Source organism: Carassius carassius, chromosome 18 (genome assembly GCF_963082965.1).
Source record: "Carassius carassius chromosome 18, fCarCar2.1, whole genome shotgun sequence".
NCBI classification, from domain to species: Eukaryota; Metazoa; Chordata; class Actinopteri; order Cypriniformes; family Cyprinidae; genus Carassius; species Carassius carassius.
Genome location: NC_081772.1, coordinates 22,816,578 through 22,884,227, shown reverse-complemented (window position 1 = coordinate 22,884,227; position 67,650 = coordinate 22,816,578). Strand labels below are relative to the sequence as shown.

Here is a 67,650-nt window from a genome sequence, read left to right as displayed (position 1 = left end):
TGTTAAACCTCTCTCTCTCTCTCTCTCTCTCTCTCTCTCTCTCTCTCTCTCTATTTAGTAACAACAACAACTTACAATCACCAATCCCAGAAAATGTACAATTTCCAGGCTGTCCTTTTTACTCTCTACATTGTTCACGTGTCCAGAATTATTATTATTGTCTAGTATGTTTAGTGGTACATTATTGGTATGTTCCCTGTTTTGAATTGTAGATAATAAATAATAATAATTTAAATGTGCAGTAATATTTAGACAAAAAATAAAAGAAATATTTTAGGTTACAAAAAAAAAAAATCAGCTTTATTTACTACAGAAACTACATTTCCCATATTTTACATGTTTTGTTTCTGGCGCAATTCCCAACCCCCTTTTTTTTTCATGGAAAAACGTAATCCGAAAAGTTGTCTGTATCACGTGTACAATCGTTACGGAGGGTGTAATTCATTATAATTGTACTGCGATCCATGAACTATCTCTTCTAGCGCTTATTTCGTGTCAAGTGACGAGTAAGAAGTGACGGTGGACGGGCGTCTCATTTGATCTCTGCGAGAGCCATCAAGAGGAAACCCGCCAGCTGAGAGACCGCTGACCGCTACCATTATAACAGACGACTCCTGCAGTGTGTGTGCTCTTTTACCTGTAGGATGTCCTGTGGGGCGTGATGGACACTATTTGTTTTGATTTTACGTATATGGCCACGTACACACTGCAAAGTTTTGGCAGTGACTGAGAACAACCACAGCTTTTTGTCTTGTTTTAGTTTTTTCCCCCATGTTTCAACATCATGAACTATAACAGCTGCTCATTTTTAGAAACTAGTAAAAGTGAAAGTGACGTGAATACGTTATGTAAATACGTAAAAAAATAAGTGAAATTGTTAATATGATTAAATTTCATAATTATAGAATAACTGAATGTTCTTCAGTTTTTAAACTTACATTTTATTATAAACGAATCTAGATGACTTTTATAGTCGATTGTAATTTAATAAATACCCATTGTTATCTGATGAAATTATTTGAGAGCTAGACTTAACTATTAAATTGTATATTATTCAATAAAGAAATGACTTTTTAAATAATCGAATAACCTCCGTGACTTTTCCAGGTCAAGACAATTAAACTTGTAACATTCCCCTCATATATGCAGGTTTCCCAAAGACTGTGTGAATCCTGGGGCCTCGTTTATAACCATGGCATATGAAGATGCAAACATTTGTGCCTACGCAAAATCTAGCATTTGAGTTTTATAAAAGAGACTCCTGGTTCTTAAATAACAGTTGTTGAGGGAACAAATTAAAATTAGAAAATGTAATTCTTGATTATTTATCTGCTTTTTGTTTGGTATTATTTTAAATCATTTTAAAAATGGTCTTTTTTATACATCTGCATATAACTTTGCAAAGGTTTTAAGGTTTGATTTTGTTTTGCATTGCCTGCCCATCTCTGCCGATTTCAGAGTCTCCAAATTAATCCATTCTGAAACTTTTAAATGCATAATTAAATTTTTAAAAAATTTAGAACTTTGGTTCTAACTATGGTTACACACACACACAAACACACGTTGGCGGTGCGCTCAAAGTCTGTCAGTTGTGCAGTTACCCAAAATCTCCTGAATGAAGTTAAAACCCATCATGTCACTGGATGAAATAAAATCGACTAGCAAAGATACAGGAGGCCGCCTTATAAACGAGTGTGTGGAGGATATTGTCATTTCGCCGTAAGGTTTTGATGGCGTCATTTATTTATAAGGAGGGCATCACTCCAGTCCAAAAGGTGGCGCTAATGCATATAAAACGGTTTATTTTATGTATGCTTCAGCAGCCGGTGTTTATTTCTTGTATGTAAATGTAACCAACCGTAACATAGTAAGAAAGAAAAACGTGGAAGTAAAAATACTGAAATAAATACTGATCAGTGATAACATATTTTTGGTGGTTTTGTGTGCATTTTGGCGGTTTTTGAACAGTTTTGGGGCTGGAATACATCAGCTGGATCTGCCAAACAGATTTGGACGGTTGATTTTAACGTTACAACTAGCGTTAAACAACAATATTATTCACAGACGCACTTTGTATTTGAGGTAGGAGTAGGCTAATTCCGCCGATGAAATGGCAGATTGCTGGTTTTCAGTTTGATCATTAGTTTTATTGTATTTTTAAAAACTGTCAAATTTAGCCTACGTAGAAGCAATATTTAAAAATGTATGTTGTGTAAAACAGGCAAATGATAGCTAATTAGCTAATGTGAATTAAATGTGCCATTGATACGTGTCCATAAACTATGTAGAAGCAAAGAGTATAGAAGTAACTTATATATTAACTATACTCTTTGGTAGAAGTAACATTAGTCAAAATGTTCACACAGAGATAAGCATCCTACAATACTTTAAGAGAAAGAGGACAGAGGAGAACGAGCTTGTAAGTTGTAAGGATAGCTACATACAGTATATTCTAAAATTCACATAGTAAAAGTACTTTAGATCAGTAAAATTAGGAATTATAGTCAGGTACCACGTGCGACTTATTTATCAAAATTAATTTGACAAGGCAAGGCAAGTTTATTTGTATAGCACATTTCGTACACAATGGTTATTCAAAGTGAATTACATAAAAGAGAGTAAAATAGTAATGAAGAAAAATAATAACAAGAATAAAACAAGCAATTTTAAAACTTTTAAAATTATTAAAACTGTACTTATTTAAAATGAATTTAAAACAGTTAGAAAATGATTTTACATAAAATAAAATTAAAAAAACAGTGAAAATATATATTGCAATCAGTTCGGACATTGCACAGTGCTCATTCAATAAATGCACAGCTAAACAGATGAGTTTTAAGTCTAGATTTAAATGTGACTAATGTTTTAGCACATCTGATCTCTTCTGGAAGCTGATTCCAACTGCGGGCGGCATAGTAACTAAAGGAGGACTCCCCTTGTTTTGTGTGAACCCTTGGTATTTCTAACTGACTCGATCCTAGTGATCTGAGTGCTCTGTTAGGTTTATATTCAGTGAGCATTTCTGCAATATATTTCGGTCCTAGGTCATTTAGTTACTTATATACGAGTAAAAGTACTTTAAAATCAATCCTAAATGTAACTGGAAGCCAGTGTAAGGACCTGAGGACTGGTGTGATGTGCTCATATTTTCTGGTTCTAGTCAGAATCCTGGCAGCAGCGTTCTGGATGAGCTGCAGCTGTCTAATGGTCTTTTTGGGAAGGCCGGTGAGGAGCCCATTACAATAGTCCACCCTGCTGGTGATGAAGGCATGAGCAAGTTTCTCCAAGTCTTGGCTGGAAACAAAAGATCTAATTCTTGCAATGTTTTTTAAATGATAGTATGCTGATTTAGTTACTGCTTTGACATGACTATTGAAACTAAGGTCTGTCTCCAGAATCACACCAAGATTCCTGACTAGATTTTTAGTTGTTTGACCCTTGAGTCAAGGTATGCATTCACCTTGAGAACTTCATCTTTGTTTCCAAATGCAATGACTTCAGTGTTTTCCTTGTTTAACTGAAGAAAGTTCTGGCACATCCAACTATTAATTTCATCAATGCATTGGCAGAGGGAGTCAATTGGGCTGTAGTCATTTGGAGATAAGGCTAGGTAAATCTGGGTATCATCAGCATAGCTGTGATAGGCAATTTTGTTCTTTCTCATTATTTGACTTAGGGGAACATGAACCAAGAGAAATTAATCAAGTTAAAACATTACCGTCTACAGCCGCAAGAGGGCGCTCTATGCTGCTCAGTGCTCCTGTAGTCTACACTGAAGACATAGAGCACCCTCTCGTAGACGGTAATGTTTTCTCTTGGTTCTAAATAAATGCGACTTATAGTCCAGTGCGACTTATATATGTTTTTTCCCTTGTCATGACATATTTTTGGGCTGATGCGACTTATACTTAGGTGCGACTTATAGTCCGAAAAATACGGATATATATAATTAAATGTAAAAATAGTTTATGGCTGAAGCTTTATAATGATAAGCTACATAGGGCCCTTTGAAATCCTTTTTTTTAATTCCAATTTTGGCAGATTCTGTGATATTCTACATTTAACAGCTGATTCCATTCTTAATATTTCCACCTTTACTGCATTGCGTTTACTGTAGTGGTCGATCGATATTGGCTTAAATATGAAAATAAAGTATATATATATATATATATATATATATATATATATATATATATATACTTTATTTTCATCAATATTTAATAAATTAGAAAACAAATGTTCATTAGAAATGAGCATTTAAGTGCTTTATATATACAGTACAGACCAAAAGTTTGGACACACCTTCTCATTCAAAGAGTTTTCTTTATTTTCATGACTGAAAATTGTAGATTCACACTGAAGGCATCAAAACTATGAATTAACACGTGGAATTATCTACGTAACAAAAAAGTGTGAAACAACTGAAAATATGTCATATTCTAGGTTCTTCAAAGTAGCCACCTTTTGCTTTGATTACTGCTTTGCACACTCTTGGCATTCTCTTGATGAGCTTCAAGAGGTAGTCACCTGAAATGGTCTTCCAACAGTCTTGAAGGAGTTCCCCGAGAGATGCTCAGCACTTGTTGGCCCTTTTGCCTTCTGTCTGCGATCCAGCTCACCCCTAAACCATCTCGATTGGGTTCAGGTCCGGTGACTGTGGAGGCCAGGTCATCTGGTGCAGCACCCCATCACTCTCCTTCTTGGTCAAATAGCCCTTGATGCCTTCAGTGTGACTACAATTTTCATAGTCATGAAAATAAAGAAAACTCTTTGAATGAGAAGGTGTGTCCAAACTTTTGGTCTGTACTGTATATATATATATATAAATCCGGGGAATTTCCCCCGAACCCCCCCTGGCATTTACCCCCCCCCCAGGTTCAGAATCGCTCCTACGCCCCTGCATATTTAATTACATTAACTTAAGTCGACTGTACTTTTAAAGTAATAGTTCACCCTTAAAATGAAACCTGTCATTTATTTATTTTTTATTTATGAGATTATGCAGAGCTTTAAGGGGATCAGCACATTTTGTGGAAGCTGTGATTAGTTTTTTCAGAGTTCTTTGATGAATAGAATATTCAAAAGAACAGAATTTCATTGAAATATATATATATATATATATATATATATATATTACTGTCACTTTTAAACAATTTAACGATTTATTTTTATTCCTTGTTGAATTCCTTAAAAGATCTGTTACTGGTAGTGTATACCTTGAATTTAACTAAAGTCGCTTTAAAAATAATAATAATAATAATTCTGCTAAAATAGCTATATTTACACTTTTGGATTAAATGGCTGCTAAATATTTCACTGTAATGAAAATGCAATAAATACGAATATTGAATTTAAAACGGGTTTGACTATAGCATTATTGCATGAATGAAGATAAATGAGATCATGATAGTGCCAGGCTGTATTTAAGCTTGTGATCACACATTAGTGGGGCGTTTTATTGATGTTGCACAGGCTGGAGCATCTGGAGGAGGACATAATTGTGTAACGAGCGGGGCTCCTGATTTTGGATCCGGTTGCCTCTGTGGTGTTTGACTCGTCTGGCCAGGAAGCTGCTGTACTGAAGGACATCTCCCTGGAGTTCTGCATCCCAGTAAGACTCTTTACAGGATTGTGTGCATTTGTACTTGTAGTACATGTAATCAACCACAAAGTGACACTACACAGTGTACAGTTATGTGCTTCAGTGCTATTTGAGTTTACCTCTGTGGGTAACACCAGAGGGCATGCGAGAGCCCAGAAAGCCCGGATGAATTAGAAACACTCTAGGCCCATTCACATAAAGCCTTCTCCCTTTCCATGTTATCTGATCTCGGGAATTTCCGCACTCGTTTAAGATCTTCAAAGATGCATACGTGACGTCTTTACTCACCTCCTGCATCAGCAGCACATTTATCTTGATGAGGAAAGGTAGGATTGAACCGGAATATAGTTTTCCGCTTCCTGCTTATATATAAATAAATACATACAGTGGGTCCAATTATTGTTATTATTATTATTATTATTTAATTTTTTCAAATTTAATACATATTTTGAGCAAATTATATTTTATATAATTTAAGTTTTTATGATTATTATATTGAGAAACATATAAAATAACTAAGAAATTAAGGTTAAGATTCAGGTCAGGTTTTTTTTTTTTAATACACTTTTTCCAACAAATAATTAATCAGTTAAATTATTATTATTATCACTACTGCTGCTGTTACAGAGAAACATAAAATACTAAGAAATTCATCTTTATTTCTTAATTGCTTTTGTAATTCTATTTATTTTTGTTTTCAGCAAATCACATTTTTTAAGTATTATTATAGAGATCAATTAATTCTGTTTTTTATTCTGCTTCATATTCCCAGCAAAAAATATTTGAAAATAAAAAAGTAAATTATTACTATTATTATTGAGAAACACAAAATACTGAAAAATCTATGTACATTTGTTAATTGCTTATATTTTGCAGGTTTTTTTTTTCATTTAAAACAAAATGTATGATCAGTACTTTTTTTAAAGAATGAATAAATGATGATTATTATGATATAATCTGCCAAATAGGCAAAAATAGAAGCAGTCAGCAGACAGCTTTTTTATTGTTTTGCAAGCCTTTTGCTTTAATGACAGCAGTTGAACTTATTTACAGTATTTCTTCAATTTGATCATAAATTCCTGATTTCCAGACTTTGGTGTGGACTCTGTTGTACTGACAAACTATAATTGAATATGGGTTGCATTACAAATGCGGTTACAGATCACGTTTAAGTTACTTATGTGCATATTTCTGGAAAAGCCCTATCAGAAAAGCTTCTAAAAATCACACATTTAAAAAAAAAAAAAAAAAATACAATTTTTATTTATTACATTGTGATTGCGTGTGGAGATATTTGGATTTATAGAATTGGAATTATAGAAACAATATATTGTAAGTTCTTTGCAAAATATACAAATATTGAATATTTTGAGAGAATAAGGAGACAGACTCGATTACATAATTTGTGTGAGTGGGCGGAGCTAAATATCTCTTTTAGCACACCTTGCTTGCTGTGCCTCTCTGATTGGTGGATTTTTCTGCACAGCATCATGGGTAATCTAGATTCTCATCCTGAATTCTGCTATTAGACATGATTAAGATGTGTTCGACAAAAGCATATACAATTGATTAACAACCTCAGAGCTCACAACAGGTCTGTTTTCAAAGGTTTATCAGTTATTAAAAATCGATTTCCCTATGGAGAGTAAAGTTTTTGAAGTATTTGAAGTAGTGTCCGCTGAACTCTCACAGTGACAGCAGGCTGTTTACTCTGATCTTTGTGCGATCCCTTCAAACTGGACAGAGCTCGAGTACAGATGTTTCCCTTCTGTCTCCCTCAGCTGGTTTTAACGAGCCAGATCAGCACACGTGTGGGCGAGAAGGATGACTGTCCTCAGTGGAATCAGGCAGATGGTAAGAACAGCCTTCCATCGACTGCTGCCTAAAGGGATTTTTGTGTAAAAGGGATTCGATGGTGATAATTTAGACCTGAAATTCCCATCAAGAGGCTCTTTTTTTCATCCCTGCCTGATGAGCAGTTCTCTGTTCTGGCTAATGGAAGCCATCGTTCCGAGCCATTCCTAGATGCTATGTGGGACAAATGAGCGTCTGATATGACCTTCCAAACAAGCAGCTGTTGTTGGTTCTTTGGAACTACATGCTTGACCTTGGATGGTATTACGGTAACCAGGGGGCTGAAACCGCAATCCTCTCACTCTACAAACCTGTCTGGGCCTTCTGCGGATTCCACGACTTCTCTGATTCCATGGCTGTTCAGTGACCCGTGTCTTCTGTCACTGTACGTATGGACCAGTGCATGGATCCTCTGGCAAACGTCCAGGTATACAGTGGGAAAGAGTCTTGTTTTGGGGCAAAGCTTTGATGAAAGAGATACAGGCTCTGTTCTTGTGTTATCTAACAGACACATGTTCCTGGTCTGTAACTTTACTCCCAGACACCTCTTTCTTTACATCCCACTGTTCCACTCGGCAAGGTGGGGTAACCGATAACTCTTTCTCCCACCCACTTACTTTCTGTATCTTTCTCTTACCCATGCATTGTTTGAATTTGCACAAGTGAGAATCTTGAAATCAAGTGAAAGCTTTTTGTGAATTTTTTCACAAATATCTGATCAAATTTTGCGTCTGTTCAATTATGATATCTCACAAAGATATCATGGATTCAAAAGACTTGAAATGAAGCATAAGAAGTCAATATGGACTACATTTATGATGCTTTTTTATCATTTTGGGAGCTTCATTTATATTATTTATAAGAAAAAAACAAAAGAAAAATGCCATAAGTTAATTCACATTAACAACGTAATTGTAATATCAATAGAAGAGAAAAAAAGCAAGAAAAGAAAATGGCATGATAACTAAACCCACACTATAATTCCCATTAAAAATTATATTATTACGATATCTATACAAATTTTGAAAAGAAAAATGGCATTATAACCAAATTCAATGGTATGATTCATGTTAACTTTAGAACTACAATATCTATAGAAATGTTGAAATGTAACACCTCTAGTTCAGAGTCTCTCTTTTGTGCTTCACAAAAGAAAGTCACAATTTCTTTTGTAACTACGTAAGAGTGAAGAAATGATTATAGAAAAATAATTTGAGAAAGCTCCCTTTAAATGCTTACATGTGCATTATAATGTCAAATTAGTTTAGAAATACTGATTGCAACTTAGATGTCTGTTAGCACCTCAAATAATGATGTCTGCTTTTCAAGCTGTTGTTGTATTATGTAGCTAAGGGGAACTGATTAAGGTTTAATTGGTTCCAAGTTACTGAGAAAATGTGTTTTTCTATATTGCGTAGTTCGTTAAAGGGATACTCCACCCCAAAATAAAAATGTTGACATTAATCACCATGTGGGTACCATGTCTTTCCAAACCCATAAAAACTTAATTCGTCTTCTGAAAACAATTTAAGATATTCTGGATGAAAACTTGAAGGCTTGTGACTGTCCCATTGGCTCCCAAATAAATAACAGCGTCAAGGTCCAGAAAGACATCGTCAGAATGGTCCATCTGTCATTAGTGCTTCAACCGTTACGTTATGAAGCGATGACAATACTTTTTGGAGAATATGAGCTGAACGCAGGCAGCGTACACTGTTCTGTGTTAGCCGCTCCACACGGCTGCGCTGTTTTTCGTATATATACACGTAGAAAACTTATCCTTGTGCCGCGGCTGACACGGGAGAGTGTACACTGCTTGCGTTAAATGGATATTGTCCAAAATGATACTACAGTGATGCGGAGAGACACTGAGGAGACGAATTGTTGAATAAAGTCGTTATTTTTGTTTTCTTTGCATACCATATAAGATATGGTAACTTGTAAAAGCGTTTTCTTTTATTTTAGCATGTTTAATTTATTTATTTTTTGGTAACCTGACATTTTTATACAGTGTGTCCTATCCTGGCATATAAAAGTATCCCTTTTGCAATGAGGAACGGAACTAGATTTTAAGTACAAATAAAAGCTTTAAGGTTCTGTCCTAAGGTTTTGACATGAGTGCAACACATAAACGCTAGGTTATGACTCTTTCTACCACTTATCCAATGCAAATTGACGATTGTGCAAAGTTTAAAGCAGCTTTTAAACACAAAAAAAATCAATGTGTGCTGGATCTGACCTTAAATCAGTGTGATTACATACGCCTCCTTAAAACCGACTAGTCATTCAGACAATCCACTGATGAAAGCACATAGTTTTGCACATTCTACTTGTGACTAAGGAGAAGTTAAGTATCTATTAAACAAATCAGCAAGTGAGCTTTACAACATCAATGAGACATGCACAAATACTTTCCCAGTTGATGGAGAGTATAACAGAGAAGATTGTTGGAAAAACTGCAAGTCTGCATGATTATTGGCACAGTTCAGTTGCCAAACAGGCTTTCAAACCAAAGAAACCGCATTATCTTTGAATCTACATCACAACAGGAGAGAAACTCCTTTGTCTACATGCAGTCCAAGTCAACAACTTTCCCATTCCCCTGTCTGCCAATCCATCAATAAAAATCTTTGGACATGTTGAATTTGGTGCAAACAAGAATCGGATCCTATTATGACTTATTTGTGGGTTATTAAAAAGACAGCTGATTGAAATGTGTGAACAGCCCTGTTGTCACGCAGTGTGGGAAAGCACCCATCGCTTCTGTTGGGATCGGAGAGTGTAGGCGGATTGTTCTGGAACCCAGAGCACTGATTTAAGAAGCTGGATCTTAACAGGGCGTCACATTTGTTTAGTCTGGCCCTCTCCAACCTTATTACCATCAGAATGAGTTTTGCCTGCTGATAGTGCTGTTTATTTGCACACGGTTGTCAGGCCTGAGTCACTATAGTAATTATGCATAAATGTGCCCACAAAATCTGTTGAATGCAATTCAAACGGTGCAGCTCCTCATCTTGCGGGTGGAGGATACAGCAGACTACCGCTATCTGGTGTATTTTACTTGCACTTGTTTCTTTAAAATGCGCTCATTTACACACACATCTGGATTCATGCAAGTGTTTATTTTGCAATAATGACTGGTTAACTCTACATCATTTGCATCATATGCAGCTACTTGCCAAAAATGTTCAATGTTTATATAAACCTTCTGTGTCAAAGCTTTGGTGAAATAGGCTTTCAACAGAGGTGCAGAAATTCCTCAGGTTTCATTAAAAATATCTTCATATGTGTTTCAAAGATGCACAAAGGTCTTACAGATTTGGAACAACGTGAGGGTGTGTAAATGATGACAGAATTTTAATTTTTGGCTAAACTATCTCTTTAAAGTAGTGCCAGGTTGAGTTACAGGGAATGAAGAATGCCATGATTCACCAGTAAGAATGAAGTTTACCAGAGCGTTGTGTAAGATAAAAGGTTATAACACTGTTTTCATTTGATGACTTATTTGATGAATAGAGAATACACAAACATTGCAGGATTGCATGTTTAGTATATAAAGCGTGATTTTGTGGTGAAATTCTGTGTGAAAAGTGGCACTCTTTGGTAAAGTAGCCCTTTTCATCTGTTAATGTGAAACAGCGCTCAAAACCGATCTGGAGCTGTAAAGTGGTTGCCTATAGTTTCCAGATTTTTTTGGTTTTTTGAGGATGTTGTTTTTTCAGAGGAGGGGCCTTCCAGGCATCCCGTTCACTGACATGCCTTGCCAGCCTGTTCAGGTTTTTTCCCGCACTCGACTTTCCACAGGAAATGTTTTTTTGAGGAAGTGAGAGTTGCTGCTGATGTGACAGTTTTGAATGGTATTGTCAGATTACAGCATGTTGCATAACAAAGAATCATGAGAAAGACTCTCAGGCCGTGACCTCAGAAGCTCTGACTGGCACAGCAAGCGAATAAAAACACGCAGGTGTGTTTATATAGCAGTTTGAAGAAGACCCCTGTGAGTGTTGTCTATACATTGGTAACTTCCTCAGGTGTTTGATCTAAAGAAGCGTTTCCATTGTTTCTCAGGCTTATCATCTGCTCTGCTCTGCACTCAGTCCTTAAACCTCAATAATGACTTAATGGCTCTAAGTTTTCAAGTGATTCACAGTGGATGAGTGAGAAATGATAATTGGGAAATGGAGTAATATGCCGAAACAGCTGTAGTCCACAGTTAACCTCCCAGTGGCGGTTGAAATGAGAAAAAGTTTCAGTCATGAATATTTATTTCTGATTATGAAAACGTATTTTTGCATTTCATATACACTACTGTACCATTCAAAAGTTTGGGTCAGTAAGATTTTTGATTTCTTTCTTTATTTAATAATTATCATTCAAATGATCGAAAGTGACAGTACATGACTTTTATTTCAAATAAATGCTGTTCTTCTGAACTTTCTATTCATCAAGTATCCCACATATTTTAATAAATGGCACAACTTTTTTCAACATTCATAATTATAATTGTTTCTTAAGCAACAAATAAGCATATTATACTGATTTCTGAAGGATCATGTGACACTGAAGACTGGAGTAATGATGCTGAAAATTCAGCTTTCATCATAGGGATAGATTAATTATTAAAATACATGATACATAAGGATATATAACATCAAGTTTTTAATCAAACTCAGTTTTTAATTAGGCATTAATGCTAAGGTCAGACCCTGATCATTTGTTTTTTTTGGACATCCAGTATCTACCGAGGAGGACTCATGGAGTCTCATTGTCCAGTATGAGGACACAGAACGCAGACAGATAAACAATGTGAAAAAAAAACACCTAACTAACCAGGTGACAAACTTCAATATATCTCACCTTACCATCCTGTTCCAACAGAAGGGACGTCAACACATGGAATAAAACTGCACTCACCTGGAGATTTCATCTTTTAGACAAGCTCAAAAAGAAAGAAATTTGCTAACTCCACCAGTCCTCTCATTGTTTAGGCCTGCCCTTCTTGTTTTCATCCTGTTAAATGATGGCATACCTCATTGCCCCTACACCCTCAGAGCCCTGAGGACTTTGTTTTTGTCTTTTCAGACTGAGCTCCCACCTAAAGAAAGGTGCACTGATAGAGAGGCAGTGGTCCACAATTGCTGGTACACAAGGAAGGCAATGGGGCCTGGCTGTTTTGTGTGGTTCAGTGGATCTGGCAAAAAAAAAAAAAAAAACTCAGAAACTACCTGGCTTTTCAGCCATTTCCATTTACAAATAAGCCTAGAGCAAGGCTTGCTGTCTGTGGATGGTTAACTTGAGACAGAAATGCCTTTAATGAAGTTCCAAGGAATACTGCAGTCATATTAAGCAGAAGTTAATTTTCTTTGGGAGTCTGAATCATTTCTAAAGAGTGTTTATGCAACAGTTATCAGACAGTTGCGCCCTTCACCTCGTGCCCGTTTCCTCTTTTGAGTTTTGATGAGTAAGTTTTTTACTAAGGTGTCTCATTCTGAACATGCCACACCCCAGTGCAGAGTTTCGATATTAGTTGACTAAAAGAGTTAGGTAGATTCTCAAGAATCTCTAATAGGCAGTGACGCAGGTAGCCTGCAGACCCTGCTGAGTCTGGGAACTCAATGCTGCTGCTTTCCTAAAGGCTGTTTTCAAGGATCTTTTGATTGCTTTTATGCTCATTGACGTGGCAGCCGCGTAAATGTCTTTATTTGTTGCAAGGGGGGAAAGAGTTCAGTAATGTGAAAAAAATGTAATCTGAGTTTTAGGGTTGTTAATTTAGTCTACTAAATTATTATTATTATCATCATAAGTAAATGAAATATAAGTAGGCTGAAGTCAGTTATCTCCTGACATTTATATAACTGTAGTGGTAAATACATAAATAAATTAATTAATTAAATAAATAAAGAATACATTATATTTTAAAACCTTTTGTTTTTTTATTACCCTCACTTGGTTTCTTTGTGTTTGTGTACACTACTGTTAAAAAAAAAAAGTTTAGCTTTTTTTATTATTTTTAATTTTAATTATTATTATTATTATTTATAATTATTCTATTCAGGGTTGCATTAAATTGATCAGTAACGTTTGTTACAATATTTACACACACACACACACACAAAAAAAAAAAAAAAAAAAAAAAAAGAAAATTTGTCCTAAAGAAAATAAAAATACAAATAAAATAAAATAACAGTTTCCACAAAATGAAATGAAAATGTATCTTAGCAAATCAGCATGTTACAATGATGAACCACTTGACACCAAAGACTGGAGTAATAATGCTGAAAATTCAGTTCATCAACCAAATCACAGAAATAAACTTAATTGTAAAATATATTAACTAGTGGTGGGCCGTTATCGGCATTAACGTGCTGCGTTAACAGGAGACTCTTATTGGGCGATAAAAAAAATATGGCCGTTAATCTATTCTCAAAGTTGGGTTGGGAGCTGGGTCTATACTAGGCGAGCTGTGATGACTTTCCCCTTGATATTTTAGCGCGGATGTATACCTAGCCGAATCTGTAGGGGGCGAGAACGAGTCTTCGAACCTGTGTGTATGCCGACTGTGAAATTACCACATCAAACGTGACGTGCTAACATGGATGCAGCTAAAGCCGCCGGGTTTGCTTCAGGGAATTATTATTTTTTTTAAGAAGCTTCCCAATGGAAACCTCGACAAGATGCACGCCTGTTCACACATACTCCATCTGCAGTGCGTATGCAGTCCGTGTGTGTTTCGTATGTGATGCTGAAGCAGCACGGACTCATACTCATTGTGCTTTCACACAGGACGCGTTTGCCGTCCGCTACTCGGTTCATGAACGATTGCTGCACTGCTGCAGACGCACCGCTCCTGGAAAACACTGACGGACCGCAACCGCGTGAACACTGGAATCCTTTAACATCGGTGCGTAAAATAATACGAAACGCATACACACTGCAGACGGATTATGTGTGAAACAGGCGTAAGGTTGTGGAATTAGTTTACAGCTTTCTCAAGCAGTTTGTGATACATTTTGGAAACAGGAGATGAGCCCCTGGTCTAATGCACCACCTGTCTTGAGAAACCCGTTCTCAAAGACTTAACGTTACTTTTAGTCATTATTTTATTTGGGTAGCACACATATTCTGAATGCCTTCGGCAGAATACAAATGAGCCATTTTTATCTAGATTAATTCCAAGATTACAGTGAGATTAATCTAGATAAAAAAAAAAAATCTATGCCCACCACTAATATTAACTAAATTTTAGCTTTAAACCTCACAAGAATAAATTACATTTTAAAATATATAAAAATATATATTTTTATTATTTTATTTTATATTGTAATATTTTTTCATGGTATCACATTTTAACAAAATGCAATGTTATGAAAGCCCGTTTATGGAAGCCCCACTGTATAAAAAATAAAACAAGGTAATTGCGAGTTATAAACTCACAATTCTGACTTTTTTTTCTTCTCACAACTGCGAGTACAAATCTTTCAATTCTGACTTCATAACTAGCAATTTTGACTTTATAACATGGAATTGCGAGTTTTTTAAAGTCAGAATTGCATGATATGAATTTACAATTCTAAGAAAAAAAGTCAAAATTGCGAGTTATAAAGTCAGAATTGCAAGATATAAACTCGCAATTCTGACTTTTTCCTCACAATTGCGAGTTCATATCTTGCAATTCTGACTATTTTACTCAGAATTGCTAGACATAAACTCGCAGCTGTGAGAAAAAAAAGAAAATCAGAATTGCGAGATATAAACTTGTAATTCCGAGAAAAAGAGTTGTCAGAATTGTGTTATAAATTCAGAATTGCGTGATATAAACTCGCAATTGTGAGAAAAAAAGAAAGTCAGAATTGCAAGATTTAAATTAGAGTTTATATCTAGCAATTCTGACTTTATAACTCACAATTTTGACTTTATAACTCAGAATTTTAAGTCACAATCACCTTGTTTTATTTTTTATTTAGTGGAGGAAACAGCTTCCATACAATATATATGAATATTAATAAAAAACAAATATTATTTTAATATATTGTAATATTGAATCCACCCTAATTATTAGCTATTAAACTTTGGCCTTGTATTGGTATTGTGGCTTTAAAGTGACACAGAGCCCTTCTCTTACTCATCCTGAATGTCTTCTTGTTTCTTCCTTTAGATTGTCATAGCCAAATCAACCCTTGGGCCCGTTTGCTGTGCTGAGCTACACCATTCAGAGGGAGGGCATATGTCTCAAGGGTGAGTGTAGATAGACAGCAAACTGACAAAACTTAACCTCATGGGCTCATGCTCATGTAATCTCCTGTATGTCATGTCATGCTAAAACATGACACCGGTGAAAGACATGTTTAAATTCTAGAGGAAATGAAAATAATTCATAAGAAGTAATCTGACATTGCTCTAAGTAATCATGATATCACACAGGAACTGTATAGATGGCTTTTTTTTTGCTAATCCATGTCATGTTCAAAAGTATGTGTATAATATCTTTTAAGGTTTAGTTTCGTTTTAGTCATGCAAGATTTCAGTTGTTGCAGGTTAATCTAATTTTTTTCTAACTTAAAGTCATAACTCAAATTTGGTCAGAACTTCTGCCCGCTGCATTTTAACGTCCAGGACTTCTGTCAGGACCATTTGAATTCATCTGTAGGCTTCACAGCTTGCCTCGGGTGGTTTGTGTGGATTTACAACAACAGAAAAATTAACTGGGAAAGAGGATAACAGAGGAAAAACATAGTGGGAATGTTCTGGCTCTTCAGCTGAGGTTTATGGGAGTGTATATTTGGCAGAAGAGAATTCAGAAGTAATTGACCTTGATGTACCCCGAGTGGTTGATGATTGATATCAGTGGTATCAGTTCAGCATAATTTAATATCAAAGAATAGTCAAACAGCTCACACTTCCTGTTAGTGCCTGTGCCATCGCTTATATGAGCTCACATTCAGAAGCTTGTTCTTCTTTTTTTGGGTTTTATTAGAGGAAGCAAGTACTGAATTAACGCATTTGGTGCTTTTGTGTAGAGAGATGTTGTAGATTTTGTATAGGATTTATCATCTCACCAAGGCTGCATTTACTTGATCAAAAATACAGTAAAAACAACAATACTGTGAAGTATTATTAATACAACTAAAAATTGATGTTTTCTATTTTGATATATTTTTAAATGGAATTTCTGTGATGGCAAAGTTCAGTTTTACTCAGTGTCACATTTTCTTTCATAAATCGTTCTAATATGTTTTACGTTTGTTTAATAGCGGTGCTGCAAAATTTAGCGGAAACTGCACAGTATATTTCTTCAGGATTCTTTGATGAATAGAAAGTTTAAAAGAAAGAATGCAATTCAAATAGAATGTTTTGTAACAATGTAAATGTTTTTTTTTTACTGTTTTAGTTAGGCTAAAATTGTATTTTAACATTTTTATTTGTTTTACTGTTTTAAATAAATAAATAAAATCAATCAATCGTTACGTAGACCAGACTTTATAAATAAAAAGTAAATACAAATCTTTTGTTATGCATTTTATAGGGTACAAATGCTTATATCAGCCAAACATCAATAATTATTTATTATTATTATTTAACAATATTATTGAAAAATTGTAAATGTTGAACCCAGATATTATGATTTTTTGACTTTGTTGCATCACTACATCTAAGCAATTGCCTATTTGTGTATTTTGCTGACAGGGCTTCTCTATAAAGTGATTGTGTGTCTTGTGTCAGAGAGTGAGAGAGTCTTATGTGTGTTCATTTGAATCCAGCTATTGAATAGTTTTGCTGTGGTTTGGCTCTCTGCATCAGTTTGTTAATCAGTCTTTCTCTCTTAACAAGTGCATCTTTGATGTGTTGCGCACGAGGCCAGCCAGCCTCAAATAAAGCCCCTGTATGAAAAAGGCCTTTGAAACACTATTCACACACTTCTCTCTGAGCTCTTTACACAATGTCCTCAAGTCAATCGCACACGCATGCTTCCAGCCAATATTTGATCACAACACGTCTCTGTACTTTACTTTAATCCACAAATAATTATTGTTGGTTTCTGACATGTGGGTGATGCCAAAATGGCTCATGCAAATAACCTAAATAATAGAAACCTCAACTTCCTCCTATATTTCTGAAACAAACACTTCTTCCCCCAGCTGTGAAAAACACAAGACATCTCTCATTAGAAAACACTTTTACGAAATATTTACATTTCAAATAAATGTTTTTAATACTTTCTCTTCATCAAATAATCCTAATATATATATATATATATATATATATATATATATATATATATATATATATATATATATAAAGCATCAAAAACCATATTAACTATAATATTCTAAAAAAAGTTGTTTTCTTATTGTATTTTTAATCATATAAATATTTTTATAGATATTTGAGTGATTCTGTCGTGTCGCATCTGGTTAGGACACGGTGTTAGGATAAATAATCGATAATTATGATTGTTGTCATAATTGTGTAGTCCTAATACAAGGCAGAATGCAGAGGAGAGAAAGGAACAAAAGAGATATTGCCCAAGATATCAAATGTCTGGGATTTCACTTAGTTTAACAGCCTGCTGAGACTCACCATGGAGCACATATGGAACATGCTGTCACTACAGAATAGAAGAGCTGGTCGGCACAGTGTGTGTTTGTGTCTGCCTGTCTATCTGTCTGTCCGTCTCCATATGGTCGCCCTTTTTATCTCACCATGAGCGAGAAGTGACTCAAACCTGCTTTCATACGTTACAGTAAACGCTGTAGCGCCAGATGATAAAAGTGTGCTAACATTAATCATAATATGCCTCTCTGTCCTCTCAGTCTTATTCAGCACATGCTAATTCATTTAACTGAGCTTAGAGCTTCATGCCTAAATAAATATTAGGTGCATTCATTTAATAACCTAGCAGATAATGAGCTCTAAAAACTCCCAGAACACCAATATCAATGTATTATTAAAGGTGTGTGCAAATGTATCACTATGAATAATGGAGGTCATAATGCTGATAGTAATACAGTATATAGTACTGTATGCACATCATATTCTTAAAAGAACAACAACAACAACAAAAAAGAACAAACTTTTGCCTCCTACGTCTTATCAGCTAAACACAAACAAGCCTTTTCATAATGGTAACAGATTAGCTGGTAATCACCTAAGATTTGTAAATTCAGAACAAAACTCTTGAGCTTTATGGTCTAATGATCTCACAAAGTCTAACTAGTCCAGGGTCTACAGTTAAGGGCGACTTGGAACTTTACAGCAAGTCTAACATATGTTAACCTTTGTTGGAATGAGGTCAGTGGCAAGTGGGCTGAGAAAGATAAAGATGTGAAATATTGCTAAAGGTTTTTTTTAGGAAAATGGCTTGTGTTGGACCAGTTACTATAGAGTCAAGAGTCAGATTCCTGTCAACTATGAAGTGAAGTGAAGTGAAGTGACATTCAGCCAAGTATGGTGACCCATACTCAGAATTTGTGCTCTGCATTTAACCTATCCGAAGTGCACACACACACACTGTGAGCACACACCCAGAGCAGTGGGCAGCCATTTATGCTGCGGCGCCCAGGGAGCAGTTGGGGGTTTGATGCCTTGCTCAAGGGCACCTAAGTCGTGGTATTTAGGGTGGAGAGAGAACTGTACATGCACTCCCCCCACCCACAATTCCTGCCGGCCCAAGACTCGAACCCACAACCCTTCGATTGGGAGTCCGGTTCTCTAACCACCAGGCCACGACTTCCCTATGAGTCATTTAAAAAAGAAATTAGGTGTTTTATTACCATTTCCCCATATGAATTTCTAAATTGTTTGCAGTCTGAGGGATTGTAAAACATATTTTGGTAATGAGACTTCTTGATATGAATGCCTTTTGCATCCTCCTTTGTTACTTGCGGTTTATCATGTTTTGCTTTTTATTAATGTTTCCAAAGCAAGAACTAAGTAAGTGTGTAAGAAGAATTCTACAAAGGAATCCAATAAATTGGAATCAAAGTTTGTGCTAGCTTCCAGCCAAGTCATTACAGAATGACTTGGGAGTATTGGTTTAGTACTGTAATAGTTCTCTGGAAGAACCCCCATTTGGGAAAGAGAACAAATTATGGTGTACCACTCATGTCTTGCTGGTAAACAGTAAAAAAAACAAAAACATATATTTCTTTGCTGTTCATTTGAATGTATGAGTACAACAAGCTGATGAATGCTGTGCAACTTGCTGAATTTGATCTTTTCTTAAAGACCAGCTTGGTGTCATTCTAAACGAATTGAAATGATTGAACTTGTCAAACCTGAATTCTTGGCAAAGGTAAATTTGCTTCAACTAGAGACTGAATGTCTAAACAGACAGCATTCTGCATAGGCTACAAATGAAGCTGTATGGCCAAACTTTCTGTGGCCTATTTGGAAGAAACTCATGTGTTAGTGCAGATCTAATTGAGGCGTGCTAGGTTTCCTGTATGTTCATGGCTAGTGGCATAAGCCGGAGAATCCATGAGATGGATATGAATGTAGCTTTTTATTGCAGCTAACTGGCACACCTTCTAATGTGAATTAATCCATGTGAATTGTCTTTAAATGGCTTATTGATATTGAGCAGTGCCACCAGGAAATTCAGAAATAGACTATTTCATGGACCATCAAAACGTACTCTTTGTGTTCATTTGTGTTCATCATTTTCCTGTCCATTTGTGAATGAACAGCCAAGAGGCATTGACTAAAATCAGCTCCCTCAACCAGGAGCAGGTTTACTTAGCATTGGCTTTCCTCCACTAAAGTTTTTAAACTGACTAGCCCCTTTCCTGAGCATGCAATTAAAGAGCCACACAGATGGGAAATCAAAAATTACCTGTATTACAGTGTATGATGTAGCTGTCCATCAGTGTAAACAATGTGCAAAGTAATTAAACCAAAAAGTACACAATTTATAAAGTTATTGGCTTCTAAAGTAAGGAGTCGACTCTGAATCGCTGAAACGAGTCGTTATAGATTTAAAATCTTTTGCCCATCTATTTGTACGTAACGAGAACACTTTGCATAATAATCTCCGCCTACCATCTTGGGAGAAACAAAACTCTGACCTGCCCCACCCCCCACACAGACTCTCTGGTTAGTAGTTGGTGTGATAGCATCATGTCGAGAAGACAGTGTGTTTTTAATTTTAAAGGCAAGTTTGTTTTATTTTCACTGCCAAAGAATGAAGATCAGAAGAACCAATGGCTAAAATTCATTTTTACCACAATACCAGAGCAGTACAACAAATCCCTTTTGTTGTGTTCACAACATTTCACTGATGACTGCTTTTCTAATCTCGGTGAGTTCAAGGCGGGATTTTCAAAGCGTTTGGCCATAAAAGAGGGTTCATTACCAACTTTATTTGGACCAACAAGCATCTCCGAATCACAACCTGTAAGTATGATTATGAAGTTATGTGTTTGTTTTCTCCCGAGCGTCTTATCAGTATGTCGCGCTAGCACTATATGTTAATGCTAACGCATTGTTTACCGTGAAGTTGTGTGCTCAGTTTGGTTATGTACGTGCTTACATGAGTATGAATATGTTAGTGTGTGTCATCATAGATGCCATGGTATTTATGTACTGTAATAATACCCTATCTAAAAACATCCGAAGGTGAGCTATGGGCGTTTCGTTTTACAACACGTACATGAGGAACAACCAATCAAATCTGACTATGTCAGTTGACCAATCAGAACACAGTATGCTACTGAAAGGTGGGGTTTAAGGAAACTGAATCTTTTGAACAGCTTCGCGCGAACCGTTTGGGGATCTCTGAGAATTGAGGTAATTTTAAAATGATATTTTGACAAAATGACAATGTTTTTTAACCTTGCATGGATTTAAACCTGTTGTACAGGACTTATAAACAGTGATAGGAAGCTTAGAATTTTCACCTTACTGGCTCTTTAAGTATGTTGCAGGAGTGTCCAATCTTGCCCTTGGTGGGGCACTATCCTATAGATTTCCACTCCAATCCTAATTAAACCCTGAATTAGATAATCAAGGTATTCAAGGTTACTAGAAACTTCCAAGCTGTTGTGTTGGGGCAGGTTGGAGCTAATGTTTGGCCACCCCAGGTCTACTGAAACTGCATGTCTGCTCAAAGGTGGGGAAGATTCCAAGAATGAATGAGTGTTACCCAAGTGCTCCTTAAACTGAACCAATCACTCAAAATCAGTGCAAAGCCTTCTAATTATGGTATATGTATAGTGTACCTTGACAAAAACAAATTCCTGACAGTGGTGGGTAATAAAAAACCTCATTCAAAATTCTCACATTTTCAACTATTGTAGTACTAGGCCAGTGTTGCCACCTTGTGGAACAAGTGATTAGTGCAAAACAAAATTCAATGTGTATATGCAACCTGTGCTTATAAAGTACACATATAAAGTATAAAGTTATTAAAAATAAATAAATAAACATATTGAGGATCATGTCCTTGAGGTTTAATATTTGAAGTAGTACCTGAATTCTATGCAAAACTGGAAACTCCTTATGTTCAAAGCGTGATTCAGGGTCGGTTTGAAGTGTTAGATAACCTGGGGCTGTCATGGGGTGAGTCATACACCTCTCTGTACCTAAGAGATGAGTGTTAGTGTATATGCACTTTAATGATTAACCTTTACACCAGTGTTAGTGAGGTCACAGACGGCAGCTTCTGGTGTAGGTCAGAACACAACAGCTGCTCGTAGGGATTAGCTGTCTATTTCCCCCTTTTAGCTGTATACATCTCTCTCTCTTGTTCTGTTCCCACTATCTCTTAAAGGAATAGTTCACCCAAAAATGAAAATTACCATGTGATTCACTCGCACTCAAAGCATCCTAGGTGTATATGACTTTCTTCTTTCAGACGAATCCAATCAGAGTTATATTTAAAAGATGTTCTGGCTCTTCCAAGCTTTATAATGACAGTGAATAAGGTGTTATTTTTCAGTTGTCCAAAAGAAGCCCAATGAAGTGCATCCATCCATCATAAAAAGTGTCCAACAGGCCTTTATTCACCCCCCGGAGCCATGTGTGACACTTTTTATGATGGATGGATGCACTTCATTGGGCTTCTTTTGGACAACTGAAAAATAACAACCATTCACTGCTATTACAAACCTTGGAAGAGCAAGGAATTTTCTAATATTATTGGATTTGTCTGAAAGAAGAAAGTCATAAACACCTAGGATGCCTTGAGGGTGAGTAAATCATGGGGTAATTTTCATTTTTGGGTGAACTATCCCTTTAACACGTCCTCATAATTTTGCTCAATGTTTAGTGTCTTTTAGTTTCTGATTGCCTCCTTATGCACAGTACTGTTCATTTAAAGTTTTATGGGCACCTCTCAGCCCGTATTCTGTCAACGTGAATTATACCAGATTCTGTACCAGATTCACAGTCCTTTACTCTTGGTAAGATGTTGAATTTAAATATTGCACTCTTGCTGAACTCTTCGCAAATAGCTGATTCAAAACATTAAAATAGGGCTTTTCATTGTAGAATTGTTTCTCTTGACTTATTGCTCAGAGCAAAGTTTTTTTTAAGCTTTGTTCAACTGGAACAAAGTGGTTCAGTTGATGTGATGAAGCTCACTTACAGCTGTGAATTTAATTATTTTAAATTATAATAAAGAATATTACTTTATGTATTATTATTATTATTATTATTATTATTAGTAGTAGTAGTAGTAGTAGTAGTAGTATTCATTCTGTTGTGTCTAAAAAAACACTAATGTGCTACACATTTTAGCATCACAACATTATAATGTTAAGTGTGAATTTTCTTTTTTCCCCAAGAAGCAATTACATTACATTACATATAACAGTTTTCTAAATGCTTACTTAAGGGTAATCTGAATGTTAAATGCTCAACCATATGCTCACCAATGCTAAAGTGTACATTTATAATAAAGTTCTTATGATGGCAAACCTGAATTTTCAGCAGCCATCGATCCAGTTTTCAATGTCACATGATCCTTCAGAAATCATTCAAATATACTGTGTTGGTGCAAAACATGTCTTATTACTATCAGTGTTGAAATAAATGTTTGTGTATCTCCAATAACATCCAATACTAATGGATATAAATAATCGCTAATATTGAATGATAATCAATATCATTACATTTTAGAGTCAATTGCCAAAGCTAGTTACCCATACATGGTTTGGAGCATTTGGCCTCGCTGAAAGAAGTTTCCAAGAAGCTGAACTTCAGATGTACTGGCACAGCTAAAACAATGACACTTTATAATTGTCCTTAGCTCCACCTATGCTCTATTAGATTCATTTGGAAAACTATTATGTAATACCTCTAAATGACAGTAGTGTTGGTCCAACCTCATTGGATTGTGGTTAGACAGACAGAACTTTCTTTCCATAATGGGCAGGGAAAAGCAGGTCTGGAATAATGCTGCTCCTGTTGCTACACTACAGCCTAAGACTCTGCCTTTAATGAGAGGGATAACAGGCCTAGGTGGCTGGAGGCAAAGGGAAGCCTTTGGGAATGGCACTAGCCTCTTGGAATTAAATTGCCAAGTTCAGCTTTGATCCTTTGGAGAGGGTATTTTATTTAGTCCAGCAATGGTTTTGCCTCCACTATCTCTCAACTGCTCTCTTTTTCATTCCCAGAAACTGAGTAGAGATGAAGAGGGGAGTATACAAGACTGTATGGAGAGGTGGCCACCATATTTGTGGCCTCAGGGAGTGGTCAACCCCAATGATGTGCTGCTCTCTCTTCATTATCCCATTTTCCCTCTCTTTGTGTTAGGTGTAAACACACAGAATCACAGAGGCAGCTGGGGTTGGGCCCGTCAAAATAGGGGTTGTCTTCTCTAGCTGACAGATCTGTGTGTGGTCTTCCAGGACTTTGGAAACAGACCTAACCAAAGAGGTCAGCAGCCATGACCATCAAGCTTGACTCAACAAATCAAGCTAATGCACAGCTTTGGCCAAGACACAAGTCTGCCAAAATTTTCTTTTGAAATCTTTTGAAATTAATTCATGTGGAATTATCTATTTTGTTTCCTTAAATGAGAAAATTCAGAACAGTTCTATTGATTCTGGTCATTTCCATTATCAGGCTAATCAGGCATCATCATCAAACTCGTTACATGTTGACACTTGGTCAGGACCCCCGAGGGCTACTTTTTAATCCACAGGGTACCACATTAGTGTCATTTTTCGACATGCAGGGTACTCTGTTGACTTTCGGTTGTTTTCCTTATGTGTCAAGACACATTTAATTATTTGCATGCATTTTAAAAATAGAAATACGTTTATATACATTTATATTTAGATATTTTGGAACACCTAACACCACCCCTACGCTAAACCAACTTCTCAACTCACCAAAAGTTTCTTATTGGCACAATAGAGTACTACCCTGCAAAAGTACTACCAAATGTCAAAATGTTACGAGTTGTGAGTGCTGATAGCCTCGTAGACAGGGTGCCGACATATAGCGCCACTGCACTTCGGCGGTCTCGAGTTTGAATCCTGGCTCATGGACCTTTCCCAATCCTGTTCCCCTCTCTCTCTCCCACTTCGTTTCCTGTCTACTCACTATCCTATCGTAATAAAGGCAAAAAAAGATAAAAAAAAATAAAAAAAGATACTGAGTCGCCACATCACTAAAACCATTTCACCAAAGTGGCTTTCCTGTACTGATTGTGGTTGGTTAAACCAACCAATTTCACCTCAGATCTGCCTTTGTGTACGGAAAGAATATTCAGTGCTGGGAATCCCCAGCATAATTGCTTTAGGGAGAATTAGCCTGGATTTAGAGCTGTCTGAAGCCACAAAACACAAATCAAAGTCAATGAATGACTGAAAAACAACTACAGAGTCTCTAGTTGGTTCCTTTGGCAAGCTGCGTTAGGTCATAACGAAAACATTTTACTTGCATAATATTCACTTACTGGATAATTATATAGGGAAAGACTTCAGGTTCAAGAACAGCTGATGAGAGTCGATGCACAGTGTAGGGTTAAGTGTGTTTCCTGCAGGAGAATAAATTGAATGTGGCCATAATCACATTGCAGGAATGCAGTCAGTGTACTCTTGTGAAACACCCCCTAAGCCCTGGCTCTGTTCCACTCTCTCAGCAGCTCACAAAGATGGCTTTGTTCTCTCCTCCTCTCCCCTTTCTCTTTCTCTCTCTCCTTCTCTTGACTTTTCATTTCTTTGCCTCCTTCTAACTCACATTTGCTTTCCTCTATCCCAGTTTTACTTTCCCTCTCTCAGTCAGTCAGTGTTCCTCTTTTCCACTTTTACTTTCTCTCTTTTTAGTGGATTCTGGGTTTTTCCCATACCTTCCCCTACTTTTATTTTGTTTGAAAGATCATATTTCTGGACTGCCATGTTTCATTTTGTTCATGTTATGTAATTGCTTGTTTTCTCCAGAAGAAAATCTTTATTGTTTATACAGAAAATAAGTTGCTGAAAGCAGAAGAACAACAAGGCATCCTTTTTCTTTTAACACTGCCCTACCAAACCCTAAAACCTCACACAAAGCCCTATAATGCTTAGACTCTGCAGAACCATATTTACTATGTTTTATTTGTACATTAATGCACAATTGTGTTTTGCATTGTCATTGATGACCAACTTAGAACCGACCTGTTTGAAAAAGCTTGATTGGAACTTGACCAAATTCTCCAAAATATAACTTGTTTGCTGCTTTGAACTTCAAGCTTTAGCTATGTTGTGAGACACTTCCCCAAGCTCACATTAGAGAGACATTGAGAGAATTGTCCTGCCAAGATTTTTGATAACTGATTCGCCTAGGTGTTTCTTCTTGCCTGTTCAATTTGTGAAAAGACATGCAAGAACTGGCGGGTTTTCTTCTAGGAACCATCATCTGCTCACATCTCAGACTGCAGCTGCTGCTCTGTATTCCAGCCACATGTGCAACCATGTGAATATGGAAGTAACAAACAAAAGCCTCTGCTTTAGCCATGTTTCCCTTAAGATTCAATCGTTTCACAGGTGCTGGTTTACCAGTGCTCATTGAGACATAGTGTTTGTGTGTGTGTGTGTGTGTGTGCATGTGTGCACTTAAGCACATGTGCGGATTTCTGTCTGTACTTATGTGTAAGTGTCATTGTTGAACAGAAACCCCCTTTCTATTTAAGTGCTAAACAGAATGACTCACCCTGTCACAGCTGCAAATGTCCATACTCTCAGGACTCAGTGTTCTGCTTTCAGCAGAGGGCATTGCATACATGGGTACCAAAACCCAAACCCCTGAAAGTAAAATGGGCTGTGCAGTACACTCTTAGACTGCGAGTCAAACCCAGATAGAGCTCTGTCAGTTGTATTGGTCTTCCTGATTCCTGAGGCCTAGCCTACAAAGAACGAGGTTGAGCTACATGAACTATCCTGATCCTATCTCCAATGAAAAACGAGCCTGCAAACAATGGTGTTTACTGTCAATGGTGGTTATCATCCAGTTCATTACATTTATATTGAGATTATGTAAGGGCAATTACACAATTTCTAAATCAGAACATTTTGGCTCACAAAGAACAAAACAAGTCCCTTATTAAGTTGCCCCTTTGCCAGGCCACTGCCCGGCCACATGGAGGATTCGCAGGTCCAATGGGATCTGCAGGAACAACAAAACTCTTCATCCTGTCAGGAAAGCATGGCAGAGAATCCTAGACCTACGACAAACTAAGCAACTTATTTGAAGCCTGGGCAACATGAAAATAACTTCTTTTTTTTTTTTTACCTAGCGTGTCTAAGTTGGAGCCTCACATTATTTTCACACAGATAAACTTGAAACAAAAGGCCTTGGCTGACTCAATGTTTCCAGTAGGGTGAAGAGTAGAGGGATTTTACAGAGCTGTACCATGTGTCTTGGCCAGTACCGCACTGACTCATTATTAGCAATCAGAATTGGATCTGGATGCCTTTTGCTGCTGTGGTTCTGTGGGGTAAAGGCTCCCATGACTGTGAGACGTTTTGTCAAGCTGCTCATCTCTGTAATTTAGCAATTTGGTTTGATTATTGTGGGGATTTTGTTTCGACTGAACCCAGAATAGCTTGGGCCGATGAGCAAAGGGGGCTTACTAATCTTTTTCCTGTTTCCTAAGTGCAAAAACACATTCTGATGGGGCTGACAGGTTCTCCGCAGCTCTGGTTTCTCAGTGCACAGACTGATGTGTCCCCCTAATGAGAAGTTTTCTTGACTGCGGTGCTCCAGGTGAAGGGACTCTTTCTGTGTTACTTTATACAGCAGCAGGTTTCACTAAAGGTGTTCATTTCAAGAAACCTGTTATCTCCTCCTTCCAGCCCTCCAGACTCCACCTGAGCTCCATAAATCATAGAGGCAGAGTCGCTGGGGGTCAATGCGAGAGCCCTGAAGAGGAGCCGTCTCTTCACTCCGTTCACTCAGTGCTTGTCCTGGTTCAGTGAGTTGGGCCATGCGAACCGGATCACACTTTTTTTTTTTATATCTGTGCTATGTCATGTGCTACTACTAAGTTCTCAAAGCTCTTAAATGCCATTTCCAAAAGGGGCAGCATTAAAAACAATGAGCGTCAGGCCATGTACACCCCTCCTGAGCTACAGGTTTCCTGTCTCGCTAGTCTTGCTAGGACTTGCCCCATGTATTCTGCTTTATTGAGTAATAAAAAGCATAATAGGGTTCATCTTTTCTTGTTAACAGCACAGTGTGCGTTTGACTGAATGTGACAAAGGGTGAGAGAAAGACTGGATATGAAGTGAATTTGGAGCGGCCCCCTTGAAGGCATATGTAAACATTTACGGTTTGTCTCAAGCTGCTGGTGTGATTACAGAGGCTGTACTGTACAGAGGCAGTCAAATGGAAAATGCAGAGCACATGAGTATGAGTGGCCTTCTTGCTGGGGAACATTTCCTGACCACTCTGCTTCATGGTATTAGCTGGGCTCTGCCTCCCGAAACTGATGTGTTGCATCTGATATAGAGGCTTGTTTGGAGATCCAGTCAACATCTGTCCATACTCTGTTCAAGTATGTTTATGGGTTTGCTTATCTCCAGATTGAATAGATGCCGTAGTACTGGGAGGGGATCAGACTTGGCGGCATAGAATGACGCAATGGAAACGCAACCAGAAGAGGTAAATAATTAGGTTTGCAAGCGGCTTAGAACTTTGGAACACCAGCCATGTGAAATCAAACCCTCTTGTTTTGATGTGTCATGCATTTTTACTGGTAGTGATTGTTACGAGGAACTGGAGAAATCAGTCGTGCCTGTTATTACTCCAAACGTGGAAGATGCCAGTTTGTGGGATGCTAATATCACTCAAAGGTTGTGCTAGCTTTAGCACAGCGCAGTGTATATAGATCTTAAGGGTGTTCACACTCACATCAAAATGCAATGTGAAAGCAACGGACAGTAGTCATTTTCAGTAAGAGCCGCCGGTTTCCAAGACACAAGTTACAGAGATTGTTGCTGCTGTGACAGCTTTATACAAATAAGCAATGCAGGGACTACCAATGGGAGTGCCTACAGTGATCTTCCACCCGATACAGATTTTTATCGCTGCCTGTAGGAGTGGGGTTTCTCTGGAAGTTTTATGCTCATGTATTTGCTTTCTATTCTAGGGCCCCATCATGAGGTTTGGACTGAAAATGAAACAAGACTAGCACCCAGCCTCATGGAAGACGTTTTTCTCATGAAAAACCAAAGCTTGGGCATCAAGAGGTTTCATCACGGCCACAGGAATGATAGTAGCAAAACATAGCTGGATATGTACTTAGCCATGTTCTACTACAGACATTGTCTTCCCCCACAAACCAGGCCACATTAAATTTGGCGCTCATTTGCCTCAGCTGCTCACTAGGAGCTCACATGTCGAATAAAGTGATTAAAGAGAAATCTTGCCGTTCATAATACAGATGCCGAGTTTTTAGAAATGAATCATTTGCATTTGTTGTTTTCATACTGTAAAAATAATAACTTATAATTAAAATAATAATAAATGGGTTGTTGCGGGTTAGTTGCATTACATTGGCTTTTATTTAACCGGTAAAAGGTTTTACAAATATTAAAGTTTCTTCACAGTCATTTTCTAGATGTTTTGATGATTTAAGCCCCATTAAAAATATCAAAATAATTTTTTTATGCTTTTGTGTTTTTTTTCTTCTAGGGAATGAAGACCCAGAAAGTGTTTTAAACCAAGGAACAGATCCAGGGCTTCAGCCAATCAGAGTGAGGATGGGGTTCATCTACAACCTATCCCAGGCCACACCTTCTCCTTGTTAAAAACTTCCTTTGGCTGCAGAACATGGTGGCTGATATTCTTCTGTTTTAACAGCTGTGAAGTGGCTTATGTTGAACTCTCAATGCCGTGCATTATCTGAAGGTAACAGCATTATCTTCATTTGAACAACAAGGTTATTTCGATCTGTCATTTTTGATAACTTAACTAAGAATTTTTTACTTTATCTTCAATCTTAGATATTCCTAAGAATTAAATACTGATTGGTTAAAAATTGCAGGAACATGTGGTGGATCAGCAAAGAGCGCCAGACACAAAGCAAACAGATCGGACCCAGACTCCCCTTCCCAGAACATGACCTCAGTTCTCATCCAGTTAGAAAACTGCAGCATCAGTCAGCCATTGATTGACAGATGTAATATTCCAGTCGCTGGTGGAGTGATAAGACAGCAGTCTTGAACAAACGCTTCTTGACCCTGACTGGCCGTTGCCATGACTTCTATTCCCATGACTCCTGTTCCCATGGTTCCTCAACCTTAAAGGGAAGTTTGTCTGATTAGATGAACAATGGTGTTATTTTGGGTGGTTCCTCCTTTTCCGTCTTGTTTTGCTTTTGGTTGTAAATGTGCTCATATACACATCGACACATTTCTTTGTATTTATATTTATGATTTATTCCTTCTAATATGGCTTTTATAGACTTCGAACACTAATAAATGAGACTGATTTTCAAACTCAACGTCTTCCAAACTCGATTTTATTATCATCTCATTAGCAGGTTCTGCTGACAGTGCAAAGCTCTCTCGGCCATCAGATAAAGTCAGTTGTGACAACCCAACATGCATTGCTGAGTAGGTGTGTATCTTTGTCTTTCATCCTCTTTCTGTATATCTGCCTTCCCCCCATAAGCAGGCTGATAGGCTGAGAGCTGATATGTTTTGACCTGTGGCGATATCGCTGCCTGTGCCTGTACCGAAGGGAGGAATACTCTCCTTCCTTCCAAAGAAACTCCTTCCTCTCCTGCAAAACAGAAGGATCTGGAGGGAGACATAAAAATCGGAGCAGAGAGTCATGAGATCCTGACGTGGTTGCAAAGTCCATGGTGATCTGTGCTCGTCCGTCACATCAGGCTTTGTCTGAGTGCCAGACTACAAATCAACCGCACAAAAAGAGTATGCACACTTCTGCTTGGGGTTTTATTGTACTTGGTTTTAAGGAATTTGAATGCTTTCTGTCGAATAGCCGTATATTTAAATTAGCCTTCTTTTTTTTATCAGTGTTTGTTTTGGAATTGATAAAATTGGATACTTGTGACCTCAATTCACTTCTGTTCCGGACCTTTTGTTTTCTTTTGCTTTGCGAGGCTTGTTTAGGCATTGCACAGGCTCGAGGTTTTACCGAGAACCACGCGTTCCCTAAATTTAAAACTCCCCGAAAAATTCCCCTTCAAGTGCAAATCGTTATAAAATTTCTGATACTGTGAACTCTTTTGTTTATTCATTGCCCTCTGAAACACTCAGAGGAACAAAAAGAGCTGATAGAGGAATTACAAAGTCTATGCAGACAGTATTGCTTAACTGTGACGTTCTTAAAGGCACAGTGACCCACAGCCCTGGTGTGAATGGACACTAACCGTGGGTTCCTGACAGAATAGCTAACCATAACAGCACTTTTCCCTAAAATTACAAACTCAAATGCTGGATTGCTGTTATGCTTTGCTACATAACTTTTTAAAGACGTCACCTAAAAATTCATTATCTCCCTCATGATAAAGAGATACAATGACAGTCCTATAATACAAGCAGGGCTTTTCAAACTTTACGAATCCACAGACCCCCAAAATATTATCATCCTCTTAATAAAATAATAAGGCAGCTACTGTTTATATTTCTGTGTATAAAAACCCATTTATACAGTAAAAATATTAATAATAAAAAAAAAACATCTGAGCAAAATATAATTTCATATGATTAGACTTTAGTATGCAGAATGAACAGTTATAATGTCAAATTGTATTCCACCCCGCATTTTTTATCCAGAAATGTTTTCTTACAGTAAAACTGTAATTTTGTAAAACATACAATTTTAAAATACGTTTTATATTTTAATGTATTTTTAAAAGTATTTCATGTGATGCAAAGCTGAATCCTCAGCATCATTAATCCATTCTTCAGTCACACGATCCTTCATTTTAATATGCAAAATTGGTGCTCATGAAATACAGTATGTCTTATGATTAATGTTGACAACAGATGCTTCTTAATTGTGTGTGGAAACTTTGATATAAGAACAGCATTTATTTTATATATAAAACAGTCTTTCCTGTTACTTTTGATCCATTGCTAAATTAAAAGTATCAGTTTCTTTATAAAAATCTTACAGACCCCAAACTTATGAACAGTAGAGTAATATCAATTTTTTATCAATGGAAAAGTGTAAAAATTGGTTAGCAAATGACAACACAATTTTCCATTTTAGGTTAACTATTTCTTTTAAGACCAAAGGCTAAAGCAGTGCAATGCTGAACTTTGTACTACTCAGATGGCCATCTGGCTCCTATCTGCTATGACTGTATTCATGATCACAGCTTTCCTCAGGGATTCTCTCTCTAAGGGAAATTAAACTAAAACCAAGCAAAAACCGACTGTGCTGCTCGCAGAGCATGGATGCTTGTTCAGTGACGTCGGGAGCAAACATGCACTATAGACTGCTAGTCCCAGCACAAGACCCTTCCTGACAGTTACTACAGTAACAAACTGTCTGTTCTCAAGGGGCCTGTGCTTTCTATCTAGTAGTCCCGTCATTGCCATTACATTTAAATGAGATTTTAAAAGCCATAGAAATCCATGCCAGGAAAAGACACAGTTAAGGGGCTTTTCACATCCTTACTATTGGGCCCGGGACAGAATTTTGATCTCATGTGTTTGATCACTTTTCCAGGAAAACAGTTTAAGCTTTTTAGCTGGTTAATTGGCAGCCACCTGTCTCGTAGCGTTCAGCTGTATTTGAATCAGTGTGGAATGCAAGTTTGTGGAAGAATAAGAATTTATCCTGGGAAAATGTCAAAATTTGGCATGAAATAATAAGTACAGCTGTTTGTATTAGAGTTGATTTATCAGAGCCAGTGCCTAGCCAACTTACAAAAAAATGACTTTCTGAAAGCCATTTTTTGAGTCATTCTCAGTTCTGTTGTCACATTTATTGAGATTGTCATGTGTGTGGAAATAAACGATTAGATCTGGTTGCATATAAATAGGAATTTTATTGGTTTAAACTGCAATCTGTCGTTACAAACGAAACGTATTGATGTGAACAGCAGTAGCTGCTAACATAGGACATATTCATTAGTAGCTCTCTCAATGTCAATCCTGTTAACCTCAAATTTCAATCAAAATCTATATAATGACTCTGGATTAAAATCCTAAAAGGTTCAAGCCTCTTGGAATGTACTGTTAGGCACTTAGCAAGTAGAAGTGGTCCAAAATCTGTAAACAAATAAGAATTTTGAGTCATGACAAATCAAAACAAAACATCCTTGCTGGTGTACATAATATGGTTTCAAAATGGGCAAAATAAATACACAAATGCATATTTCACAATTCCCTTATTAACTGTCCATTTAAATCAAAATGCTGCGATCAGAGGTTCGGACCACAGCGAGGGTCATGAGATTGGTACTGTAATGCATTTATTGTCTGCAATCTGCTCATACCAAAAGGAGTATTAATGAGAGGATCCCAGTCTAAACATTGGATTTATAAAATCACAGGCACAGGACTTGTGTCAAGACAACTCGGTTTACATTCTAGACGGTCAAAGCCAAATAATAAAGGCTTACAGAGGCATAAACAACCTGAAATTGCAGTCCAACATAAGGGAGAAAAATAATAAATAAAATGCAAAACAATCCTCATTGCATTCTCATTTTAAATTAAGTTTCACTTGAAAAAATAAATCAAAATGCAGTTACAAAATGTCATTGCAGTATAATATATTAACTGTTGAAGCTTAACGAAAAAAAAAAGGTATTCACAATCTTACGATTAATACGGAAGATCATAATTTAACATAAAGGAAAATATATTCTATTGTTTCATTATCCAGATAAATACAAACAAAATAAAAAATGCTTGAAATCAGCAATAAATACATTTTGATAAGTTAAATAAGCACTGACAAGCAAAACTTTCAGGTTGAACGTTCTCATTTCCAAACCGAAAATAGCAACAATAATTGTAATGATGCAATAATAACTATATTATAACAATGAAAGGGGAAATACAATATTGAATTAACGATAGAACATTTCAACGATCTGTTTGCAACGAAACATTAGTGGCCACTCAAGTCACATCTTGAAAGGTAACATGAACAGGAAGGGCAACATCTCGTACATATTCTTTCCAACAACCAGAACACATTATTTTAGCGTACTGGATCACATGTTCTAGGGATAATTACCACGGTGACAGAACATTTAGCACCACTGGATGTACAAATATCTTTCAGAATGATTAATACAAATCTAAGATGGGTTTGATTCTTTTCCTTTAAACCTTTTCTACCCCAGATCTCCAAAAATCGACGTGACTGAAAAAGTAGGAAACTAATTGTTTAACAGGCACTTTAAGTCCAGACGATCTACCGGGTCCTCTGCAAGAAAAATGGCACTTCCCGGTCTATAAAGCACATTGTTGGTACAATCAGTAGATTCTTTGAACAAGAAGGTCCTTGAACAATTTAGAAAACTCTTTCAGTTTGAACACTGTGAACTAAATATGGATTTGTTTAACATGTTCCAGTGAGGACTTTGAGGCCTCAACATCCGAGTGGGCCTTGAGGGGAACGGTTTGTCGTAAGGCATGTTAAAGACGTCTAGGAAGGCTTGGGAATACGCTCTAGTTTGATGCTACAGGGTTTTAGGTTTTCTGATTTGACTCAGTAGCTACAAGAACACTGTACTTTAGTCCACTTCTCTGCTGTAAACAACGCAAGGACAGGAAGGGATTGTTAGGAGGATAATGACGCTCTTTCTCGCCAGCACTCGGCGCTTTCCCTCTCTCAGGCCTGAAATCTCTGAGGGCACGTTTTAATCATCGGAGATGGAGAGTCTGCTGAAGATGGGGAGGCGACGTGTCACGTCCTGCTCAGGTGACTCGGATCCGCTCTGGCTGCCCAGGCTGCTCTGGTAACCCTCCTGGTCGGAGAGGGAATCCAGAGGGCTTGGGGGCGACTCGGACATTTGCCTGAAGAAGGAAGGTGCGGTGGGAGAATGAGGACCGGGCAGATTAGGAACAGTGGTGCCACCTAAACTGGGCGCAAACAGGTTGGCAAGCTTTTGACTCGAGTAAGTGAAAGGGTTGCTGGGCCACTCCTTGGATTCTTCTGTGGAAAATATGGGCGGAGGTGTGACAGAGGTTGGGCTGTCCTGGGAGCCACCTGAGCTTGGGAAACCGGCAAAACTGTAGCTGTGATGAAGACGGGGGCGCTCCATCTTGTTGAAGGTGGAGAGAGGAGGGGGACCGCGGCGCTCCTCTGCGTTGTGGATGAAGTGGCAGCGTGGCCCGTATGGGCAGTAACCAGTGCTGTGGAAGGTGCGGCAGAGCTCGGTCTTGTACTTGGGGTGCCGATTTAGACTACGAAGCTCGTGCATCCCATGGGCAAACTGGCACTTGTCACCATATTTACAAGTGCCGTTCTCCTCGAAGGGTCTGCAGAGTTCGGTCTTATAGCGGCTTGAGTTGACCTGGCTGTTTCCGTTGGCATTAATGCACATGATGTTGTTCTGCCTTAGACGTTCCCCGGTTTCAGAGTAGGACCGGTCGCGGAAGCTGTTCTCCTTGTTGTTGTTACTCCAGTTCATGGAAGTGGAGCCATCCATCTTGAGACTGTTGATAAATTGGTTCTGCGTTGATTTGGAACTGGTTATGGACACGGAGTGGCGACGCTGATAGAGTCCCACTGAAGGGGTACCCACCACCTTCCTGTCCAGCAGGGACCCGGTGGGGGTAAAGTGGGTATTGGCACTGTTGGTGGGGACAGACTTTAAATGGGGACTGGAGAGGGTGTTGTTGTAGCTCATCACTGTATTGTTCTGAAAATGAAGTAAACAAAACAATGTCTCAAAAATGTGGCATGACTATGACTCACTTTGCTCCAGATACCACCAGTGGGAGTTCATTACATGTTGATGGTATTTTATCTTCAGGTCAGGTCTAGGGCCTGGATTCAAGTTTGCTTTAAGGCATATTTTTAAGAGATAACACTAATGATCCGACAATCTCTTAAAAAGTGAAAGGTTTATTAAGTCATAAAATATGAAGAAAAAAAAAAAACACTAGACTCATGTAACATCTCCAGTAACTGCAGAAATGGTGCGCAATACTGTGATGATTTATTGCATAACCAGCAACCACAAAACACTTTTTCTCCATATTACTTTATTAAAGTTACAAGTAGAGGGAAAATTCAGTATAGTATTAAAATATAGCCTATATATTGGGGATAAGAACACCATGTTTTATGATAGACAACACGTTTGATTGACAAATTTGGCCATTGTGTTGTTTCTTTTTTATTATTATTATCAAATCTTCAAGTTTATCAAGTATCAGGTGGCTTTTAAAGTTTTATGGAAATATAGTTCAACCAAAACTATTTTGTCATTTATTTGTCCATGAAGTTCCATGCTGAATAGTGAGCAATATTCCAATTCTGTTTAAGTCAAACAACAGAACTATGATAAATTAAAGTTGTTACCAACTGATAGGCCCAGTATTCCCATCAGTAATAGCTCTCAAATATAATTAGCAGTTGATTCTATTAAAATATGGCAGGGCATTATAGGGTTGATATCACGGATGCCAATCACTATTGGTTCTGGTATGTCATGTGATAGCAATGTCTAAAGAGCAGCAGCAGAGGGTGAGATTAATAGCAATAATGACTCCAAGTTTTAGTCTGTTCCTCACACAGCTATCATATGGCTTCAGACAGAGGACTGGTTAAATAAACTATATTTATGATAATATATATATATATATATATATATAATTTTTTTTTTTTTTTTTTTTTTTAGGCTAGACGTTTAAATACCACCATACACTTTTCATTAAATCAAAATGCAATTTCCCTTTTGTGTTTCCTGGAAGAAAGAAAATAGAACTGCATTGTAATGGCATGGGTGAGTAAACTGTTTGTAAGTTTGGGGCAAACAATCCGTTTGACACCGGATTATGCTTTAAAAGCGCGTCTCGCGCCCTGTGTTCAGTTTCATTGCGTCCATCTGTGTTTGAATGAAAGAACGCGTCCTGCGTGAACGCCCTCAAAGCGTCAGAGTCAAGCTGCATGTTCACACAGTACAATGTGGCATTGCATATGCTCACAAGTGACCTATGGATTATTTTAAAAGATAGGTTTATCTACACTGACATGTGATAAATCAGACAAAAGTGCTGTTCATTTCAGGTTAAACCTACTGTGGTTAAGAAAGGTTAATTATTAAAAGTTGAAGTCTAGCCCAAACATGTTTCGCATAATAGAGAACTCGCTGATCAAATGAAACCTAGACTTGTGACCTTCCTCCCTCCTGTGTGCATTCGAATAGTCAGCTAACAGTGCACTACTTTATGTGACGCATAAACGCAGATTAATTAAACAGGCTTGATAAAAGTACACAAGCAAGAGTGTCGTCCATCTAACACGCGCGCCGCGTCATAAACCAGAGAAGATTGACATCGGTGCAGAAAACAGCATCTCAGACAACAACTGCTATGTTTTGTGTATTGAGTTTATGAGATTTTGCTGTGTTACTCAATCATTTAGACTGGTAAAATGCTAAAGCTACTTCCCAAAAAATGTAAATTACCTTATTCGTCACTTCGTAGTCGAAGAAGGAGGACACAACAGTCGCAGTCATTGTCGAATCGGGGGTTGTCGAGAATACTTCAAAGTTGACAAACAGATGGTTTGTTAAGTTACGGTGGGAGTATTCCTGTGTTTGAAGGGTCTTTGATATAGTTCTGCCCCGCAGAGAGCCCCCTCTGTCCTGTCACAACTTGCGCGCATATCCTTTATAAAAACTCGCGCAGTCTTCTTGGCGGGGAGTGGGCGGGGTTATTTTTCTCCGGCCACAACTCTTATCCGCACGTGACGTGTGGCAAATTCTCCTTGCCATGGGTTTAAACACACACTGGAGTTCCCCCTGAGCATTTAAATTAACCTATTATACGAATCTTAAACAACCCAAATACGAGTTTGACTATTTTAAAGTGAAGACTAAAAGGATAATATTAAAAATTCTTTATAAATCAGCTGTCTATTGTAATGCACAGAGGGCCTTACTGTAAACAAAAGAGCTGTACTGTATATTACAGACTCATATTTATTTAATCAATACATACAATCCATTTGTATTATTCTATTTGTTATTTATTTTAATACTTTTATACAAATAATACTTAATCAGATTGCATTTACAATGATTTTGTATAAGTAATTTATTTAAATGCACAAAATCGAAACGTTAAAAATATGATCATAAAATGACTTTTAGAAACATTTATGGTTGCATTTTAAATAGAAATAAGGTCATATATTTTCTGTCAGATTTTAAAGAATCAGAGGGACTTGATGCATGAGACATTGTTTGGCTTTCTAGTCTCACGTCTGAGTTTTATTATTTATTCATTTTATTTTATATAAGGCCACCAAAATCTAAGACATTATTAGGTAAAAAGGACATAGAGTGAGTGTTAGAGAGGAGAATGACCTGAAATGACTGCTCTACACGCTGCCAGCATGTTCTCCTTCACTGTTTCCAGGGTCTTGATCCTATAAAGCCAAGCACTGGCATTTTTGCAATGCCAGTTTCTGGTTTCCTTTGTGCCGTTTTCTCCAAACATTACCCAAAAATAGTTTCTGCAGATTCAGCTGACCCTGTGTAAAACCTCCTGTCCTCAACACTTTGTCAACTGCAACATCCCGAGCCAAAGACCCTGACCTTCGGTTTAAATTTTTATCAGTTTCAGCTCCAGCCAAAGAATTCACAGAAGTGCTTCTCAATGTCTATTTCAGCTTGTTATGTATATCACAGCGCCATAACCACCAATAGACTTTGAGAGGGACGAGTTCCCATCAAATCTGGCCACTAATATTTCACATTTTTTCTTGTTTGGATGGCAAAAAGTTTAAAAATACAAATTTTTAGTCTGGTATTATGAAGGAACACAAGCTACTTAACGTCTTATGTCAAATTTAAATAGACATTTTTTTAATTACTATGTTGTTTTAAACCTACATGACTTTTATTGTAACACAAAAACATCATGGTGACCGCTTTTAAAATAACAAAAAGTTAATGGGAATTTGAGTCAAGCCATAGGATGTATAAGCACCATTGAAATATCATAAAATTGTTGATTTTTTTCATTGTGAGTGAACATTTCCTTCAATAATAGTTATGTTAGACAATGTTTACCTCAATGTTTATTTTGGACTTCGAAAAGGTTTATTCATGGAAAGGTTTTCCCTCAGCTGAAGGCCTTGAAACCCAAAAGCTGTGCTCGATTGAGTCCTTCCAATTACCCAATATCCCATGTGTTGTTTTTGATGCATTTTCACGTCAATAAAATGATGTGTTCTGGATGTGACTGAATTTACAGAACAAAAGGTCATACTTGAGCCGTACAGCCAACAAACGCAGACCTCAAACGGCCAAGTCAAATTAATTTTTGTTTGTTTTTTGGGTGGGTGACCGCAGGGACAATCCTGTTATAGCCCCACTCGTAACCATATGTCATGTTTTGCTTCCTATTCCATTCATGACATTAACTCCGAGATTAATTGCTGAAATTATTCAGTAAAGTAAGCGGAATGTGAGTCAAATATAATTGTTCTTTTCCAATTTTGCGATGGAAAATAAAACCAAAAGCAAGGTGGTGACATTCCCTGGCTCCAAATCTGGATGCGATTAGCCGTAATCAGAGGTGGGTAGTAACGAGTTACATTTACTTCGTTACATTTACTTGAGTAATTTTTTGGGGTAACTAATACTTTTCGGAGTATATTTAAAGATGGGTACTTTATACTCTTACTTGAGTAAATTTTTGGGGAAAAATCTGTACTTTTACTTCGTTACTGTGGGCGACCCTCCTCTCGTTACTTTATCTTAATGCAATAAATGTTATAAATGCTTCAGTTTATTCCAAACGCGCCGTCTACTTTTCTCTGGGTAATGAGCGATGCCCATTCGCGAATGATTCATTCTTTTGAGTCAATTCTGTTCAAAGGCTTGATCAAACCAATTGGCAAACGAGTGAATTGGTTCATGAATCAGTTTGAATGAGTCGTTCAGTCCACTGCCGCACGCGCTGAGCGTCTGAAGTGGTTCACTCGGAGTTGTAACGTTTAACATCAGCAGCGTTGAAAACGTGGCTATGGAACTGCACTGAATTGAAAGCAAATCTGCAAAGGCCATTGCTTGCGATGGAGATCCTTATTAGATGAACACCGCGTGTGCTGTCTACTGTTTAACAGGTAATAACTTGGGCTACATTCGATTACAGTACACGATACCACTGTGACATTAGTTTGTTGTACGTGTGTGGCTTATAACAGAGGGGAGTCAAGAGATAGATGTGTTTTTACAGCACTGCGCATTATAACAAATCACACATGATTCTTTTGAGCTTATTAAAGCATTGGCCAATCAGAGGTGTTCCGATGAGTCATCGCTAAAATGCCGGTGCTTCCTTAACTCGCTCACTGACTGAATACCTCTTTCTGGCGAATTCTCTCGTCAGAAACAACAAAGTGCAGATGTGTGTACGAATCTTTAATTAAGATATTGATTTCACAGTGTTAACAGTTTCAGTGATTCTATTGGGAGTTTCTGAAAGTGATTGAACTCTAGACTGTGAGTGAAAATGATCTTTAATAATGTAAATGTTATTTGCTCTCTTTCTGAACAATGAAAGATTAGTAGCAATATTTATATCACATTAACTTTCAATGTTAAATTCACATTTAATATAAAGTCAGTCGTATTAAAAATATGTTATGGCATGACACCTATATCTGTTACTTAAGTAAACAGACAGGGTTTTATAATAAATTACATAAATTGGAGTAAAGGCTGATGAAATATATACATTTATACACGCACACATACATTACATACATGTTATCTATATATCTAAATAAAAATAGGCTCAGTATATATGACCCAAAGTAACTAGTGACTAACTACTTGAGTAGATTTTTTTCCCGATACTCTTTTACTCTTACTCAAGTAACTATTCAAGACTAGTACTTTTACTTTTACTTGAGTACAGTTTTTGGGTACTCTACCCACCTCTGGCCGTAATGTGCAACATCAAGACAAGATAAGATCAAGACAAGAAAAGAGATGGATAGTCCTTTGTACAGACGTTCTCTAATTTAAAGATGCTCACATTTTGCACACTCCTGTCTCCTAACTGTAAAAGATGTCAGAAGAAATGGAAAGGAACAGAACAGAACAACAGCTAGGTTTGTGGCGCCTGAGAGTCGTTTAGAGATGTTGCGGTTTAGCTGTGTAACTTCAAGATGCACTCTGACATAAAGATGGCTGTTTCACGTTAGGGCCTTTTTTCAAAGCCGTGTTGTTAATGTGAAATAAGCTTTTAGATTCAAATTCGGTGAGAAAGGACTTTCACTTATGTTTATGCATTGATATGAAACAGGAGAACGTGTCCTCAGGCAGCTGTCGCTTATAGCCTATGCTTTTTATCATCTGCCATGTCATCATTTACCTTGGGGTAGGCCTCTCAGGCCATGGCCTTGGAAATGGCCTGAAATCACTCTTACATGATACCGATTCCCTGCATCCTCGGACAGGTCACAGCAGGCCACATTCACATGTGACTCATGCCTAAAAATGTGGAGAAGCACCAACGTCATGCCTGTCTTTACTCAAAGTGAGTCACTCGAAAACCCAGTTGATGATGTTTTTTAAATCCAAAATAATCAGAACCATTCCCTCAGTTTTCAATGAGGGCAGTGCATTGAACTCATCATCAATGTCACAGCAGCTCTATCCTGATGATGCGGGTTTTTGTATGTTGGTGAACTATTGTGCTCCAGGGATTTATCATCTGATGCTTATTCTTAACAGATGTCTCTGCTCAAATCCTGGTGCCACTGGGTTCATATGTGGAGTGGATTTATTATAGTTAATTCTAAAAGTATTTTGAATTGACTGCTTATTTGGTTCAAATAGATCTAAAAGTAGTCTAAAAGTGTTGTTGCCGTCCAAGTGTTTGTCCTCTAAGTGATGGCATATGGATGATGTATGTATATGTGATACATTGGCAATCCCAAAGTTTCCCCACAGATTTGCATGGCCCTTGTTCAACATAATTATATTATGTTTTGGCAAACTGGTGGCAAATTTGATTTATACATGAAGGTTCACACCTAAACCTAACCCTCGGATTGTACGAAAACATACGAATGAGATTGTAGAAATTTGCCAATATGTAAAATAGTTACAATTTGTCACAAAAGTGTGATCTAAAATGTAATTAATTAATTCAGTTCTTTCATAACTCTCAGAGGGTTTAGCGTGGTAATATACGACAATGTTAATGTGTTTAGTCTTGGGGGAATAGATCTGCTGCTCCGAGACTTGCTACTATTAAAACATCCACAGACATGCTGCTGTGAGCATGTACGAAATACTGCTGCTGCTTATATATCATACAGTATGTAAAATATCTACCATATATAACATACATGAAATCATCCCATAGCAGATCTATACAGGTGGAGCTGGGGAAGGTGGAGGGTTGCTGAAGCACACTACAGCTGCTACAATAAACACTAGCCAAGTATTTGAATGTTGAGTAGCTCATTGGCTGCTGATCTGGAAAAAAAAAATTAAAAAAATAATGATCTATCCAAACAATCTGCCATCTATAGCTTTATGATAGAACTTTGGATTTATTAATCATTAAATTAATTATTTTTATTTATTTATTTATTATTATTGATGTCACTAGTGGCAAAGGAATATTATGTTTTATCTTTGTTCAGGGTGATTCAGTATTTTTATTAATATATATATATATATATATATATATATATATATATATATATATATATATATATATATATATATATTATGAATAAGAGTAATTTACTGCTTTTATATTAACGAGATTTGAATTAAAACTCTTTTTACCCTTTTGTTTTGCACTCATTTTGTGTATTTATCAATATTTATTTATATAACCAAAAAAAACAACAACAACAACAACACCCTGCATGAGTGCCCAGAGACCTTGGCAGAAACTGTAGTTTGCCCCAGACTGATGATGTGTTTTGTTTCTGAAAGTGAGTTGGTTTAATTCTCAGTATTGTTTTTTTATGGCAGAATGTTGCAACATGTTGCCTCTCATTGCTGTTATGTTATTGTAGACATTCCCATGTATGAAAAAGGGAGAACGAGAGACCAAAAATCAAGGGTAAAGGGGAGTGAGGTGATTTATTTTGGTTCACACACCCTAGTGTGTTATTTCACAACAGGCTCTTGGCTAGATAAGGGCTTTGTGTTTTAAAAATGATTGATCGTTGATTTCTGCTCTGTGATTCTAATGCAGAGCTTACGACTGCTACACTCATATATTTTCTCTGCCTTCATTTTATGTAACAAAGCAACAGGAGATAAAATACATCATTTCACAAGAAAATCCAGCCTGTTGTCGAACACAACATGTTTTTACAAATTGCAGTGCCAAAACTGGTGTGTCTAGAGACCCCACAACATCTGGGAGGTTTAAGGAACTGGAACCGATACATAGACACATCTGGTGTGATCTGTGTAGGCCAGAAATGTTTGTAAAAGCTAGAAGAAATCAGGCATGTGTGATAAACAAAAAGACACTGTAAATTCAATGATAATTTACTCATCATCATGCCTTTCCAAATCTGCATGGCTTTCTTCCTACTATGGATCATAAAAAGAAGATAATTTGAAGAATCTATTTGTCCAAAACCACATTTGACCCTATTGAGCTGCAAAAGCAATATTTCAGCCTCTGGTCGATCCTGGAATACAACTAAAACCTTCATTAAACATTGCAAGAAGTTTTATTCTGGCGTCTCAGACGAACTCACTGACACCCAGGCCAAAGCCAAGGGCTGTTCCTCTGTGTTAGATTATTCCCTTAAACAAGTCTGAAGCACAAGGGAAGAATTACAGCCATCCTGTGATGTAGCTGAAAGTGGATGAGAGCCGGAAGAATGGACAGGACAACAGTAGTTAATTTGTGAGGAGTGAAGTGTGGAGAAAGAGAGGGAGAGGGGTGAATGTGCATTGTCACGTTGCTGGAATGTTATGGGGGCACTCACCAGGTGACTAAACCATTTCTCACAAATGAAATCGGAAGAGTTAGCTTGGTGATGGAGATCCAGGATGTGGGTTTTCGTTTTGACACATTTGAGTTTCAGTTTTCTCACAGAAGACAGTAAACAGACTAGGACTATGGGTGATGTGGCCTGAAACTATCCTGTGCATTCTTTGGAGTGTAACACACACTTTCCATGCTCTGAATCTGCGAATCAATTCAAATCATGAATTCAGATTCAACTCATGCGGTTCCAAACCCATATGAGTTTCTTTTTTTATGTGGATAGCAAAAAGTGTATTTTATAAGAATGTCCTGGCCAGTTCTATATGATGAAAGTAGAACTAGACTGGAAGTCCTCTGAATAATAGCTTGTGCACTATATTCAAAGTCTTCTGAAGCCATATGATAGAACAGAATGAAATACAAGTAATGAATCACTGATAATCTTCTTCGAATCATCAAGTCAGTGAGTTAAACTCAATGATCTGAGGCTTATTCCCCATACAATAACATTATTTACTACTTAACTATCTAAGGAAGAACGCATTGCTGGAGAAGTTAACCAGCTCGTCACAACTGAAATCATACATGTTGTTCACCATGGTAAAACCCTCAAATGATATCATGTTGGCGAAGAAGATATAACTTATGTTTATGAGAGGTGAGAGCTCAAATTAACGTCAGATTATTGCTGTAAATAATGATTATGACATCTGAGAGTTATTGCATATATTTGTGTATATGTATGGACATTTGTATGTACATATATATATATATATATATATATATATATATATATATATATATATACTGTATATATATATATATTTATGGAATGAAAGATATAGATTGTACTGCATTTGACCAATAAAGACCATTTGTCACATTAACAATAAACAGGCCAGAGATTTATTTCAACCATCTAACTTTGTGATGATGTTTGCAAATGTTTATTAGAACAATGCTTTTGGGAAACCGAGAATTGTTGAACTTTGTTAGTAATGACAAAACTTGCGATCATAGTTGGCTAATATTGCCTTCTGGGAAACGCACCCCAGATCAGTCAGATTCATAAACAAATCATTCAGACAGCTATTGTTAAGTGGATCAACCGCTTTATTGAAAATGTCTGACTCAAATGAACCATCCAGTCTTGAAGAAGAGAGGAAAGTGACTTAATTTAGGTCTATTCATCACAAACGATTCAAGACCTCAGAAAAATGTAAGTACATGAGTCATAGACCTCTTTTGTGGTACTTTTTTATGTATATATAGACTGAGTTGCCAGTATATCCTTCAAAAATGTACTTTTTGTGTAGAAAGTAAGTCAGGTTTGGAACGACTCCAGTAAACAATGACTTAAATTTTTGGATAAACTAACCCCATTAATATACTCCTACTGGAAGACTGATCCAGAGTCTAATTTAACATACCATGTTATTCTATGTAATGAAGGATAATCATATGCAAATGAAAGCCCTCTAACTAAGCCCTTGGGTGAACAGCATTATAATATCCGCAGACATCCATCAAACCCACAGGCAGAATCACAGACTCATGTTATGTATCGCATTTAAGGTCTGATCTGTTTCTGAAACCTGATTTGCATTTAGCTATTAAGTGTTTTAGTGAGAAAATATCTGTCAGGGAACATATGCAAATGCAGTAATCAGTCACGTGTAATGCTAGTAATAACACTTCTCGTGTCTGAACACAACGTTCTGGTAGATAAACAATGACACACAGAAGTAAGAAAGCAGTACTTATTTTTTTTTGTTTCATTTCAGCATTGTTATCTTTGAATCATGAAGTGAGCAGCATACAGTGAGCTGAAAACATGCTCTCACACTCTGAATGCTACAAATTTAGGGAAAGATTTAAAAAGAAAGGTCATACAAACATAGCAACTGACCACAAAATATCCACTGCATTGTTATACACAGATCGATGTATATAGTTTGATTCCATTTGAAAACTTTTGGGAGACTGTAGTTTAAAACATACTTTTAAATCATCATTTGATTTTAAATAAGCAAGTGACCAATACGTGTTAAATGTATCTAGTCATCCTGATTTGCAAAGTTATATTTTGTGGTATCCTCAGGGCCTTCCCCACTGCAGTATCAGCTGACGGTACCTATGCATTTAGGTCACTGCTCTTTCCAGGAGATGGTTTTGTGGTATTTGCATTTGTGATATAACAATCACCATTGTTCGTCTACAGCTCCCGTCACTGTCCAGAGGGTGAAACTAGAGGTGAAATCAACATGTGAGCCGGTGGATCGTCTATGATACTCTTCTGTAGTAGGAAAATGTAGGGATTCACAATGCCTCGGGCTGCAGCCGGACTCCACGAGATCTATTTCACCACACATGAAAGAGAAGCATTTCTTTGTGCCTGGGATATTATCCCTATTTATCCCCATTCCTGAAATGCAATCCTAACAGGATGAGAACAGTGAGATAAAGATAGACAATGAATGAGGCAGATTTGTCCTTTCTCTTGGTTTTGATCTACCCCTATTTGATTCTTTTTAGGATAGTTTAAATTAGTAGACTTGATCTGTTGTTCATTGTTATGTTAAAAGATAATCGATAACTTAGCTAATGTTAAACCTAGTCATATAGCTGTCTAGGTAGGATTCTCCTCAAGTGACTGAACTGGAACAATCTACATTGACAACAACTGTGTCCAGTGTACTTCTGTTCAACAACTTGCAAGTTATTCAGCTCGCAAAATACATTCTGAAAACCATTCGGTAAACAATAACCCCATAAAACATGAAAATGGCATGTGATCGATGAGCTTTATACAGTGCATGCCACTGTAAAGGCTGTAATTCCGTTCCTCACTGCCTTGTTTTCATCCATGTAAAATTCAATATGGCGTCTACCATGACTACAGACTATAGGGATTGTGTTAGCATTTTGCTAAGCTAATGGTGAGATGCCCTAATAAAATTAAAACAATCAAATTTGAATTGGTTTGAATTTTAATTATTTATAATGAGAACAATGGAACAGTGGTTTTGGAATACTTGATTATTGGAAACATTTTAATTTACTCTAGAAAATATAAGAACAGAAATTATTGTTCTTAAACTGTACATTTCTCAACAAAAACTTCATTCTGTCTTGGAAACGTGAATAATAAGAAATAGTCTGGGTTCTATACAAGTTAAGCTCAACCTGTAGCATTTGTGGCATAATTGTTATGAGTCTGGTTCTCCCCTCTGTCTCTCCTTTCCTTTTCCTCCCTCTGCTGGTCATTACCTCACTCTTTCCCTTTCCCTCTTCAGCTGTTTCTCATTTGTAGCCTTTTCGCTGATCCATTCCACCTGTTCCCTCTCTAACTCGCTTGCTATTTAATGTCCTCTGTTTTCTTGCCAGTGGTCGGATTATTTCATCGGAGTATGATGCTGGTGGCTTTCTACAAACCCTGCTGTATCCGTCTAGTCTTGTCACAGTCCTGTCTACAGTCAGGTTCAGGTCAGCTACACCTTATCACTGCCTATTAACCTCTCTACTACTGTGTCCAGCCCTCCCGCTGTCGAGGATCTACCTGAGGAGCGCTCAGAGCATAGCGGCCGCCCTAAACGTGGGGACGAGAGGTCAAGGCTCCGCTAACCGGTCTCCCTGTTAACCTGCTGCATTCCAGCCGTTCACTAATTCAAGAGAGAGCCCCTGACCCATTCATCGAGGACCCTCTACGGAGACCGTCCCGTGATCTATCCTTTGTTCTTAGCTATTTGCCGTTTCTGTTACGAGTGACCTTTTCCCTGCATAACCTGCAGCAACCTGTGTTCCCGTTTTACAGAGACTTGTGTCGTCGCTCTCTCAATAAACTCTTTCATTGCACTTGGATCCTAGCTCTTCTTTATTACAGAATAATCCGACCAACATGGATCCAGCTAAGGAAAGAACCATTCACACGGCTGTCGAACTGCAAAGAGCGATGTTAGGAAGACATGATGAGGAACTTACCGCTACTCGTCGTGTGGTCGAGACGCTGGCCGCTCAGCTATCTGATTTATCCACCCAGGTTCAGCTGCTCCGGAGAGCTTCTCCGCCCTCTCCTGGGACGCCTGATACACCGGAGCCGCGTGTGAATAACCCCCCGTGCTATAGTGGAGAGCCCACTCAGTGTCGTCCGTTTCTCACGCAGTGTGAGGTGGTTTTCTCTCTCCAACCAGCTACCTATGCCCATGAGCGAGCCCGGGTTGCCTATGTCATCTCCCTTCTGACTGGGCGTGCACGCAATTGGGGAGCAGCGGCGTGGGAGGCGAGGGCGGAATATACCATGCGCTTCGATACTTTCAAGGGAGAGATGTTGCGGGTATTCGACCGTTCGGCCCATGGTGAAGAGGCCTCCCGCCAGCTTTCCTCACTCCGTCAGGGAGGACGATCCGTGGTGGATTACTCTATAGAGTTCCGTACTCTCGCGACCACCTGCGGGTGGAACGAAACAGCCCTCACGGCTCGCTTTCTGGAGGGACTGAGCGCTCAGGTCAAGGATGAGGTCATTGCCCGCGAGCTACCTACGAGTCTCGACCAACTCATTGATCTCGCTATCCGGGTGGAGAAGAGGTTTGATCAACGTCGCCGCGTCAGAGGCGCCGACTCCACCTCCCGTTCTACGGCTGCAGCGACTTCTCCTCCCCGCTCTACTCCGGTTCCAGAGCCGATGCAGCTGGGCGGTCTGCGTATATCAGCGAAGGAGAGAGAACGGCGCCTTATCCATCGACTTTGCCTGTACTGCGGATCGGCCAGTCACTTTGTTTTGAACTGCCCCGTAAAAGCCAACGCTTGCCAGTAGAAGAGGGGGTACTGGCGCGCGCAACTTCCTTGATCTCCTCGTCCACGTCCTGCACATCCATTCCTATAACCTTGAGCTGGGCTGGTACCACCGTTTCATGCAAGGCTTTAATAGACTCTGGAGCGGAGGAGAATTTCCTCGACGAAGCTTGGGCACGTAGACAAGGTATTCCGTTGAGGAGCCGTAAGCAGACCACACCCCTTTTTGCTTTAGATGGTAGTCCTCTGCCCAGTATCGACCTTCAGTCTATCCCGTTAGCTCTAAACGTTTCTGGTAACCATCATGAGACCCTTTCCTTCCTAATTTTTCATTCCCCTTACTCCCCGGTAGTTCTAGGTCACCCCTGGTTAGCCAGACACAATCCTCACCTCGATTGGTCTAGTAATAGTATTCTGTCATGGAACCTGTCTTGCCATGTCAATTGTCTGTTATCCGCTAACCCTTCTGTCTCTCCCATCTCTGTCTTTCAGGAGGAGCCGGCCGATTTGACTGGGGTCCCGGAGGTGTATCAAGATCTGAGGGCGGTCTTTAGTCGGTCCCGGGCCACTTCTCTTCCTCCACACCGTCCCTATGATTGTAGTATTGATCTGTTACCCGGTACTTCGCCCCCTCGTGGTAGTTTGTATTCTCTAACGGGTCCAGAACGCAAGGCTCTAGAGAGTTATCTGTCTGACTCGTTAGCCGCGGGAACAATTGTCGCATCGTCTTCGCCTGCAGGTGCGGGGTTTTTCTTTGTAAAGAAAAAAGACGGCTCTCTTCGGCCCTGTATCGATTACCGGGGGCTAAACAAGATTACTGTTAAGAATCGTTATCCCCTGCCGCTTATGGCATCCGCGTTCGAGCTTTTACAGGGGGCTAGGGTCTTCACTAAGTTAGATTTGCGTAGTGCGTATCATCTGATCCGCATAAGGGAGGGGGACGAATGGAAGACCGCTTTCAATACCCCTCTTGGGCACTTTGAATATCGGGTGCTTCCGTTCGGCCTCGTCAACGCACCTGCAGTCTTTCAAGCGTTTATCAACGACGTTCTGAGAGATATGCTTAACGTTTTCGTCTTCGTTTATTTAGACGATATTCTGATTTTCTCGCCGTCTCTCCAGGTTCATGTCCAGCATGTTCGCCGTGTTCTCCAGCGCCTCCTGGAGAACCGTTTGTTCGTTAAGGCCGAGAAATGCACGTTTCATGCCCACACCGTCACCTTTCTTGGTTCCGTAATCTCAGCGGGGGGGATAAGCATGGACCCCGGTAAGGTACAAGCCGTTACCGAGTGGCCCATTCCTGAGTCGCGAGTCGCGTTGCAGCGTTTTCTTGGATTCGCCAATTTCTATCGGCGCTTTATACGCAATTTCAGCCAGATAGCCGCACCCCTTACTGCTCTCACATCGAATAAGACCAGCTTTAGGTGGACTGAGTCTGCTCAGCGGGCTTTTGATCGTTTAAAGCATCTATTTACCTCCGCGCCCATTCTCATGACCCCTGATGTATCCAAACAGTTCATAGTCGAGGTTGATGCGTCTGAGACGGGCGTTGGGGGCGTTCTCTCTCAACGTTCAGACTCTGATAATAAGATTCATCCGTGCGCGTTTTTTTCTCGTCGCCTCTCGCCTGCGGAACGGAATTATGATGTGGGGGATCGTGAACTCCTGGCCATTCGTTTAGCGTTAGACCAGTGGAGACAATGGTTAGAGGGCTCTACCGTTCCGTTCATAGTCTGGACTGATCATAGAAATCTAGAGTACATTCGTTCTGCCAAGAGACTCAATGCGCGCCAGGCACGCTGGTCGTTATTTTTTGCTCGTTTCGATTTTACTATCTCCTATCGACCTGGCTCTAAGAACGTCAAACCAGACTCCTTGTCTCGTCTATTTGACCCCTCTGGCGACATCCCCATGCCCCGGGAGATAATCCCTCCGGGGCGAGTGATTGGTGCAGCTGTCTGGGGTATAGAGAGGCTCGTTAAGCGCGCACTGTCCCATTCTATTGCTCCGCGTAACGTTCCTAAAGACCTCCTTTTTGTCCCGGTTTCCGCTCGCTCGGCTGTAATTCAGTGGGCCCACTCTTCCAAATTGACTGCCCACCCCGGCGTTAGGGGCACGTTAGCTACGGTCCGTCAACGATTTTGGTGGCCCACTTTAGAACCCGATGTACGTCGCGTCGTGGCCTCTTGCGCTATTTGCGCTCAGACTAAGTCTGGTCACTCTCCGCCTGCCGGCCTCCTTAGACCACTTCCCATTCCTTCGCGTCCTTGGTCCCACATTGGCCTTGACTTTATTACCGGCCTTCCTCCCTCGGCTGGTAATACTGTTATTCTCACGGTGGTAGACCGGTTTTCCAAGTCCGCTCACTTTATACCGCTCCCTAAGCTCCCCTCTGCCAAGGAGACCGCTCAAGTACTGGTATCTCACGTTTTCAAGAATCACGGGCTTCCCTCTGACGTAGTTTCCGATAGGGGACCCCAGTTCGCGTCTCAATTCTGGAAGGAATTCTGTCGTCTGATTGGTGCGTCCGTCAGCCTCTCGTCAGGTTTTCACCCCCAAACCAACGGGCAAGCGGAGCGCACAAACCAGATAGTCGGCCGGTTGCTGCGCAGCCTGGCGTTTCGGAACCCCTCCTCGTTGGTCGAACAATTACCTTGGGCAGAATATGCTCACAATTCGCTCCCGTCCTCTGCTACTGGTCTATCGCCGTTTCACTGTTGTCTGGGATACCAACCCCCCCTGTTCTCCTCGCAAGAGACCAAGTCCAACGTTCCCTCCGTTCAGGCTTTTATTAAACGCTGTAAGGGTACATGGAGACGGGTGAGAGCATCCCTGTGTCAGTCTAGGGCTCGCACTCTAAGCAATGCTAACAAACGTCGCGTCAAGAGTCCTAGGTACGTGTGGTCAACGGGTGTGGCTTTCCACTACCAATTTGCCTCTCCAGGCACCGTCTCGTAAATTAGCTCCCCGTTTTATCGGACCTTTTCAGATTTCCAAGGTCATTAATCCTGTCACGGTAAAGTTGAGGCTTCCTCCTAAGCTCCGGCGCATTCACCCGGTTTTTCACGTTTCCTGCATTAAATCAGTCGTTCGCGTTCCTTCTCGTGTTTCCGTTCCTCCTATTCAGGCCGTTGGCACGTCTGTCTACACTGTACGCAAGATTCTTGATATGCGTCGTCGCGGTCGTGGCCATCAATTCTTAGTAGATTGGGAGGGTTACGGTCCTGGGGAGAGAAGCTGGGTACCCTCCCGGGACGTCCTGGATCGCTCTCTCATTGATGATTTCCTCCGGAACCGCCAGACCCCTCCCTCGGGAGCGCCAGGGGGCGCTCGTTGAGGGGGGGGCACTGTTATGAGTCTGGTTCTCCCCTCTGTCTCTCCTTTCCTTTTCCTCCCTCTGCTGGTCATTACCTCACTCTTTCCCTTTCCCTCTTCAGCTGTTTCTCATTTGTAGCCTTTTCGCTGATCCATTCCACCTGTTCCCTCTCTAACTCGCTTGCTATTTAATGTCCTCTGTTTTCTTGCCAGTGGTCGGATTATTTCATCGGAGTATGATGCTGGTGGTTTTCTACAAACCCTGCTGTATCCGTCTAGTCTTGTCACAGTCCTGTCTACAGTCAGGTTCAGGTCAGCTACACCTTATCACTGCCTATTAACCTCTCTACTACTGTGTCCAGCCCTCCCGCTGTCGAGGATCTACCTGAGCAGCGCTCAGAGCATAGCGGCCGCCCTAAACGTGGGGACGAGAGGTCAAGGCTCCGCTAGCCGGTCTCCCTGTTAACCTGCTGCATTCCAGCCGTTCACTAATTCAAGAGAGAGCCCCTGACCCATTCATCGAGGACCCTCTACGGAGACCGTCCCGTGATCTATCCTTTGTTCTTAGCTATTTGCCGTTTCTGTTACGAGTGACCTTTTCCCTGCATAACCTGCAGCAACCTGTGTTCCCGTTTTACAGAGACTTGTGTCGTCGCTCTCTCAATAAACTCTTTCATTGCACTTGGATCCTAGCTCTTCTTTTTTACAATAATGTTGATTACCACAAAGTATTATTAGAAATTTTTGCTAATTTAAAAAACTAAAAAACATGTGGCACACACAATAAATGGTGCAAATTATTACATTTTAGAGGATTTAAAACCTAAAACGTAAAACTTATTTTATTAAAACATCAGTTTATCTGTTAAACGTGTGCATTATTTGAGCTGTGAAGTCACACTGGCTGCATTCAAATATTTATTATTTTTTTTAATCAACATTAGTCTACAAATCAAATGTTGTTGATTGAGCTTAAAGTGTTAGTTTACTCATAAATGTAAATTCTCATTATTTATTCACCCTCAAGATTGAGTTTCCTTTTTCTGTTAAGCACATAATAAGATATTTAAAAGAATGTTGGTAAGCAAAAAAAAAAAAAAGACCAAAAATGATGGTAGCCATTGACTTCCATAGTAGTTTTTCCATACTATGGAAGTCAATGGCTAGCAGTAACTTGGGTGTGATTAAATGATGAATCCTTTTAACTTGTACTGAGCCCAGAATATTCATTTAAATTATTTCTAGGTAGGCAGCATTCTGTTTTGGACAGAGCTAATGTGTGAAACAAATCAATTAACACAACTTTCTTCCCCAGGGGATCATGAGGGAATTTCACAGCATGCTCTGTCTTACTATTTAGCTGCCTATATCCCCACTACCACACCGCTTCAGGGTGAGACAGTGAACCTTGCACCATTGAACGACTGCCAAATTCAACAGCGTGTGGTTTCGCAACACCTCCGTCTGATAAACCACACTTCATTTCACGTCTACATTTAAGCTTGGAAAGTTATTTGTTTAGTACTGTATGTAGAACCTCTGCACTGCTTAACTAGTTATCGGTACGATTTACTTTAACAGCGGTGGACTGTCTGATGCAAATAACAAAATAAGCTGTCTATCTTTCTGGCCTGCATCCAAAAAGCCTGTGGTTGGGCTATTGGTGGCGCAAGGTCATTGTCGTTCCTGTGGTTTACACATAAGCTGAGGCACGATGATGTCATCTCCGTCTATTCGAAGTTTCTGAGAGATGACACAAGTCAAAGCCTAGAAACGGTAGCGCTATTCATGTCTTCGTGCCATCTTCATAGACTTTTCCCTGATTGTTGTAGGTCATTCCTGTGCAGTCTGAAGTTTTGCGCTTGTTGTCTCACGCTTTGTTCTCGCAGAGAAACATAGCCAGATGTGGTTCATGAGCTGATAAGAGCTCCAAAGCAATCAAAACTTTATGGTTATTACATCTATTCAAGATAAAACAAACACTGAGCTTTGAGCAAGTCAGACAGCGGCTGGGGGATTGGATCGCACACACAAAGAGCTGCACGTGGATGCTGTGGGACAGTCGCGGGAGAACTGGGTAAGTATATATCTGGGACTGTGTTGTTTCTCTGGTACACAGAGCACCTGTCTTACCTGCCGAGCTTGAGACACTGTCAGATTCACCTGGTTTCCTGTCTGAATTTCTCAGAACTGAAGAAAACGCTCCCTGTGTGAGCACATACACACTCTATTTACACACAGGCCGTGTGTCTTTTGTACCCTGATAAGTCTTAAATTCCCACCACTGTGCGTAGTTGAAATTGGATAACAGAATTCTCTGTATCTCGGGGTATTTTGTGATTGGGTTCTGTCATGTGTGAGATAAGAAGAAACTAATCGATGTATCCAAATATAGGAGGGGAAGTGCTGGCCAATGCGAGCCACAGGTGAGGGCAAAGACACTCACTGCGCAGAGTCCACAGAGCAAACACATGTTAAGTAGACCAGGGTTCACAATGGAAGGAGAAAAGGAGGACAAACATCAATGTCTGTCGTGCCATTTGCCAACCATTTATTTTTATTTTTATCAGCAGTACTCAGAAACACAGATCCAAAATCGTACAACCATAGTGAATGAAGATAATAATTATTACTGACACATGACAAAGGGAACAAACTTTACTCAGGATCAACAATTAATCCTGCGTGTTCATGAGCTGACATTTCACACTGTACGTTCCTAAGCTCTAGGTTAACATTTTTATTTGCACATTTGTCAGTGTCACTGTTTGGAGGAATGTAGCATGTGACCTGTTTACATAACGGCTTCAGAACTGCACATCCTCATATTATATAACGTAGACCGACCGTTCTATCAAGTTTTTCCTAAAAAGACTTTTTGGTGGAATAGAAATGTATCAATAAAATGGTCTGAAACAACTGTTTTTTACAATGCGTCCTGTTTCAGTGATTGTCTAAAGCACGTGAATATAAGGCATGCGCTTGAGTGTCTGTTGCTAAGCATCTAACTGTAAGACTGTACATGTTTGGTATTGCTATGCAAAGTTAACACCGCAACCCTGTTAACCTTAGTGTTTCATAACTCCAGGTATAAAGCAGTGCCAACACAGCCTCTAAATGGCAGGTGTGAAATGTACCTTTACCCGTGTTAAAAGTGGGGTTTAGATCGGCAATAAACCAGGGTTAGATGGAGAATGAAAAGCTCTATAATGTGAAAAAAATCTGTTTATGGAGCATTATATTTCGGCCCAAAGTATATAACTGCAAACCAAGCTACTCAATCTCATTTTTATGAACTGCTGAATTTTAAAATGTAATGAATTATGAATTGCTTTCTGACACTAGTGTGTGTTGCATTTTTCGACATGGCCACAAGAGTCGCTATCACAGTCATTAGTGTAAAGTGTGTTCTGTGATACGTTAGCTAACCGAGTTGTTACACATCTGTTTCAATGGCTGACATGTAAAGGTAACTCTATCACTCCATGGATTTTTTTTTTTTTTTACCTCAACATAACACAAAAGCATTGAATACAGTATGTGTGAACAATGCATTGGCCAGACATTTGCGTATGTGAGTTGCGTACGTGCGCAGGATGTCGTCTGTGAATGCTAGCCAGTGTTAATCAGTAACCCTTCTGACCTGACCTCTGTACTGACCTCTCTTCAGAGTTTGACCTAGAAAAGACCTGCAAAGAATTATAGAGTACAAACACACATCCTTTAAAGAGGATATATCTTGAAGTATCTTGAAGTCTCATGGCCACATTTCCATTAGCTAATTTAAAACCTGTTTTAAGCTAACTTAATAAAACCTAGCAGTCTACTATGAACTGAAACTTCACACCACACAAATAGCTCTCCATGATGCAGAGCTAATAAACATAAAACTCATTGCACACACCAATAGTGCATACAATATATCAACATACCTTTTTGAATGAACGTTTGAATGAGTTATTGCATGCATTCTTGGATGGGATCAGTGTTTAACCTAGAACAGACATGCAAAGAAAAGATACAAACTTTCATGATTCCCCTTTATTCTTTATATGCAGCTTCATATGTATTGCCAAAGTTGCCCCGATAAAACCCCAAAAGATCAGAGGAATGCTTGTTTACATTAAACATTATGTATGCTATGTGTTGTTTACATCCATAGTGCTTCTTCACACTGACGTCAAATCAAACATTAGTTCCTTTATATACAGTAAATGTTTACCAGGCAAAGACAGCAAATGTCAGTGACGTCAGCTAGGCCTAGATTCATAAAATGTGCATCTCTAGCTGCCTGCTTAATTGTCAACAACATGCACTCTCTTGTAGGTTTGATAAGACAGCGTCTGCCAAAAACATCCACTTAAATGTAGACATAGAATTGGCTTCTTGGCAGTGGCAATGAGAAATGTCTTCAGAAATCAAGCTTAGTGTAGCAGGAATGCTTGCTTTGAGCATGTTACAGCATTCTGCCTGTACGCGCACCACAGTATAAGGATTTATTGCCAAGTGCTCTCCCTGAAATTGGTGTTCAACCCACCACATAGAATCACCCCAGAAATTATAATGAAATCACAGACATTAGCACCATGGCGGATTAGAATAGCTGCACGACTTTGGAAGTTTCTTTAAGACTTTTGGATAAGAACCAATAGATCCATGCAGATGGTCTGAGCACTCCAACAAACTTTTGATTTGTGATTGACTTGTTTTTTTTTTTACTTGAAAAATTTGAATGCAGCTTACTCCATGCCATTTCCTCCACCTTGTAACAATCAACACAGGTAAACACAGTATTTAGAGAGAAATGAGATCCGGGGTATAAGTAGGTACTCATTTAACAGTTACAAACATTCATCAGCAGATGTCATTTCCAATAATCCAGTCTGAGTAAGAATCAACCGACCGTTGACAGGGGGACGTTTCCCGTAAGCTTAAGAACACTCGAAAACCGATGCTAACATACAATCTCCAAACACAACTGTTCTTTCTGGCTCAACCCTACTTCACTTCAGATGCTGTATTCCCACCCACACATAGAAGAGGGGAGTTGTGTTTTCCGATGGCTTCCACATGTCAAGAGGTGACATGGCTGAGTGAATCACCTCTGTCCAGGGACTCATCAGAGAGGAATACTCTGTGCTGGGGTGACGGTTAACAACTGGGAATTGGTCTTTGTTCTCCCAGACACCAAGCTACAGTTTTCACTTTTTCATCTCATTTCCCCTCACCAATAAGCTCTTGGAGACGGTTTATTGTTTCAAATTGATGACAAAAAATCTATGCACTTGATGCACACAGGATTCTTGCATGCAACCCTAACACTCTTTTAACTTTTCTTTTTTAACAACTTAGGGCAGATGATTTTATCCCGTCATGCTCAACTTTTTTTTTTCTGGTTGGGAGAATCATGTGGAAATCACTGATGCTTATGTGGTCCGGATACAACCTCTTGATCACGTTGGGATCCTTGTTTTCAAATGGTACAAACAGCACAAAAATTCTTCTCTGAACATGCCAGGCCATTTAGTTGAATCCTATACCACTCCACAACAAGGTTTTCCAAACCTGTTCCTGGAAGGCTACCATCCTGCGGAGTTTAGATTCAGTGTTAATCAAAATCATCTGAACCAGCTAATCAAGATGTTCAGGATTACTTGAAAATAACAAGCAGATGTGTTGGAGCAGAGTAGTAACTGAAGTCTGCCAGAATGTAGCCTTTCAGGAGCCTGCTCTAAAGTTAACTGACTTGTTAGTTATGCAAGGGCTCATAAACCTCCTGACTGTCATAACGCACACCCTTAATCCCTGTGAAGAATCAGCAAAATACAATTGTACTACAAAATAATAAGTCATTCAGTTTGTTTGAACAGTTATTCCTGCCCTAAATGCACAACATTGGCTGAGCTGATTGTTGCTGTGAATAGATTTGAATAGAATAGGGAGTTTTTAAAGGAAGTTTAAGCACAGTCTGTTTTCAGTAACCTTCAATAACATGGGAAGAATCCCACAATGCTCTTTGCTCTCTGTGCAGTCCGCTGCAACCTTATTAAATATCACAAAGCACGAGCACACATACACACATTATGACAAAATTCTTAAAGTGAGTCATCTGTTTTTTACCGTTTTTGCTTATTGAGTCGTGGCCTAATGGTTAGAGAGTCGGACTCCCAATCGAAAGGTTGTGAGTTCGAGTCCCGGGCCGGCAGGAATTGTGGGTGGGGGAGTGCATGTACAGTTCTCTCTCCACCTTCAATACCACGACTTTGGTGCCCTTGAGCAAGGCACTGAACCCGCAACTGCTCCCCGGGCGCCGCAGCATAAATGGCTGCCCACTGCTCCGGGTGTTTGCTCACAGTGTGTGTGTGTGTGTGTGTGTTCACTGCTCTGTGTGTGTGCATTTCGGATGGGTTAAATGCAGAGCACAAATTCTGAGTATGGGTCACAGGCTGAATGTCACTTCACTTCACTTTGAAAGGACCGCCAATTGCACTTTGTCACTGTCTATCTTTCTTTCACACTGTACTGTATATGGTCTTGTCCAGATAAGAGTGCAGCACTGTGCTCTACTGTACTGTAATCTTGTGTTTGACCGCAGAAAGGCTTTATGTAACTCATTTCGTTCTCAAGGTTCAGCAGGACAGAGGATGAACAAATACATTTTCCTGGTCGAGGGGTGCGGCCCACAGGACTTAATTCAGTGTTTATATGTCGGCTCCTTTTATGAAGTGGAGAAAATGACAGAAAATTGAAGTTGATTAATAGTATTTGTGTTTTAAACAAACATTTTGAAGCAGTCAACATATGTATGCCAGACAAATAAGACTTAAAAAATAAAATGAAGAGTATAAAAATAAAGGAATATTGACTAATAATTATATGTCAGAATTGTGATGCTGCTTGTGACTCACGTAGAGGGACAGACCAAAGTGACTAGAATAAATGTAAAATCATCAATCACCATTTATTTGATGTGTTTTTAACTACCTACTTTTCATGCTAGATTCATGTTATACTGACAGTGGTAAATATGACTTAATTATAAGTTAAACCATGAGATCTGTGTCTTTAAGAAAGCAATGGAACACCAATTTGTACCCTATTCATGCCACCTCTGTTAAACTGACGTTATCTTTTGAATGCTCATGCTGATTCATAATCAAAAGTTAATTCCTTGATGTAACATACAACCTTAACAACAGAACTGACTCTACCTCTGTGTGTGTGTGTGTGTGACAGCAGGAGGGCTTTTGTTTGTATAGAGGAGATGAACTGTGAGAGATGTGTGTGTAGAGGTTATACAGTAGAGCTATAGAACAATACATGTAGGAGTGCTCTGCACACAGAGCCCCTGGTACACATCAAGATGCCATTCAATTTCCTGTCTTCCTTTATTTCTATTCTTCTTTCCCTCTCTTGAACATGAATTTGATTGGAAAAAAGACTAGGTGTTTTGTTATTTCTTATTCTTGGCGTACAGTGCACCTTTAAGACAAAGTTGGCATGAGTTTCAAAGACCTTGAGGAATTATATTGTCTCCAATTTTTGTGCCACTGAATGCTCGGCCTATACAAATGCTTTAGGATGTTTATATTGAGTCTAGGACTTAAAATAATGCATGATAGAGGGATTTCATTGAAAAGGGAAGGGTTGAGTGGCTTAAATGATTGGATGAAAGAAAAACAAGTCTACAGCACAATCTGTTCCTAGCACGCTAACTATCCACGCTGGTCTAATTGGACTCCACAATGATGTCTATAATCATGCCTGTTTTCCGATTTTAAATCTGCAATGGTATCTTTATGCATAGTGTACTTCAGACATCAACATGCAACCTTCACGAATCAGAATATTTTCTTATGGTGTTCTGCGTGTGAAGGGAGCTGTTCAGCATTCGCACTGCTGTTGCCCGGGATCAAATTCACTATATGTTTAACCAACGAGCAGCTGGACGCTTCCCCTGGCTTTAATGTCATGGGAACGTGCCTTGCATATGTGGTTATTTGAGCAGCACATTTTGGATTTATTAGCAAATCGGCATGGATGAAAGAGCATCACCTGCGGCTCAACCTGGCAAAGACAGACCTTTTCATCTTCGCTGCCACCCCATCAGTACACAACCAGTTTACCAGGAATCTTGGGGTGATCCTTGATGATCAGCAGACCTTTAAAGATCACACTGCAAAAACAGCACAATCATGCAGGCTTGCACTACACAGCATCCGGAAGAATCAGACCCTTTTTAACAGAGCATGCCACATAGCTTCTCATAAAGGCCCTTGTCATTTCTAAGAAGGACTATTGCAATGCTCTTTCGGCTGGACTTGTAAAATGTGCAACCAGACTTCTGCAAATGACTCAGAATGCAGCAGCGTGTTTTGTTTTCAATGAGCCCAAGAGAGCCCATGTCACACCGCTTCTCCTCTCTCTCTTTGAGTGGATATCGCTTTAAAAGAGCAATAATGATCAAATCAAGTTCTTTTTAAGGTAACAAGTTCTTGACTGATGTTTCTTAAACGCCTTCACATTGTTATGCTTTCAAATGAAATCCAATAATGTATGTTGTTAAAAAGCCAGAACGTTCCTAAGGCTTAATAAACATTTAATCCAGAAGGAGTTAAGAGGATACTGTGTTGGATCCGAGAAATATGCACTTACTGTACCCAGTGGGCTCAGACAGCTCCCCTGTGTGCCTAATGGCCTCTATGACCAGGCCACAGTTCACACCCCACCTCTGGGTATATGGAACCCTCTGACTGCTGCGGGGTCTGAAGCTGAAGGACAGAAGCCAGTGTTGGCTGCCCTCCACAGGCTGGGAGGTCTGGCCTCTGCAGTGGTGAAGTCTTGCCGTCTTATGGCGGTTCTTGTGCCTTGTGGGTAACCCGTCCTGTTTGTTTAGCAATATCAAACCGTGGGTTTACAGAAACCCCATGGCAATGCACAAATATTATTCCACACCTTCCCATGGACGAGAGAATAATGTGAAACTAGGCTCTATTCAAACTGAGCAGAACAACATATGTAGACAAGACTGAGGAGTTGCGGAAGAGACTCTCTGCTCATTTAACCCTTGTAATTTTTAAACATTATTTTAGACAGTGAATTTTCCAGTGTGGTTGAGGGCCAAATTGTTTTTTATCCTGTGCATTAATCCTGACAGGCATCACATGAATGCAATGCACTGGTATAAAACATGCATTTAAGAAAATACATTTATTTATTTTGTATTATATACATTTTTAAAGTGACAAAAATACATGCCTTATAAAAGAACCCCACCAATCTTCATTTGGTTTGAAATCTTTATCTAATGTATTTCTAATTTACACACCATTTCGAACCATTCATATTTTTCTAATGCATTCCAAAAAAATAACAATATGTTTGTCAGTGTCTCCCCCTATTGGTGAAAATACTGAACTTCAGCTTCAGGTTGTTTGGGGTGACATCAAGGTTACTATAAAAAAAACAAAAACATTTTGTTGTTGTTGATCAAAATAAATCTGAAATAAAATAACACATATTTGACGAACACCAGAATACAACAGAACTAGATTTTAAAATTTAAAATGTAAAATAAAATAAATTTAAATATGAATATAAAAAGAATAGTTAATTTAAAGTAATATTATAAAAAAATAAATACTGGGTGGAATTTAAACAAATAGCAAATCGTTTGGCAGTCTCTCTCAGATTTGGGTTCTTTTGTTTTCATTTATTCACTTTCATTTATGAACCAAAAATCCATAGAGTCAAAAATCTGTTAAATGCAGAGTCCAGGGGTGTCTATAAATGAACAGACCCCGCAGCCAGATCAAATCGAGTGTGTCAGAGACTCACCTCTCCCAGTCAGTGTAGTAAAAGCGGCTGTTATAGATTGCCAGGCTGAACAGGTAGTAAAGCATCTGACACATGTTTCTCTGTCCCGTCTGGAGATATGCACTCTAGATTCTTTGTGTTTGGTGATTCAGTTGAATTTTAGCTTCAATTTTGACTTCAGATATGTGAGATGCTATATTTTGTGAAAACTCTTACCTGCATCTGCCAAGCACAGGTGATTTGTCAAAGTCCAATGTCAGGGCATTGGGCAACATGAGACCCACATGAGCACCAATGTGCGTGTCCTCTCATGTCCCTCCAGCGATGAGCTCTCTATTTTGGGAGCATCACGGTTCCATTAATTCCTGTATAAGGTTCTGAAGAGCATGTGCAGTAGAGAAACACTTCAGAAGAAATTAACATATCAATGTTTATTTGCATTAATGCATCAGGAAGATGTCAGTGAACATGCTTATTAACTATAAAACAAATATATAACATTTCCACTACCATTCAAAATTTTAGGGCCAGTCATATTTATTTAAACATAAATGAAGCAAGGTTGCATTAAGTTTCAGATAAACACTGTTCTTTTGAACTTTGTATTAATAATAAAAAACAAAAAAGTGTCTGGGTTTCCGTAAAAATATAAAGCAGCACAACTACACTGAACTGCAATTCAGCATTGATAATAACAATAATAAATGTTTCTTAAGCAGCAGATCAGCGTATCAGAATAATTTCTGAAGGAACATGTGACACCGAAGACTGCAGTAATGATGCTGACAATTCAGCTTTGCATCACAGGAATAAATTACATTTTATAATATATTAAAATAGAAAAACGTTATTTTAAATCATACAAATATTTCACAGTATTGCTGATTTTACTGTATTTGATCAAATAAATGCAACCTTGGTGAGCGTGAGAGACTTCTTTCAAAAACATTCAAAACTCTTACTGACCCCACATTTTTTTAACTGTAGTGTGTATGTACATTTTCCTATTTTTTTTTGCAAAAACAAGGCACACAAGCTTCCAGTTAATACATTTATTTGTGTTTTACGATAGCTTGAAATAATTTGTTTATGCATAATGGTAAATACAATGTACTGACCCACTCTTAGCGTCCATGCCGATGGCTCTGGGATTCACCAAATCAGAATCAATCAGCACTTTTCTGTTCCTGCCAACCAGGTCAGATGTCTCGATCCTGTCTTTCCCACTGTCAACCCAGAACAACTTCCTGTGCACAGTGTCCCCCGCAATTCCCTCCGGCTGGACCAAGCCTGGAATTTCACATTGCATAATTAGGGAATCTGAAGAGAAAATGTTGGTAATGCAACAATCATAATTCCCTATTATTACAGTTTTTCTCAGTCACTTTTTGGTACATTTCTCAGATCAGAATTGAAATTCTCAAAACTACCTGTTCAATTCTCACATCATTGTGTCACTTGTGCACATCAAAAAACATTTTCTCATTTCTTTGAACAAGTTGCAAATGCTTTGGTACATCCATGCAATTGATTATGCACATTTATCTGCAGTTTCCTACATTATCAGTTGCAATAGTCTCACCCCTCAAAACATCTAGTCTTTAGTTCATCGTATAAGTCATTCAATGCAAAATGGTTAATCTAGTTGTCATAAACTGCCAAGCACACTTTTTTATTTGTATTTTTACACATCATTATTAGACTTTTTGTAAATTTGGCATGAATTGTGCAAGTGAATATTTACTAATGAAAAGAAGGTAGATCAACCAATGATAAACCATTTCTCTGAAATAGCTCAAAGGTTCATCTCATAAATCTTCAGTTAGAAAGCTTATACTGTATAAGAGGACAACACAAGAGTTACGAATTCTGATAATGGACTTATTTTCATCTTTGTGCCCATATTTCTTTTTCCTTTTCTATATCACAATGACATTGTAAAGGTTTTTTTATTTTTATTTTTTGGCCAGACCACTAGTAAAAGTGTAACTGGGAATTCTATCCAGTCTCTTTCAGTCAATATCCCACATACAGTCATGTGTAAATTTGTACTTTTGAAATGGATATATGGCATACATAAGCATATGGCATACTGTTCAATACAGTAACTGTCATCCAAAGTAGTTGACATAATTTACATCATAACATCCCTCCAGAGTACACGCAATTTGACTGTCTTATCCGTAAACTATGACACAAGGACTTGTCATTCTAATGGCACTGACATGTTCATTGACACAGATATTTATTTTTGAGAGATGAAATAAGGATTTTGAGCAAGAGACTGGCTTTTGCAGGTAATCCATAGTGTTTTGCTATTTATACGAGTTGTTTTGAGAAATGCACTTACTGTTTTGCAAATTGTGAGTTTGATTCGAGAAATGTACCAAAGCGACTGAGAAAAACTGTAAATGGGACAGTCTAACAAGACAGATAGATAGATTCAATTCAATTCAATTCAAGTTTATTTGTATAGCGCTTTTTACAATACAAATCGTTACAAATCAACTTTACAGAAAATTATGTTTCTACAATATTTAGTAGTAGCTAGTAGTTTGTGCACGTTTGACAGGATTTTAGAAAAAAAAAAAAAATAATAATAATACAAGACGTAGTCAGCTAGACGATGAACTATCAATATTATTAATTAATAGTTATTATAGGATGCAGTCACACATGTAGCAATAATTGTTAGTTCTGTTTGTTGATTCAAGGTTAGGATCATCTGGGGTCCTCTGAGGGTCAGCATCATCTCTTCTCAGGTGTTCTGGATCCAGACTGGAGCTTGTGTAAATCCTAGTTACCATCTAGTAAATCCCGTGGCAAAACATAGAAACAAAATAGAGACATCATTAGCATAGCTGCTGATCCAACAAAGTAAAATTAGTTTAACCCAAGCTAAAGAATAAAAATGCACATTTGATCAGATGCAACTACACTCACAATTTAAGATACATTATTCAAATGCTTGGTGAAAGAGATGTGTTTTTAATCTAGATTTAAACAGAGAGTGTGTGTCTGAACCCCGAACATTATCAGGAAGGCTATTCCAGAGTTTGGGAGCCAAATGTGAGAAAGCTCTACCTCCTTTAGTGGACTTTGCTATCACAGGAACTACCAAAAGTCCAGCGTTTTGTGACCTTAGGGTGCGTGATGGGTTGTAGCGTGGTAGAAGGCTAGTTAGGTACGCAGGAGCTAAACCATTTAGGGCCTTAAGGTAAGTAATGATAATTTGTAACTGATACGGAACTTAATAGGCAGCCAGTGCAGAGACTGTAAAATAGGGGTAATATGATCATATTTTCTTGACCTGGTAAGGACTCTAGCTGCTGCATTTTGGACTACCTGTAGCTTGTTTATTGAAGAAGCAGGACAACCACCTAGAAGTGCAGTACAATAGTCCAGTCTAGAGGTCATGAATGCATGAACTAGCTTTTCTGCATCAGAAACAGGTAACATGTTAAGTAGCTTGGCAATGTTTCTAAGATGGAAGAATGCAGTTTTTGTAACATTGGAAATATGATTTTCAAAAGACAAGTTGCTGTCTAATATAACACCCAGATTTCTGACTGTAGAGGAAGTAACAGTACATCCGTCTAGTTGCAGATTGTAATCTACAAGATTCTGTGTAGTGTTTTTCGGGCCAATAATTAATATCTCTGTCTTATCCGAATTTAATTGGAGAAAATTATTTGTCATCCAATCTTTTACATTTTTAACACACTCTGTTAGCTTAGATAATTGGGAAGTTTCATCTGGTCTCGTTGAGATATATAGCTGAGTATCATCAGTATAACAGTGGAAGCTAATTCCGTATTTTCTAATACTATTACCAAGGGGCAACATGTATATTGAAAATAGAAGGGGACCTAGGACGGATCCTTGTGGCACTCCATATTTTACTGATGATAAATGAAATGACTCCCCATTTAAGTAAACAAAATGGTAGCGATCGGACAGGTAGGATCTAAACCATCTTAGAGCCTGCCCTTGAAAACCTGTATAGTTTTGTAATCGATCTATGAGTATGTCATGATCTATGGTGTCGAACGCAGCACTAAGATCAAGTAAGACTAGAAATGAGATGCAGCCTTGATCTGACGCAAGGAGCAGGTCATTTGTAATTTTAACAAGTGCAGTTTCTGTGCTATGGTGGGGCCTAAAACCTGACTGAAATCTATAGATAGATAGATAGATAGATAGATAGATAGATAGATAGATAGATAGATAACACTGCTTAGTTTTAATGTGATTTTGTGATTTTCAACAGAATGTATCATTTCTTTTCAGGCTTTTCCATGCAAGAAGTGTGTCCTAAATAACTTCATTACTCACAGGGAGGCTTTACATCATCGTAAGACTGTGTTCTAATTATTTCTCCTCCTCGACGGTCCACACATCAGCAGAAACTGCTGCTGCAGTAACATTGCAGAGACAGGAAGTTCCCGTGAGCGTCATGTAGTCCTGAGAGGACGGACGGCTGACCATAATAGTGAGTCATGAGTGGAAGTCTCCACACACGGGGAAGCAGCGCCGCTGAGTAAGACACACAACATACACTGTCACAATATTTCTTCTGAAAAACACTCCCATATTTCTGAAATTTCGACCGCATCCATATACAGTATCTTGCCTCAATGAATGACTCTCATGAATGTGAGCGTTAATTACAGTTAGGCTGTGTCCTGAGGGATAATCATGTCATGTACAGCTGGAACTGAACACCACTCCCACAACACACATGCAGTACAACATGTGAGTCCCTGTGTTTTGAATGCTTTGATTTGGCAGCATGTCGCTGATCTTTACATTTTCACAGCAACTTAAATGGCAATGGACCATGCAGATTTCAGCAGATTAAAACTAATAAAAACTAAAAGAATACAAAATACATATATATTTTAGATAGATAAATGACCCTCATGTTATATTGAGAGTTATTTTATGTATGTGTATAATAATAACAATAATAACAACAATATTGATCATAATAATAAAAGCAAAATAATTTTGCCATCATATATATATATATATATATATATATATATATATATATATATATATATATATATATATATATATATATATATATATATATATATATATAAAGATTAGTGGTCAAACATTTCTCTAGGGGCAATTTTGTTGTACTGTATTGTACTGTCTATACATTTTTATACCTTTTTATTTGAGTTTTAGTTTTAGTTATTCTATACATCAAGTTAAACTAGATGAACATGAGAAATGTTGCATTGGAAACAAGCTGAAATATATATATTTATATATATTTAGCTTTGCCATCACAGGAATAATTAACTTTTTAACATTTAAAATAGTATTAGATTAAATAATGTTTCACAATATCACTACTCTAATTGTATACTCTAATAAATGAAGGCTTCATAAACACAATAGACTTCTTTCAAAAACAAAGGAGGTGTTTTTCTGACCAAATCAAGAGTTAGAGAGCAGTAAGTGCAGAATGTGAGGGGGATCACAGTTGGCTTGCGCTGTGCCAGACATTGTCCTGGTGCCATCTACTGTCCACACCCCAGCAGTGTCCAGTGGTGCAGAGGCACTGCAGGGCTTTGTACTGAGGAATAAAGGCCTCCAGGCCTGGGTAGATGATTCGACTCTCCTGCAGACTTTCTCTGTGATGATGGCACACAATTAAGGGTGGTTTGCACT

General features: G+C 38.6%; 1 protein-coding gene and 2 long non-coding RNA genes across 3 annotated transcripts; 2 read left to right on the top strand and 1 right to left on the bottom strand.

Annotated features, from left to right (window-relative positions):
- Window positions 1-26,233: 26,233 nt before the first annotated feature.
- LOC132092684 (uncharacterized) lies at window positions 26,234-29,430 on the top strand. The gene is made up of 3 exons (XR_009422245.1): window positions 26,234-27,646; window positions 27,736-28,543; window positions 29,031-29,430. It is a non-coding gene; the product is annotated as an uncharacterized LOC132092684 (long non-coding RNA).
- Window positions 29,431-29,541: 111 nt separating this feature from the next.
- On the top strand, window positions 29,542-30,386 carry LOC132091936 (uncharacterized). The gene is made up of 2 exons (XR_009422167.1): window positions 29,542-29,822; window positions 29,928-30,386. It is a non-coding gene; the product is annotated as an uncharacterized LOC132091936 (long non-coding RNA).
- Window positions 30,387-32,889: 2,503 nt separating this feature from the next.
- LOC132092683 (mRNA decay activator protein ZFP36L1-like) lies at window positions 32,890-37,799 on the bottom strand. Its single transcript, XM_059499017.1, has 2 exons — window positions 37,515-37,799; window positions 32,890-35,741 (listed from the first exon to the last, which is right to left on the bottom strand). The coding sequence occupies exons 1-2, from the start codon at window positions 37,563-37,565 to the stop codon at window positions 34,737-34,739; spliced, it is 1,056 nt and encodes a 351-aa protein (XP_059355000.1). The 5' UTR covers window positions 37,566-37,799; the 3' UTR covers window positions 32,890-34,736.
- Window positions 37,800-67,650: the final 29,851 nt, after the last annotated feature.

Excerpts from the sequence above, each read along its gene's own strand:
- LOC132092683 (XM_059499017.1), bottom strand. The coding sequence starts at position 37,565 with ATGACTGCGACTGTTGTGTCCTCCTTCTTCGACTACGAAGTGACGAAT. Across the intron at positions 35,742-37,514 it reads ACTACGAAGTGACGAATAAG|AACAATACAGTGATGAGCTA; the intron begins GTAATTTACATT and ends CTTCATTTTCAG.